The sequence below is a fragment of the Myodes glareolus genome, chromosome 2 (assembly GCF_982192425.1).
Source record: "Myodes glareolus chromosome 2, mMyoGla1.1, whole genome shotgun sequence".
Taxonomy (NCBI): Eukaryota; Metazoa; Chordata; class Mammalia; order Rodentia; family Cricetidae; genus Myodes; species Myodes glareolus.
The window spans coordinates 11,975,694-12,047,782 of NC_142027.1; the positions used below are offsets into that span (position 1 = coordinate 11,975,694).

Consider the following 72,089-nt stretch of genomic DNA (forward strand, 5'->3'; position numbering starts at 1 on the left):
TCCATTGTAATCTTATTGATAAGCTCTTCAGCCTGAAGCACAAAATAACCAAATATGAATTTTGTTCTTGAAGAACAGAAATCAAATATAGAATAGCTAATTTTTTTATTTTCATATCTTGCCTTCTTAAATTTCATAAAGTCTATATTACCATTACAGTATTTTCCACATTACTATACATTTGATCTTTATGAGTACTGAAAATGGATTGTATTTAATAGAGAAATATGAAGAATTTGCCGTAAACTGTAGTAGTGCATCCCCATTCTGTCTGAATATCGTTTCTATATAGTTTACCACAGAATGTTCCATCAGGGAGCATAGGAAAAGCTGGTTAAACAATGAGAATTTAATAAGCCTATTAAATATATTTTCAACTTTAAGTCTATAGTTTACTAGGAAAGAACAAACAAGCAAATAAAAGAAAGCAAAGATGAAAATAGAGAGCCAAGTAAAATTTAAGTACAGAACAAACAAAAAGGATAAATAGAGGTAGAAAGGAGGAAGGATAGATGGGAGAAGAAAGGAGGAGGAGGATAAGGAAAACAAGGAAGACGAGGAGGAGAGAACTTTACACATTCATGTACTTCATACTTGTGCAGATAAATGTTGATGGATTCAGTGATATAGTCTTGAAAAAGTTCACAGGATATCCAAATACCATGAGAAATGGAAGCCAATCCTGCAAAGGCTAGAAATCTCAGTGATTATGAATGCAGGTAATCTGGGAGAATAAGAAACTTTAAGTCTGATTAATTTGAAAAAAAAAAATTATCCAGGCATTGAAACTAGACAGAGCACAGTGTAAAAGTATAGTAGGACAAGATGGCACATACGTTCAGTATCATCACTGAGGAAGAAAGGGCAGTGGAGAGATCACACATTTCAAGATAGTCTTAAAATATTCCAAAATCTTGCTTTTAAAAATACAAACAAAACAACAGAAACACAATCAAATAGCTCAATGGTAAGACTGTGAAGTTTTCCTTGTTAATTCATTTTTATTATTATGGATATTTCCTCCCTTCATTGAACAAGTGGAGCTCTTTCATGTGAGATACTTTTCATCAACCTCCCTGTAAATACCTAATACCCACCTCCAGTTTCTAGCTGACCTTCTAAGTATGTTGCTTTTGCCTATTTTGAATGGGTCTTTATTTAATTTGTTGCACACTGTGTAACTGTATTCCATGGTATAATTGTGTTCAGTTACCCCCACACTGAATTATCATAAGGAAGTTTGACAAGATGGCAATAGGGTTGATAAAATAGAACATTCTTGTGAATGTTCTCATTCATATAGAAACAGATCCAGTATCCAGATAATTAACATCATCTCTTTCTCCACTTTTAGGGAAGAAGCATTCACTAGCAGAAGCAAGAGTATACCACCAAGTACAAGGAAGTAGCCCATAGTAGAGGACTGGGAAGGACTGCTATAGCTATGATTTGGCAGGCATTAATATAAATAATAGTCATATTATTATATTAATATTATATAAATAATTAATCATATGCTAATAGTCATAGCATTTTTGTAGATAGGAGTAGCTCTTTGATCTTTATTACAACACTCATAAATGTACTGTGCAGAAAACTATTCAAATGCAACCACAATTACAGAGATTACTAATCTACTTTTGTAAACCAGGAAACACACAGTTGCATCAAGGATGAGACTGTTGGGTACCACACCTGTTGCTGAGAGTATATAAACCCAGCTGTCCACAGGGCGACATCCAAACTCAGAATCCTCTCAGGTACATCCAGCTGAGCTCACATCTCCTCTCAACATGGCCTACAACTGCTGCTCTGGAAACTTCTCCTCCCGTTCCTTTAGGCGCTGCCTGCCCTCCTCAGGATCCTCCTGCGGCTCTTCCTACCCCAGCAATCTGGTCTACACCACTACCAGTTGCTCTCCCAGCCCCTGCCAGGTGGAATCCTCTGTGAACACTGGCTGTCAGGAGACCTGCATTGAGCCCACCAGCTGCCATCGGTCCTGTGTGGTGTCCAGGCCCTGTCAGGTGGAATCCTCTCTGAACACTGGCTATCAGGAGACCTGCATTGAGCCCACCAGCTGCCAGAGGTCCTGCGTGGTGTCCAGGCCCTGCCAGACAGCCTGCTACTACCCGAGGAGCTCCACAACTTGCAGTCCCTGCCGAGGAACATATGCTGGGTCTCTGAGCTTTGGATCCAGCAGCTGCCGTTCTCTGGGCTATGGATCTAGAAGCTGCTACTCAGGGGCCTGTGGATCCAGCGGCTTCAGCTCTCTGAATTACAGGGTCCATAGCTTTCCTACCAGTTATTACAGATCCTTTGTCTGTAGCCCACTCTATTTCCCTTCTAGGGGTTTCTATTCATCCTGTTACCAACCATTCTGTACACCTGGCTTCTGCTGACTCTTCTGTTGACTTCCAAGGCCAATACTGAATGCCGATTCCGTAGTAAAAAGTTGTCTTTTCATTTTATTCTTAAGAAGTATTGATATTTTCTTGATATTCTGCTGTCTTTCTTTTCTAATTCTAAAATTTGTCTCTGTCAAACTGAAGGCTAATGAAAAATTTAACTACATTCCTGATAAAATTGATAATTTTTCACTTCTCCTAAAATTACGAAGTCAAATAATTTTATCTTAATAAAACCTTCTTCCTGTTGCATAAATACACGTTTAATGTTATTATTTAAATCAAATGCATTATGGTTTGGATGACAAATAGTATTTAAGGGCTTGTCTTTTCTCCAGTTGGTTTTACAATGAAGTTATTACTTTGGAAATTTGTGGAACCTTTACAGGATAGAGTCTAACTGGCAGAATGAGATTGTTTGGGGGAAGAGCTTGGGTTTTCTTGCCTTGTCCTGCTTCCTGTCCTGTGTATTTCCCTGGACCACCAAGATGTGAACAACCAGCCTCAAATGGCAGCTGTTGTGGTGTTTTCCTAGTTTTGGTGAAATGGATCCTCAAAGCATGAACCAAAATAGCTTTTCTTCATGGTGTTGCTCTCTTTTTTAGGTCAGACATTTGGTGTAGGCATATGAAAAAATTATTCAGTCCCTTAATTAACATTGATTGTGATTAGTTTGACAAATTAGGTTTGCAAGGCTAAGGGGGCCGTCACTGTTCTCTGTTTCCTTCTTACGGCAAATATTCCTGAGCACTCTGAGTTTTTACATGAAGCTTTTCTCTAACTAAAGACACAAAGAACTGACAATCCTAGTTAAATTAGTGGCAACAGCATGCATTTCAAAGGGCAGAATGTGTTAGATATTTGAAGAATGCAAGAAAAATATAGGTTTACATGGTAAGGTCAATGCATGAAGGATATTAAACAGTAGAGATTAATATCTGTGTGATAATTTTCAAGTTTGTGAAGTCAGGATGCAGGAGTATCACTTTTTTAAAAAAATTTTAGTCCCCATAGCCCAATTAATATTTTCAATTTGTTAATATTATTCCCGTTTATTTAAGTAGGAAGACAACAGATTTAAAAATAGCTATGTCGAGCAGGTGTGAAGTTCTACCTGGGTTCTTGGCAATTATGCTAGTTAGATCTAAGAGAAAACACTAGATCTTTAATAATTATTGAAAATGATTTAATGATCTCTTTAAAACACTTGAATAAAATGGAATTATGCCATCCTCTTCTTTCTAGCTCAGATACTTAAAAGAAAGAAATAAAAATCACATCAAGTGTAGCAAAAAATATTAGCTTTATAATTAATATAAGGAATCAATATTCATATCAAACAGCATTCACATGCTTTACCTATCCTTGTTCTCTGAACTCGTTAAATATTTTCTGAAATTAGGCATGGCATGCAGAGTATTGGACACTTGTCCAATGCTAATCTTATGTGTATGTCCCATCCATTACATCATTCTCCTTTCCTCTTTGCTGGTGTAGTAACTCAGTGTAAACTATGAAAGCAGTGGCAGGCGGAGTTCCCTGTATTCCATGCGCTTATTCTGCAGTGGCAGAAATAGAAACAGAAGAATTACATTAACTTAAAAGATTACAATTAGGGTTATCGTAGTGTTTTGCTTGGGTGTCCACTGATTTGATCCACCTAGGACATTCTCTCTGAGGACCTTTATTCCACAACTGACAATTTCCTTCCACTATGACCTCTTCCCCTTCCTTCCTTCATGACTATTTTTAGCAAATGAGTTATGGTGCCTATATAGTTCCAGGGAAAAGTGAGGTAAAATTGGGGGAAAGTATTTACCACCATTATTATAAAAGTTGGTATGGGAAATAGTGATCTCAGTCTTTGCACATTGTCTTTAGGTTTTCGTGATCTCTGCCACTCTTACATTTATGATCATTACCCAAGAGAAATCATGAGGTTCCCTCCCTCAAAAGACGGGCAGATGCAAGGTTTGGAGAAATCCTTCCTGGCCAGCCTGAGGTTGATCTGATAATATCCCAAGGTTTCAGACACAGGTGTGGCTTTCTGCATTTTAAAAGAAAGTATAGGGAGTCCATAATACATAATCTTTGAATTATAATCATTTTATTAAGAAAATATAAAAGGGATATGCATTCAGTAACACTCCTGCTTTGAATTTTAAAAATATTATTAGAATATAGGCATTATATAAAACGAGAGATTTTCTTATGATATATTCAGAAGTGCACACTGAATTTTTAAAATCTTTGTTTCCTCATGGGCAGGTAATTTATGGTACAATTTCCCTTCATGCTGCTTTGGAGCGTCAGCCTTCAGTAGTGAGCCATTGGGTTATTACTGAGGTTCACAGCTTAGGTAGGGTGGAAGGGTACAATGTAGCAGTAACCTGTGGGACTTTTGTTTGTTTGTTTGTTTTATTTACATTGAGTGTAGAAGACAGTTGTACCAGTCAGGACATGTCAGCCATATCTTAGGATGCTATAGCTGCCACCACAAATTAGACCAAACTAAGTACCACAAGCAGTATGAGTATCTTTCAGTTCTGTTGGACCAAAGTCCTAGCATACAGAACTTATTCCCTCTATATCCCAGCAATTAAATGCATGACAGCAAACTGTGGTCTGCTAATTTGTAAGTTAATTCCACCTTCTGCAATTCACAGGAAGCCAGCCAGCAGTTTTCAGGATTGTAGCTGGTCACTTCTACTCTTCCAGCATCCTCCTAATGCACACGGAGACACACAGGCATGGCCAAAGATTTTGAACACGGGGGCTCGCAAACAAAGCGTTGGCTGCTCACAGTTATAATCAACCGCCAAGGCTAATGATTATCTGTTAGCTGACTGGTTTTCTATGCAGGTTTCCAAGAATTACTGTGACCAGTTTCCAGAAATTCTCTCATGAGTAATTCCAGACATTGCTCTTCTTGTGTTTCCACCTGTCGAGGTTAGGTCATCAGTGACTACCAACGCTACTTTGCCCTCTCCCACCGTCATGCTAAGTTATTTGCACTTTTTGCTAGGTATGCCTTTAAACTACTCCCACTGCCACCACCCCCACCACCACTACCATTATTATTATACAAATTAGCATCACTACCCTGAATTTCATGCCTGATACTTCTCAGTGTCACCATGACGTCCCTGAACTCACAGTCGATATACAAATGACCTAAAAATGTTGCATAAAAGTTACCCGCAGTCTGTATATATAAGGCAAATAGGAACATAATTGGAACATAATTGAATTTTATGTTTAAACTTGGATTTCACAAGATATTCTTATATTGTATTTGTACATACTTTGAAATCTGAGAAGCTTTGAGGTCTAAAATGCTTCTAATTCCAAAATTTGTTTGGTAAGGTACAATCAAGACACACCCTCATTTTCACCTCAGCATGGGAACTTTACCATGATGCTGGATCTGTTTTATACAAATGATGTTAGACATATTTCTGTAAATTATAGCCACTCATCTCTCAATGAAATGAAAAACAGTTTTAGGAAAATGTGGTATCTCTATGCTAATCAGACAAAGACTCTACTAGAAAAATCAAGTACCAAGCAAATAGTTATTTATAACAAATGTCCATGAGTTAAGTTACTGGTGCTGAAAGAGACTACATAAAATGAAACCCCGAAGTCCTAAAAGTCACATTCAGGGAAAAAAGAACAACCCATAGATATAACAGTTAGAATAAATCTGGTTTTAAGGAGTAAGATTTGGCAATATTGAAAATTGTATGCATTTGTCTGTCAAGATACAAGACTTCACCTAAGACCTTCATTCCCTTATGCTTATTTCTCAGTGACCCCTGCCCTCACAGTCAACTACTATGCAGTCTTTTTTTGTGCATAGAGGGCACCTTGAAGGGGAGTCCACATGGTATATTTGTGTGTATGTGAGCAGGTGCATCTGCAGGACAGAATTGGATGTTGAACCCTATCGCTCTCAACTTTATTTTTAAAAACAGACTCACTGAACTTGAAGATCTCTATTTTGATTAAAGTGACTTTGAAGATAGGCAGTACCTCATGACTTTTTTTTTTTTTTGCTTGTTTATTCTGAGATAATATCTCACCAAGTAGCTCATGATCACTTTAAATTCAGCCCATAAAAGATGGTCTGGAATTCATGATCTTCCTGGAACTCAACCTCTCTCTGTCATAATGATAGGCAGGCACCATGAAGGTCAACTGAAATGTTCTTTTATGCTGAGAATGTCTCATCACAGGCTTGATATTCTTGTGAGTCAATAATTATTTACTTAAATAATACTAATGCTGCTAAGTGATATGTTCAGGGAAACATCAAGTACATTTAAAAATGTTTTAATTTTGTCATTTAAGACTAATATGTGAATGAACATATCTTCTTGGAAAATAGTAAAACATTTGCTCTTATGCATTCTGTAGAGCAGCATTAGATGAATGTTGTTGTGAATACTGACTGGCACCGATAAGAAATTTGGCAATGTGTTACTGAAGCATGACTAATGCAAAATATGGAGTTCAGTTCAGGGGGAGTAAAGTTGTTATCTGTAATCTCTAATGTGATAAGAATACACAAATAGAAATTGTGAAATCCCTTGAATAGAAATGAATCAGGCCATTTCCTGGAAATTGAAGTACATGCATTGTTCCCTAGAAGTTGCTGCAGGTTGCCCAGGAACAAGAGGATTAGCCATTCCGGGAAACACTGTTGCCTGGGTGATAGCAGTTTAAGACCTGAACCACTGGGTTTATGTTCACAGAACTAGTAAGCATGATTAATGGTAGAGAAGACGGGAGAAAGTTGGAACCCTGGTAGAGAGAGGACCTATGGGAGGTGGAGTGTCTGGTTGCAGCAAAGCTCCATTTCTCTAAATCTGAGCACGCATTTTCATAATTTATAAGGAGAAACGTACCTACATCTTGGTGAACTTAAAGTAATGCTAAACCTTGGGATCTAAGAGCTAAGAGTACATCTCAGTAGTGTAGAGGTATCTGATCATATATATGACCCTGGATTTCATCCGTGGAATAAAATATAGACTATAATGGAGTTTAAAAAGTTGGAACAAGGCTAGGGTTATCTATTTCTCAAGAGATACTTGTGTGAAAACAGAATGCCGCGTATCATGATAAAATGCTGACTTCATTACAAATGGCATATGATAGTGTGGCATTTAACTGCAGTATCAGTTGAGATGATACATATCCATTGTCCACAGTACTATAATTATTATTTGTCTATGAGGATGTTATTATGGTACTATGTGATTACTGTTCCATCTACTGCTCCAAAGGAATTTTGGTATTTCTGACTAGAGTTTTTCCATAGATCACTTTGAAAATGTTCACAACATATTACCACACACAGAGGTAACATATCTTTTTGTAAACCATACATGTTAAGAACAAAATAAATTTGAGGTCACAGGGAGGTTCCTGGTGCTGTTGTTTCGATTTCTCTTGGGGAAAGTTAAATGGAATTTTCTCAACATTTCAGTCCATTTATATTTTCAGTAAAAGTGTAGAAATTGTCACTGTGGATTGATTATTGCTGTTGTTGGGGGAGATGATGATTGAGAAGAAAATAAGAAAAATGGGGAGAAGGGAGATGGGCTCAATTGCATTAACAAAGCCATGTCAAGATGAAATTTAGGAACCAGAATGGCTATTCTTAGCTTTCTTTATGTCCAAACATAGAAGTTTCTCAGTCTCAAGGGCCTGATGATTACTACAAGATTAACTTTGTGATTTCTTATGTCTCTCATGACTAGCACAATCATTCCCGTACCTGTTCAATACACACCATTTTTCATTAGTACTTCTTTCTTTTATTTTTGAGATTATAAAGTCATTACCTAACTTCCTCCTTACTTGTCCTCCTTCCAAACCTTCCCATGTACCTTTCCTTTCTCTCTTTCAAATTCATGTCTTATTCCATTAATTTTTGTTACATGCATAGATGTATATGATTGCACATATATATTCCTAAATTTAATCTCAGTATGTATAAATTTACTTGCATGCATGTTTTCAGGGATGGCAATTCGGTGCTGAATGACTAATCAGTGGTCACAGCCTGTTTGTATTATCTCGCGCTTCAGTCTCTCTTGCTTTTTGGCCAATGCTTGATCAATTATCAATGATTGTTTGCAACAGATATACTGTATTTTCAGAGGGGTGCACTTGTGATTTAATAAACTGGCATAAGAGTAATCATAGGCATATTATCAAGCGTGGTCTTTGTATTTGCTCACTCTCATTTTCTTGTAGAAATTTAAGTTGTACATTTTGTTGATATAAGCATTTGCATTTCTCAGGCATGTTATTTAGGTGACTAGAGACAGTAAAATTAAATTATCATTAATTTTGATCCAAAATTCTTATATAAGAAATTTACTGGCTGCCTTATTATATATTATAAAAATAATCTCCAAATAATTGTTCAATGTGCTTTAAGAACTTATTTATTTTTGTAAAGCAACATCAGGTTAGCTAAATAAATGGAACTTGAATCTAATAATAGTTTCCCTTCCCCTGGGAAAATACAATATCATGCTGAAATTTTTTTCAATCTTTGTAAAAGCAGAATTTTTGTTTAACATAATTACTTCATTCTGTGTTTCACACACACCTACCTACTTTTTTATTTTTGTTCTGTGAAGAGTGATGTAAATGTGAATATTATTTTAACAGTTTTGGATACCAAGGCTGGAGAATGTGACTTCACAGTTGAGAGGTTTTCTGCTCTAGAATCAGACCCAAATTCAGTTGTCAATACTCAAACTGGGTGCCTCACAACCATCTTCAACTCCAGCTATGAGGGCAACAGTATGCATGTGCACATAGAAACACTCATGTGTATAGTAATAAAAAATAAAATAAATTTTATAAGAATCCTTAAAACTAAACAAAAATAAAAACTTGTACTTTTTAACTATTGAAATGCTATGAACAATTTTTGGCAGTTCTGTTTTATATTGGCTCTTTGAGAATTTCATAAATATATTTTTATCATGAATACCCCCTTCTTTTGCTCCATCCAGATACACATACCTCCCCTTTCCAACTAATATTGTATCCCTTTTATTTTAAAAACCAAAAAGGCCAACTGTTGCTGCCCATAAATTCTTGGATGTATGCCTTTCCATTGGAGCATGACAGATTTATCATGGACTATACTCTTAACAAAAATTGACTCTCTCTCTTCCAGACACTTTCAATTTCCAGTAACTGCTCAACCATGGGTGGGACTTCCATAGCTACCATCCTGCACAATGTTAGAACTTCCTTTCTGGAGCTTGTGCAGTCTTGTTTATGTGTTCTCAGTCACTATGCAATTGCCCTGTTGTTTCTGAAATAATACTGTTTCTTTTTCCATATCTACAGTTTTTGGCTTCCATAATCTGTCCGGTCTTCTTCAACAAGGATTCTTAAGCCATGGGAAATAGGTGAAAACCTAATACAAGTAGAAGAAAAGATTAGAAACAAAACAAAATATCAATTTAGACTCCTCAAAGTTTGTAATTATCAAAATTGCATTGTGATAAAAATTTAATAATATACAAATATATGTACATTTTAATTTTCATTTCTTTTTCTATTAATATAAACTATTTTCTTTTATTGTTGTTGCTGTTGGTATTGTTATTTTGAGACAGGGTCTTTCTATGTAGCCCATGAAACCTTGCTCTTCCTGTCCTTATATTCTTAGACCTGTCATCTAATTTTCTTCAGCACTTAATTTTATATACTGAAAAATGATGTTTTGGGGGTCACAGATGAGTATGTACTTCATTTTGGAGAAGGGTGAAGGTCATTTCTTCTATTTAAAATAAAATTATTATTGTCTTTCATCTTTTTGGCTATAAATAAATGAAAATGAAATTGTTGACATTTCTATGTAAGATCTGTATACTACTGTGTAAACCACTAGAAGTCAGATCATAGACTCATTGGTCTCAAGATGGCTGGAAATTATAAGAAGCGAAGAAGATGTGTGACAGAAACAGAATTCATAGTCCAGAGAAGGCAAAGTACTGATTCTATTACTTAAACATCAGAATTCTGTGGACCCACATCCCAGTGAGTAGAAATGTCTAGGTTTAAAGACAGTCAATACCTCCACATTCACTAAAGAACAGAAGTCTTCTATAAGCAATCTGTCAGAGACAATAAGACATCAAGATCCTTGGGTGGTAGTAGAATGTCTGGCCGTGGCTAGATAGCACAAAGGATGTCTGGTAGCAGCTGTATTCATGAACAATCTGCCCAACCATTGTGGAACAGGAGAACAGTCGGCAGACATCAGTGGCTGCTTGCACGGCGTAAGATGCTCAGCAATGCCATGAAGTGAATGAAACCAACAGGCACTGGACAGATGGAACACTATATCATTGATGTTTAGAAGCAAGATGCTAGATGAATGTCATGGATAGAGAGCAATTTTAGATACATAGAGATTGTATCCTGCATAGATAGGTAGTCTTCAATCACTTCAATGATCTGTAGAATATGACATTTAAATAACTTAGGATTTTGATGACATGAGATACAATTGCTCCTGGAAGCACCAATCTATTCCCAAGAGAATGTTGGGCACACTCTACTTGGAGCTTGTTTTCTTCTTGGCAAAACTGGCCTTTGGGCAAAGAACCGCCCATGCCTCAACCACTGACAAAATACACAGTGTCTGGACTGGACAAGCAGGATACAAGAAAAATGATTGCCAAACCTTGCCAAGACAGGGTAATATGGTTTTGAATTTATTTTTCTGCCTCTAAAAATGGTCTGTCAGTTACTCTAGGCCTTAGCCAAAGTTGGTTGATCCAACATTCCAAATAAGACTTTGGGTAATTGCCCAGGTAGCCAGCTGTCTCTTTCATTTATTGCACATTTTGGAAGTTGTTTGGTTGTACTTCCTGTTAACTCAAGTAATATTATTTACCTTCTCTGGACTTTGATGGGGTTAAAGACTGGACAGTTGTAGTTAGTTTTCTCTTATGACTTAGCCAAGCTATTTCTAAAACAAGACTTAGACTCCTTAAGGTAGGATAATTATTAAAACATTTAACATATATTTCTTGATTAATAGTTTATGCTGGTTGTAATTATAATTTATATTTGATATCTATTCTTATTGTATATAACTTTGTATTATGTTTGGAACTCTCTTATTTAGACAAAACGGGGAGGTGCCAGAATGTGCTGGGGGACCTCCTTCAGTCAATTGCCTTTAAGGTGCTGGATCACTTTGGGCGTGGTCTTGGGATACTATAAAAACAGAAGTAGAAATGTATTCTCTCTCTCTCGGCTGCTGGATTTGATTCCTGTTCTCCATTCATGAAGAGGACTGTTGATCTATGAGTCTGTCCATAAGTAAAGAATCCTTTATTATACTCAGTTCTGAGCTAGTATGGGGCTACTTTATCACATCATAAGTAGATACATTTAAAAAGGAATAATGAAGTAAAGGAGCAAAAATCAAATTATAAGTTTGTATAAATATACACACATATGAATTTATTAATGCTGGAGGGTCTATAAGAACGCAGAGAAAGAAGACATGTATATTCATACAAATTGCTTCTGAGTTTTGCCCTGTAAAGACCACACTGTCTCTGGACACTGCCAGTAAGAAACCATCTGAAAGAGTTGGCCTATACCCTAGACTCTGTACCAAAATGGTAAGCTAGAATAAACCTTTTATGATTACCTATACAGTCTGTGGTATCAGGCTATTAACCAGAAAATAGAGACTACCATTGTTGTCACAGTGGAAAAGGATATGATGTTATGATATCCAGTGTGTGGGGATTATAGATGGTGGTAGCAGCTTCTGTCTTTAATCTCCCTGAAAATCCCCATGGCAAAGAATTTTCCAATCATCTCATTTGAAATGACAACTTTGCTGCTGTGTAGAAATCCTGCTTTAGACCCTTATTCAGGACCCAGGGACAGGTTTTCTCCTTCAGTAACTAACCATAGCAGAGTTTCTGATATTTTGGTTTGTGCTTATTATTTTAAATTCCTTAAAAGTTAGTGTTTTGAAATATGTTTTGTCTCCTACAGAATTCTCAATTTAATCTTCAAAGTCTTAGGTATGCTAACCACAGCACTTTAGTTCTGAGTTTCCTGTTAGTCTCCACATCATAGATCCCTTCTTCTGAAAAGACTAAAGAATTTTGTCAAAATGAGAAATGAATAAATTCTGGTTGAGGCAAAGCATATGATTGTTAGCATAAGCTGATGTGTAGCTCACTGGTAGTTTAATGTCAATTCTAAATAAGCAGTGTGTGTGTGTGTGTGTGTGTTTGGGTGTTTGATATATTAACATAAACACATATAAAGCAAGCCTATGCATTGAACAGTTAACACTAACCACAGCCTTGCAGGAATTTATCACCACATTGTGTTAGGAAAAACGATCTGATACTATCTATTTCACAGTTCGTACCAGCTTTCTAGAATACAATCAACGCTAATCGATGCCAGTTCTATCTGCTGACTCATTCAGTTTTAGCTCTGACAATTTCATGATATGTCCTGTTTTCCTTTTGGTTTTGCCAATCAAAGAGGTCCTATGCATCATAAAAATTTTAGGTATTGACTTTAGAATTGAGAACTGTGAAGGCTTTTGGTATACTATGAATATTTTTTTATCATGAAAATGTGTATGTTAAAAATATATGCCATAGGTCCATATACTTTTCTCAAAAAATAGAGTGCCTTCATTGCACTGCTGTTCAATGATAAAACTGTGATGTTATTATATAGAAGCCCACTGATCTTAGTTTAACATGGCCTCTTGAATTACCTCTGCAACCTAAGAGCATTACACAAAGAATGAGACAGTCTCCAATGCTGCTTTCAGAATGAAGTGCATGTACCGATTTAACTGCATTTGTGTTTTCATCCATGTTTACTCTGGGCTTGAAATAAAGCATTGATATGGAATTAGGATGCTGAAACTATATCATTAGGACCCATACTCATCACCTATAGCTTCTCTGTGTAAAATTTGTAATGATCTGTGAATTTAACACTGCTTGCATACGACTAGTAATCTCCATGTTGTATGCATTTCACAAACTATTCTGAGTTTACACTTAACTCATTATTCATTAAATTTGAAGACACAGGACTTATAATCACTTATTTTTCACCTAGTATTTAGTGGAAAGGGAATAGGAAACTTGTTATGAGGGTCTGTAGGGATAGCTCAGTGGATAAGAGCACTGTGGCTCTCATACAGAGCACAAGTTCAGATCCCAGCACACATGTAGGGTGGCTCACAACAACCTGTAACTCCAACTCCAGGGGATCTGACATTTTTTTCTAATCTATGTGAACACCTGCACATATGTGATAAACAAATACACACACACAAACACATATACACATACACACACTAAATATAATCTTAAAACTAAGAAGAAATAACTTATGACAAAGACATAATAGTTACTTGTCCCTGGAAAATCTCATGATGAACATCACAGAAGTTTTGATGATCACTTATGGAATTCATCAAACGGTTTATTGTAAGCCAACTCTTAACTCAAGTCGCTAAACCAAGACTGACCACTCATAGAAGGAAAATGTATTGTATGTTTTACTCTGGTTCTAAATCACAGGGAAAAAAATCTACTGAAAATTTAATACTCATCTGATGCTTCTGGACCAAAAGCAGCATGTAAGCCTACTATCAAGAAGAAAACAATGACTGTAGAAAGATCCCTTTATATGAGACACCACCATGGGAGAAGCATGGGCCAGGAAGTCTCTAACCTAATGAAAGGATGACTTCTCAGAGCAGCTGTTACAGGAGTGAATGTTAGTCTACATTCAAGGTCATGAGAAGATGGGGATTAAAAGTTGTATTGCTAACCAAGTAACTTCCATACTCTTATTAGTGTATGACACAATTACATGGTCAATTCTTTTACATGTGCACTTTCACATATGTGTAAAGCATGAAGAACTGTACCTGCAATTAACTAACTTCCTAATAATTATATTTATGAGTATTTCAATTTTTATAAAATTACAAAATAATGAATATTCCAATATTAGGGATTGGTCACTATCATCCTTCTATCAAGTGCCCCACCTTTTATGTCTGACCATCTCTCCATGTTCATCTTTTTGCCTGGATGTTCTGCTTCACTTTCCTATTAACGAATCAATCCCACACCAGTTATGTTTTAAGGGGTTATTTATTTGGCGGGGGGTAAAACTTACATACACCATAAACCGTCAGGAAGGGAGCCTAGTCGCTGGAGCAGGAGCCGGGAGCAGCAGCTGAGACCGAGCACCGGAACCAAGAGGGCCTTATCCGGAACTGCTTCTCTTTTTAAGAGAGAAATATACCACGCCCCAGTGGGCTGGTATTTCAGCAGCTATTGGCTGACGGAGCGGAAGTCGCTCCCCGCTGCACTGTGGGCTCCTGCTTCAGTGATTATTGGTTGAGGCAGCTGAAGTTACTCCCACAACACCTCCCCCTTTTGTTTAAGTAAGAGAGTTCTAAGCCTACTACGAAATTATATACAGTAAGTACAAACCTACACAATTATATACAATAAATACAAATATCCTATTCTAACTAGCTTAAGTCTTGTATAAGAAATAACTTGGCCACGTCATAAAAGGAAAGTAACTACGTTTATATAATCTTCAATCCCATCAAAGATCTGAGAAGGGAAATAATGTTACCTAAGTAATTAGGAAGTGCAATCAAACTTCCAGAACATGTAACAAATCACAGAGACAACTGGCTACCTGGGCAATCACCCAAAATCACGTTTGCAGCGTTGAAGCAACCAACTTTGGCTAAGGCCTAACGCAACTGACATACCATTTTCAAAGGCAAGGAACTTTTCAAAACTATCTTATCCTGTCTTGGCAGGATATGACAGTCCTGTTTTATCCATTTACGGATACTCTGCAACTCTGTCAGTAGTTGAGGTATGGGCATTTCTTTACCCAAAGGCCAGTTCTACCAAGAAGAAAGGCTCCAGGTGGAGTGTCTTTGGTGCTCAACATTCTCTCGGGAATAGATCAGTGTTGCCAGGAAGGATTGTGTCTCCCTACCACAGAACTCTGAGTTAGATTAAAGGCCATTTTCTACAGCTCTTTGAAGAGGTTGAAGATTATCTATCTATACTGAATATAATCTCTATGTATCTAAAGAACCTGATTAGTCTAATTATAAATGACAAACTTAGATGACTATTGATCTATATTATTCTCAATATCTATCTAACTTAAAGACTGAAATAGTAAACAACTGTGCAATAAATGGGGACAATATGACCTCCAAATATAAACAATGTGCAAGTATACATTGCAATATGGTAAATATATATATCAATACATAAACAATATATAAGTATCTTAATCAGAGGTAGAAGTGTACAATGCAATATGGTAAAATATACATATATCAATACAATATATATATGTCAATACATAAAAATGTTTTAAACAGAGGTAGAAGCATGTATGCATAAAACAGTCAACATAATTTAACTTTGTATCAATATATAAGAATCAATACCAATATATTTGTCAAAAACAATAACTCACAAGTACAAAGCTATTATCCCATAATCCAATTATCCCTCTTTTTTTTTTGATTCCTGTGCTTATAAATTTCCTCCCCCAACCCTCAACCCTATACTAATTATAACCAACCCCTAAATGATGTCCCTAAACCCAAGGACAAACTTTACTGGGAGAGGGGACGTCGTTCTCTATAATTACTTCCAGCTGTCATGGGGGCGACGTTCTTTCTGGGGGATCCTGTGAAAGTAAAATGATGGTTAAATTTCAAGATCAATGTCTTCTAAAATTGCAAATAGTCTCTGAGTATTTTGTGGAGGTCTGGCCAGAATGTTGTACAAGATGTGCATCATTTCAGCTAACCACGCTGGCATCGTCTTGTGCAGCTGGTACTCAAAACAGGTCTTGTAGTAGCGCTATCAGTATCATGATGTCATATCAACCAGGTGGAGTTGTTGTTATGGGGCCCCATCTTCTTCCTGGAAACTTCAAATGTCACTGCAGGAAAAACTTATTGTTCATTGTGGAAAAATTAAACATTAATCATATATATTAATCATATATTAATATCATATATTATATGATTATAATAATATATAATCGTATATTAATCATATAGACATATACAGACATACATATATTCAATGAAAGACATGATAGATATATTCACTGAAAGGTATGATAGATATGAAGAAAAGTAAAAATGTTTTCTAAACTCATATTTCTTTCTGTCCCATATCATGGCTCTTGACATGAGACAGAAACTCCAGAAATTCTGGGTTTTTCTTTTAACAACAGGCTTGGAATTAGAGAGGGACTGAGCCAGAGTCCAACTCTAAAACCAGCTCTATAAATTTAGAAATATGATTTAGTATATTTTACTTACAGAACCTATTCAGTTTTCTTGATAGTCCTTATTGTGCCATTATTTTCCATCTGTCAGTATTCAGATATCCAGGGTCCCTTGAACTTTTCAAAAATCAGTGTTTTCCTGTGGAGATAAGAACAGAACCCTGCCCCCATTCTATATGTTTTTCTTACCAACTATGAATATCATCATTGTGGATGAGCTGTCATTTCTCCTTTCCAAGAGGTTTCTCCTCTTCAAATCGAACCTTTATTAATTTTGATGGTATCCACAATTTTTCTTCTCCTGTGGAAACAAGAGCAAAACCCCTTCCCCAACGCAGCACATCTCCTGGCCTCCATTGAGAGGTCAGCACGTCTTTGAAATAAACAGGTTGGTTTAGTTCAGAAGTTTTTTCCATTATCCAATGCCTCTCTGCTGCTGTTGTTCCTTTCTCATTAGCATTAAGAAAATTCAAGGTTAATAAAGCATTATGCAATCTATTTCTGGGGGTATCTTTCGTCCCTTTCTGTTTGTTTAGCATATCCTTTATAGTACGATTTGATCTTTCTATAACGGCTTGACCTGTAGGATTGTATGGTATACCTGTAACATGCTTAATATTATAACAAGCAAAAAATCGTTTCATTTTCCTAGATACATAAGCTGGACCATTATCTGTTTTTATTTGTGCAGGTATACTCATAATGGCCATAACTTCTAATAAATGTGTGATTACTGAGTCAGCTTTTTCTGAGCTTAAAGCGGTTGCCCACTGAAAGCCTGAATAAGTGTCAATGGTGTGATGTACATATTTTAACTTGCCAAATTCTGGAAAGTGAAACACATCCATCTGCCAAATTTCATTCCTTTTAATACCCTTTGGATTAGTCCCTGCAGGCAATGGTGTTTGGTTATAAAAAGAGCAAGTAGGGCATTTCTTTACAATCTCCTTAGCTTGTTGCCATGTAATAGAAAACTCTTTTTTCAAGCCTTTGCTATTGACATGATGTTTTTTATGAAATTCAGATGCCTCCAGCACACTACCAATCAATAATTGATCAATATCTGCATTACCTTGTGCTAGAGGACCTGGCAGACCTGTATGGGATCGGATATGCGTTATATACATAGGGCAGAGCCTGTTTCTGATCATGTCTTGTACCTGGATAAACAATGAGGTCAGTTCTGTATCATCAGGTATAAATTCAGCAGTTTCAATATGCAAAATAACTCTTTCTGCATATTGTGAGTCAGTAATTATATTAAGAGGTTCTTTAAAATCCCTAAGCACCATAAGGATGGCATATAATTCTGCTTTCTGGACAGAATCATAAGGACTTTGTTCCACTTTACTCAATTCTTCTGATTTGTAACCTGCTTTCCCTGATTTATTAGCATCGGTATAAAATGTATGGGCTCCGGTTATTGGAGCATCACGGACAATTCGAGGGAGGATCCAAGAAGTTCTCTTTATAAAGTTAAGTCTCTTGCTTTTTGGGTAATTGTTATTGATTTCTCCCAAAAAATTAGCACAAGCTCTTTGCCATGGTTCATTGTCTTCCCACAACTTTTTTATCTCATCAGCAGTGAAAGGCACTATAATTTCTGATGGGTCTATACCTGCTAATTGACGAAGTCTCAATTTTCCTTTTATAATCAATTCAGAGACTTTTTCCACATAAGTTTTTAATTTTTTACTTGGTTTGTGTGGTAAAAAAATCCATTCTAAAATAGTATCTTCCCTCTGCATTAAAATTCCTGTAGGAGAAATTCTGGAAGGCAATATAACTAGAACGCAACTAAAATTTGGATCCACCCTATCTACATGTGCCTCCTGTAATTTTTCCTCAACCATCATCAGTTCCTTTTCTGCTTCAGCTGTTAACTCTCTGGGACTATTCAAATCTTTGTCACCATCTAAGGTTTTGTTTAAATGAATTATTAGATCAGGTGTTATCCCAACAGCTGGTCGTAGACTGGAAATGTCTCCTAATAATCTTTGAAAGTCGTTAAGCGTTCGTAACCGGTCTCTCCTGATTTGTGCCTTTTGAGTCTTAATTCTTTGTAAGCCTATTTTATAACCTAAATAATTAACAGAATCTCCTCTCTGAATTTTTTCAGGAGCAATTTGCAATCCCCATTTAGGTAATACTAGTTTTACTTCTTCAAATAGCCTTTCTAAGGTATCTTTGTTTTGATCAGATATCAGGATATCATCCATATAGTGGTATATTATGGACTTAGGAAATTGTTTGCGTATAATTTTCAATGGTTGGCTTACAAAATATTGGCACAGGGTGGGAGAGTTCAACATTCCCTGTGGGAGGACGGTCCACTGGTACCTCCTTGCAGGCTGAGAGTTATTATAGGTAGGCACTGTGAAGGCAAACTTTTCTCTATCTTTTTCTTGTAATGGTATAGTGAAGAAACAATCTTTCAGATCAATAACTATAAGAGGCCATCCCTTTGGTAACAGGGAGGGCAGAGGAATTCCAGATTGCAGAGGGCCCATAGGTTGAATAACCTTGTTGATAGCTCTAAGATCTGTCACCATTCTCCATTTACCAGATTTTTTCTTAACAACAAATACAGGAGAGTTCCAAGGGCTGGTAGATTCTTCTATATGTCCAGCATCTAATTGCTCTTGTACCAGCTGTTCTAAAGCCTGTAACTTTTCCTCAGCTAAAGGCCACTGTTTAGTCCATATTGGTTTCTCAGTCAACCATTGTAGAGGCATGGCTGTTGGTACCTCTGAAGAGCCATCAATTGTGTTGTGTTCTTGTATAGCTCTAATGGCTGGTTTCCGCCATCTGTAATATCTTGTAATATTGTCCTCAGAAATATGGGCTCTGGAAGCAGCAGGAATGTTAATTTGGGTATTCCATTGCTGCAATAGGTCACGGCCCCACAAATTCACTGCAATATTTGCTACATATGGCCTTAGTTTTCCTATTTGTCCGTCTGGACCTATACAATTGACCCATCTCGTGCTTTGTCTTACTCGAGATAGGGTTCCAATTCCTAAGAACTGAATATCTACCTCCTGAAGAGGCCAATGCGGATGCCAAGACTCTGGTGTAATGATACTTACATCCGCACCTGTGTCCAGTAAGCCAGTAATAAGTTTGCCATTTACACACACTCTTAGCTGTGGCCTTTGTTCATTTATAGAAGTCTGCCAGAATATTCGTTTACTTTGTCCTCTTAGATTTCTTGATTCATTCACCACATTTAACTCATCCTTCAGGCCGTTATTGCTTTTAACAGCAGGCATGGGGCATTCTAATTTCCCTGAAGAGGCATGTTCTCTGCAGTGATCGGAAATGACTGGACCACATTTGCCATGGGGGCCTTCGAGAGGCCCCCTATTGAGTTTCCCGATGGCAACGGGTTGCCCTGTTTATCTCTTGTTGACCTACACTCATTCGTCCAATGCCTGCCCTTTCCACATCTCCTACATAAACCTGAAGGCTGAGTCCTCCTATTCCTGTTATTCCTAGAAGAGGCATTATTCCTGGACTTCCATTGTCTGCAGTCCCTTTTCATGTGTCCCATTTTGCCACAATGAAAGCATTTTGTAATCTGATGTCTCCTTTTACCTTTGGAAATTGCTTCTTGTACCCATGTTTCATTGCCATAATCAAATGTATCAACATTCATTGTATGTAAAACCCATTCGTCCAAAGGCGCTGATCTGAGCTTTAAAGGCCCCAGGATCCTTTTGCATTCTACATTGGCATTCTCATAAGCCAAAGACTCAATTACTATATTTCTTGCTTCTGGATCAGGTATCCCTATTTGTACAGCCTTAGTTAGTCGTTGCAAAAAGTCACTAAAGGGTTCTCTCTGACCCTGTTTGACCCTGACATACGATTCTACTCTCTGACCTGAGTCTTGAACCCTGTCCCAGGCCCTTAGAGCTGCTGTAGCACATATGGATAAAATGTTTTCATCATAAAGAGCTTGTTCCTGAGGATCAGAGTAAGGTCCTTCCCCTAGAATTTGATCTAGAGAAACCTCAATTCCTTTCGCTGATTCTTGTTGTTGTAAAAGTCTGGCCTCTTGTTTGAATAGGCATTTGAAATGCCATAAAGGTCCGTTCTCAAGGACAGCTGATGTGAGCTGGTTCCAATCTTTAGGGGTGGCCCTGTTGCTCAGAGCCCAGGATTTTAACATCTCCCTAACAAAGGATGAATGTAGTCCATAATTCACAATTGCTTGTTTAAATTCTTTCAGATCATTCATACGTATAGGCTCCCATGTATGTTCTTTAACGACCTTAGGGTTTTTGGAGCCAGTTATCTTTTCTGATGTTATTACTGGAAAGGCAGGTATAACTCTATGTAGTCTGAGAGTTTTTTGAGGTGAAGGTTGCCTTTCTACCTTTTGCTCCTGTTCATCAGAGTCTATGATTTCCTCAATCTTATTAAATCTGCTCACCATTGCCTTCTGTAAGTCCTGAATCTCCTGTCCAGTATTATGCTCCAAAGCCTTCATTAACGATTCTAAGGCATGGAGCTTGTCCGTCAGAGACACGATATCCTCCTTGGACATAATCCTCATGGCATGTACTGTGCCTTCTTGTATGGAAATCCTGTCAATTAATCTATCATACCCTTTTGATAAAGTCCGATTTTCACATTCAATGGTTATAATCCTCTCAGCTAATGTTTCAGCACTTACAGTCATGGACTGGAGGTTATGCGTCATTTTGGTTGTCCCCTCCTCCAGGGCAGTGACGCTCCCTTCTAAAGAAGCAATATCAGACTGTACCTTCTTGATATTTTGGCCAGTTGACCGAGTCATATCAAACAAAGATCTATTCTCCTCCTTGAGAACTCCAAACTCTGATCTAGTCTCCTGCTTGAAAACTCCAAACTCTGATCTAGTTTCCTCCTTGAAATCTCCAAACTCTTTTTTGAGGAGGTTGGTATCAGTCTGAATTGTTCTTAAGGTTTTAATCTCTGCCCTCAGCATTGTAGATTCAGTCTGTAAGGACTGTATCTTTCTTATAAAATAGCCAAACACCAGAAAAGCAACAGATCCCAGGAATAACAAAGTAAGAGGAATATCTGAGACATCCTTCAGAATATCCTCCATAGCGCAACTGAAAAAACCATTGAACTTTTGGATAGTAATATTTTCCGACATTTTCAATCAAAGGAAATTGTACTTGTATGTATGTATGTATGTATTTATTTTCAACCGAAAAGAAAAATCTTACCTGTAATGACCGTTGCCTGCCAGTAGGAGGTGGGGCGCACCTGAATCCACATGGCAGTGGTGTTGATTGAGAAAGTAAACTCTAGAATATATACACTCAAATCCAGAGGTTAAATCCACAGATCACAAAAGGTCAGAGAGCTTCTAGTGGCCAAAAAACAAGGCAATAAACAAGGCCCTGCTGCTCTGTTCAACCGGATGCAGAGGGTCGTGACACAGCCACTGCGCTGTTGCTAAAGAGGCCTAGTGCTTTGGGCCCCGTGTCCCTGTGCTGGGATTAAGGGTCAAGCTGCTTTCAGCACTCCTAATCAGTTATGGGTTTCAAACAGCTTGCTGGAACTTCAAAGGGAGCTTGCGCTGTGAGCTCTTTGACTCACGTTGCAAGGAGAAATTTAAAAATCCGTGCCGAACAGGGCAAAGTAAGCCGGCAGAGACTGTCCGGACCTGTGTATCCTGGGAGGCCGAGCTGGGGGTGGGGGGGTGGGGCGGTTCTTAAACCAAACGCTGGGCGCCAATTATTAACGAATCAATCCCACACCAGTTATGTTTTAAGGGGTTATTTATTTGGCGGGGGGTAAAACTTACATACACCATAAACCGTCAGGAAGGGAGCCTAGTCGCTGGAGCAGGAGCCGGGAGCAGCAGCTGAGACCGAGCACCGGAACCAAGAGGGCCTTATCCGGAACTGCTTCTCTTTTTAAGAGAGAAATATACCACGCCCCAGTGGGCTGGTATTTCAGCAGCTATTGGCTGACGGAGCGGAAGTCGCTCCCCGCTGCACTGTGGGCTCCTGCTTCAGTGATTATTGGTTGAGGCAGCTGAAGTTACTCCCACAACACTTTCCTACTGTTTCAGTTGGTCACAGCAGACACTTTGTTCTTTGAAAGGTGTATTTAATGACTGCCTTTGTTTCTCCCTACAATCATCTTCTCACGTGTCATCATCTGCGTGTTGTCCATACAGGGCTTCTCACCTCCATAAGACTAAATAAAAGTCTGACTTAAAGAATAGGTAGCACAGAAATCCACACACGCCTGATGTTTTCTGCACAGACCAGGACTAGATAGCTACAGGCCAGCAGGGGTCCTCAAGGTCCTGACTGACAGAAGACGACATCCATGGCCCTCTTGTGCTACTGGTCAGATGGGCCCCATTATGATAAGCAAACATGTGGTAGAGAAATGGAAGAGAAAGAGAAGAAGAATGGTTCATGCTCTGTGAAAAGAGGCAGAAAGGAAGAGATGAAGGTGGTGAGGTTCATGGGGAAGGGCTGTTTGCTACCAGAGTATGGTGAAGTTTGTACTTTGATGCTGCCAAGGGGCCATGTCTTGGTCTGTGGTCCATCTGCAACTGGGGTCTTTGTTGAAGTCTGTGGCCCAGTTGTCACTAGGGCCCACACGGAGACCTGGGATCTTGGCAGTCGCCTGCAGCCTTGTTGGAGTCTGGGGACTCTGTCACATCAGGGGTCAACAGATCTGGGGGACCTTTGCTGCCATACAGGGCCATGTGTCTTCCAGGACCAGTCTGTTGTCAAGGGCCATGTCTGAGTTCACGGCTTTATAGTGGCCAGGGTCTGGATGGATGCATGTGGCTTCTGTTTGCCACTGAAGGCCATGAGGATACCTAGAGTCAGGTTAGCCATCTTAGTCCTGGCTTGTGTCCAAGGACCATGATGCATGCAGATCTGAGTTTGCTGCACTGCCACCTAATGCTCAGTGATATCTGGGCCAGAGCTGCAGCTGAGGACCTTGTCTGGATTAGTGGTCCTATGCAGTGGTGGTCTATGTTGAGGTTTGTGGCCCACGTCACTTGGGGGGGAGGGGCTTAGGAACCATGTGAGATGAAATCAGTGGGCCATGCTGAGCCAGACCTACCCTTTGCTGGTCCAGGGAAAGCTGGCTTTGCCTTTCACTGGACACTGCAGCAAGACAGTCAGCTCCGACCTTCACCACAGGTGTGGGTGAGCCTACCCTGAGGTCATGGACACAGGGGAGCTGCCTCTGACCCCTTGCCTGAGGTGTGTAACCCCAGTGGTCTGGACTGACCAACTTAGGTACCCCCAGGCCCACAGCTCGGCCTTGGGTTGGCCCACCTTAACATCTACCCCAGCTAGAACCCGCTGGAGCTTGTGAAGGTAATGGTTGTATGGAACAATACCAGCAGAATAGCCAATACTCAGGGCGTCCATGGGATATCCCAGAGGAGTTCCACTGAGGATCCAGTGATGATGGTGTGTACCAAAAACCAGAGGCCTTGAGCCAGACCAGTGATTCATTGCAATGAACTTTTTCCTAGTAAAGCTGATAGGAAAATATGGTATACTGGATGACAAACAGAGGCCCCCAGTGTCATTAGGGAGAATGAAAAAGTGTTGGAAAGGTGGGAAAAAAGAAGTAAAGAGGTTTGTTTGTTTGCTTGCTTACTTTGTTTTATTGTCTTTTGTTGGGGGGGGTGCTGTAGGTGTGAGGGGGACTATGGGAGTACGAGGAGATAAGCAAAACTGAGGTGCATGGCATGAAATTTCCAAAAATCAATAAAAAATTAAATTTAAAGGAAAGAATAGCTAGAAATATAAGAGTCAGGGAATCATGAAAAGGCAGTCTACACTCTAAGTAACTCTTGTTTTTGACTTCTAAAATGATAGATTTTTTTTTCCTACTTCAATTCCTTTTTTCTTAATTTTCTCCTTCCAAGAGACTCCTGGTAAAGCTTGAATAAACTTTCCTGGCGGTATCATCTTGTGCCCTTGATATTTTATTTTCTCTTCCACAGTAGATACTCCAGTGAGCACTGGAATGAGATATGAAGGTTTCATTTTTATGTCGATTCCATTGTATGTGTCTATCTCACTGTCTCTCTACCTGATTTCCTCACATCAATATTCTGGTAGTCTATCTCCCATGTCCTGAAGGAGCTTGTCAGTTCAATTTCTACTTTACAGGAATCTACATGCATCATCAGCTGGAATTTCATGTTCAGTTATTCCAAGTTTATAACACAGTGCTCAGTTTAAAGCTCCAAGCACAGAGAACACATTTCTCTCTTTGCATTATTTAAAAACAGTCACATTAAACACAATTCATTTTTAAACCTAGCTGGGATGTTTTATATTTTCCTTCAGGTGGGTATTCAAGACTTTTAAGGTTGTTCACATATGGGGATCTGAGCCTCTGTTCTTACAGTCTGATTTCTTGTTCTGCCTTGATTTTTCCTATAAACTAACTCTACTAAGCAGCCAGATGAATTTATGACATGTGGATTGAAAAGATCAGCAATGAGGAGCAGTTATTAATAATTGTGTAGATAAATAGTGTTCCTTGGTCAAGTTTGGATTATCTACAAGGCCCCCTTAGTACCTCAGGGATTGACTTTTCAAAGATAAATTAATTTCCCTCTGCACAGTATAAAACTTCCTTATATAACTCTGTTTTAACTGTACCATTATTCTTCTTACCGTAAATTACAACTAGACGATTTGGCACCCACAATGCACTCAATATCTTAACAATAGTTAGACTATTCTTCTGAAAGCAAGACTTGTTTATAGTAATTATACACATTAAAATGTTCCCTAAACTTGGTCCTGAACTAGTTCCTAACTAAGCAGACATAGGAGGAAAACACATTTGATTAATAACCAAGAAACTTTCCAAGTCTTCTAATACCTTATCTGTCATGCGTGGTACAAGGAGTTTAGTACCTACATGGATACATATTTTACATCATAGCAAATTACAAGTTGGCATGAACATGTATATTGATATTAAATAACTTAATATTGTTCTAATGTAATTTATATGGCATCTTGTTAAATTGGTTTTATAAAACATATGAAGATATTTACAGAGATAAAAAGTAAGTTGGCACTGACCAAATAGAAAGCAATTTTAGTAGCAAAGGAATACAACCTGGTAAGGTATGAAGTGACGGTGACATATAAACAGAAATGCTGTGACCCTGGATGGCACCTCTGAACTGATTTCTGGCTATTCTATGCACATTCCAGTTTAATTTTCTGAATTTGCTGTTTACAAATCTCTTTATACTCTTCTAGTATTGTAGTAGGAGTCTGTTTGTGTGTTCCAGGCTGCCTAGACTCCCAAAGTAATCACACAGAAATTGTATTAATTACATTACTGCTTGGCCTGTTAGCTTATGCATATTCCTAGCAAGCTCTTACATATTAAATTAACCCATTTCCATTACTTTATATTTTACCACGAAGCTCGTGGCCTACCTAGTGGTTTGTGTCTTTCTCCTCTGGCGACTCCATGATGGCTCCCTGACTCCACCTTCTTTCTCTCAACATTTGGTTTAGTTTTCCCCGCCTAACTCTATCCTGCTAAGCCACTGGCCAAAATGTTTATTTATTAATAAATAAACATAAATAAAATAAAAGCAATAAAAGTAACACATGAACAGGATTTCCCGCACCACAGTATGCCAACTTTTCATTCATAATTTCAAAATTCTCCTTATTCTTTCTCATTGCATGGATATCTTTGCCTTCCGTAAAATTCTCCCTCTCTCATAGCCTTTGATTGCAGCGTCTTTGCAGCGTCTTTGCAGGACTGGGACCAACTGTGAACTCCTGATCCCCTTTGAGTTTTCCTTTCCTCTTGTTTGAAGTTAGTTCAGTTTGTCAGATTTCTTTGTCATAGTTCCTATGGGGCTCTACACATTGATGGATAGAGAAATTCTTTGTGCTATGTTTATTTATCTGCATACAAAGATAATTCATTTTTGTAACAAATTATAAACATAATCAATATGCTACTGATCATGTCAATTATCTATTTTCTATATGAAATTTATGAATCACAAAATAAAATTCTAAAATGAAATTTACAAGTCTACTTTGAAATAGAAAACAAAAAATATGGAATTTGATTTGAGTACTTTTATTTCCAGCCATGTTTAATATAAGCATTAGATCCCAGAAGGTGAAAACTTATGTTCCTCAACCAAAAGTAATTCTTACAAAGAATAATTGACTTCTTTCTTATACATATACAAAAGTTAGTAAGAGGTGAAATACTTAAATTAAATTCTTTCACCCACTCAACACTAAATCAAAGAAAGCTAATTTTTATTTTGTGCAAAATGTTCATATGACCAAATTTTCCCACTTGTATTTTCCTGGTGTCCTGTTTTCCTCAAAAACATAAATGTTCTATATTTAAAGGAAAGATAATACATACTTCTCTTGACATTATTCACAGAGAGTCTGCTTTGTAATATAAACAGAGACAGAATGCAAAAGTTTTAGAGAGAGAAATATTGAAAGTCTAAGATAAACACATCAATCTGTCAGATTTTGCAAAATTTCTCTAAGAGGCATAGCAAGTCTAAACATAACTTCCCAGAATAGAATAAGAAACACACACACACACACACACACACACACACACACACACACACACATGCTTCCCTAGATAAAATTAAGAAACTAACAATGTATTTTGAAGCTAGAATGTATGATTTTTAAGCTAATATTTATTTGTTTTTTCAGCTATTTGTGAATAAGATGTATGAGTATAAATAATGTTATTTCCCTAAAATTAATTCACATTGTATAAACTCAATTCTCACTGAATGGCCTAACGATTTTATCCCACTAATTCCATTAATTTACCAAACAGATCATTCACTAAACTCTATGTATTTTCCATGTCATTTTTTTCTCTTTTTGCCAGTAGTTTGCAACTGAAGGAAAAATAAGTAACAACTGTTTAGGAGGTACCAAAGAGGAGTATTTTTCTCAAAACAGTAAAGCTAGTGATTTGCTTAGTGGTTGGATGTGTAAAAGTAACTTAGAAGGTCTAACCTGATGTGAGCTTCCCCTCTTTATGCACTGAATACACTTTATTTCCATTGGTTAATAAAAAAAAAATCTGCTTTGGCCTATGGCAGTACAGAATATACATAGGTATGGAAACTAAACTGAATGCAAAAAATAAAAAGAAGGTGCAGTCAGGCAGATACCATGTAGTCACCCAAGAAGCAAGATGTGAGGTACCAAAAAATCAGCCTTGTGGAAAAATATAAAATAGTAAAAATTGGTTAATTTAAGATGTAAGAGGTAGTTAAAAGGATGCCTAAGTCTTAATGAAACACTGTTGTAATTGTTACTATTTTTGTGTGATTATTTAGGACTGGGTAGCCAAGAAATGAAAGCACAGTCTCTACTTAAAAATGGTACCCATTGTCTGGCACAGATTCACATAAGACCTAAAAAAGCTTAAAGAAAAAAAAAAGAAGGCTTCTAGACCCACAAAACAGGAGCCAAGCACAGCTTCTTGGTAGCTTTATTTTTTCCAGATAGGCTCTGTTTGTTGGTGACAAACAGATGCCTGGCTCTTTTTAAAAATGACATCCTGGTTCTTGCTGGCTGCAAAAAGGATTTTTTGCATGATCCTGCTGTGAAGCACATGAATGGGGTTTGTTGGCAGCTTGCTACAAGTTACTGTGTGGTAGTGAGAGCCAACTGATCCCAGAGTTGGGATGGTAAACATGGTTCCCAGATCTGACAGTAAACCTATCTCTGCCATATTGAAAAGCCAAGTAGGGTGGAACTAACAGCTAAAGTGGCCACTTTTGTTCTAGGTATGCCTGCTTAACAGTTTACAACAGTGATCACAAAAGGATTACATGTCAAAACAAAGACTGATTCAGACAAAAGTCAACCACTAAATAGGTCATAGTGTGTTTAAAAAATATATGTAGGCTTAAAAATAGGTATAGACAGTTTTAAAATAATAGTTTTAAAAATAAAACAAATAAGTCTTTGAATAAAACAGTAAAATAATATAAAAAGTCACATAAAAATAAAAATATATAGTCTATATTATATATACTATTGTGTTTTCTTTAAATTTTTTGACTAGCAATGAGATAACCCAGAGAAACATCTGATTGTGGGGACTGCTAAGCTAAAACAACATAAGGATATCTTGACTTCAAAATTTGAGTCTAAGGCTATGTTACTTTGGAAAAGAAATTCTGCTTTTGTTTTCACAGAGGTTGGAAACCTGTGGATTCCTTCCAGGCTAGTGTGGTTTGATAAAACAAGAACCTTTAAAAAGTTTCCATATACCTTAAATGTACTTCATCCAAAAAAACAGCAGAAAGCAGTTTCAATAAAACAATACACAAATTCCCCAAATGATTGTTTATGGATATTTGTTTTCATTTAAAGCGAGTTGATTATAAGTGGTTAGTGGTAACATCAATCTCTTTCTAAAGAGGGGAAATATGATATAGAAATGAATATTTGACATTGGTATGAACTTTGATTTATTGGTACAAATTTAAGATCAATTTTGTTATATGTGTATTTCTATTCTTATTTAAGATATTATGCTTATACAGCTCATTTAAAAATGTAATGTATATTAAAAACTACAGATTAATAGATAGTTATTTATAATAGTCAAACTTGCAGCTATGTTAGTTAGGTTTTTTAGATGTACAGAGATGTATTTCAGTTAGATAATCTTCAACACATCAAAGATCTACAGAATATGGCGTTTTAAATGTTCTAAGAACTTATACTGTTTTCAACAGTGAGACATATCTCCTTCTGGCAGCACCAATTACATCAGGAAGGTTGGTGGACATTGAAGAAACTCATTATGAAATTTCCCTTTAATGTGACAAGGCTAGCCATTTGGTCAAGAAACTGCTCTTGCCTAGACTTGATGACATGCTGTATGAACTGGATATGTGGGACCCACAAAAGAGTGACTGCTAAACTTCCCAAAAGAGGGTGAGACAGTCAGTCCTTCAGAGTTCCTGCTTCATGAAAAGTCTGCCAGACATTCTGCAGGACACAGAAGAAAGTAACTGACAAACAGACAATATAGGCAAAACAGTCTTTCAAATTTCCTGCTTCATGGAAAAGTCTACCAGATACTATGGTCTTTAGGCTTAATATGGATGCCCCAACATTAAAGAAGAAATTTGGGTCACTGTACAGGCAGCAAGATGTCTCTGTCAATTCTAGAGTTTTGGAGGTTGCTTACAATGTACTTCCTGTTTACTTAGGTATTATTATATCTTTCTGGGGTCTTTGATGAAGTTGAAGACAGATAGTTATAGTTTTCCTTAGTTATGATAAAATATAAGCTAAATATAAAACTTTAGACTCACAAAGACAAAATAGATGACATAATATTTTCTTTAATTTTGCCATATACAAATAGACTAAATATTGTAACTGTAATTCTTTCTTGATATCTGTTTTGTATGTGTAATTTTACTATGTTAAAGATGAAATCTTCCATTTTATTTAAACAGAAAAGAGAAAATGATGTGTAATTCCCCTCTGTATGCTATTAACAAGTTTTATTACCACTTATTAATAAAGAGGCTGATTTGGCCTATGGCAGGGCAAAATGTAGCTAGATGGGAAAACTAAACTGCATGAAGGAAAAAGAAGGTGAAGACAGGAAAATGCCATGTAGCTGCCCAATAAGCAAGATGTGATGTAACAAACAATGAGCCTCATGATAAAATAAAAGATAATAAAAATGAGTTAATTTTAAACATAAGAGCTAGCTAGAAATATGCCTAAGCCATTGTCCAAACACTGCTATAATTAATATAGTTTCCATGTGATTGTTCAGGTCTGGGTGGTCAGAATATGAAAGTGCAGTCTCTGTTTACACTAGCCTGTCCACATACTAAGTCACAGAAACTAGATCCACTGGTTGCCCTGGGGAAGTCTAATAGATCCTAGAGGCATGTAACCCTTGAGAAAAGAGTGTGGTCGTAGATTAGGGTGAAGACAGTATGTGGTGTGGGAGGTCCTTCTGCCGATGTGTTGCTTTTACTGGTTAATGAATAAAGAAACTGCCCTGGCCTGTTGATAGCAGAGAACTAAGGTAGGCTGGAAAGATAGAATTTAATTCTGGGAGGTAGAAAGCAGAGTCAGGGAGAAGCCATGGATCCTCTGCCTGAGACAGACGCTGGTTAGATCTTTGTCAGTAAGCCACTGCCACTTGGTGATATACAGATTTAGAGAAATGGATTAAATTAATATAAGAATTAGCCAATAAGAAACCAGAGCTAATTGGCCAAGCAGTGATTTAATTAATAGAGTTTTTGTGTAGTTATTTCAGGTGTAAGCTAGCCAGGCGGCCAGGACGAACAAGCAGCTCCTTCCCCTCCAACAGGTATGTCCTCTGTGATTAAGAATCTGAAGTCTCTTAAACCTTAGACCACTGAGCAGATGTTTTAAGATCCACTGCCTAGCGAACTGCAGTTTCTGGATCCCAAACCCCATAATACAACATACCTCAAGATCTATGAGCAATAGTTAATGACAAGCATGATGATTAAGCCAGTTAAGAGTTTTAATTCCTATCTATTGGTGGCTTGAGTAAGAACTGATGTGAGCCTCTGAAAAGTCTTCCCGTGCCAAGTTCAAGCATAAAGAGTTTTTTAAAGGAAAAATCCACAAAGATACATGAAAGTTAGATGAGGGTCAACATAACCTTGAAACTTTTGTTCCTGGCCGAGCTTAGTAGTCATTTTGGAGATAACTTGACAACTATTTTGATTAGTACATGAATCATCTACTAATCATGGTCTAGGCCATGGAAATATCAAATGTCAAATGTGTTGCCAAGGCAGATGCAAGTGTTTGGAGAAGGGAACTGAGGGGTTGAGAGATGTCTTATTAAATACAAAATGGGATCAGAATAGAATGGTATGATCTTAGTCATGTTGAGCAGCTGTTAGTGCTGTAGACCAGGTTGTTTGGTTAGAGAGTACCTCTGGAGAAACCTGAGTGAGCCAGGAAGTATCTAAGGGTGGGGGATGAGAAGTCTCCAGATTAGCAGTTGTTTGACATTTTGAGAGGAGGCATGAGCTCAGCTGTATATAACTAAGATTCTGAATTTAATGACTTTTTCAGAATCAGGACTCACTTATTTTATGGTCTTAACCAGAGGTATGGTCTTCCATTATTTAGGTTTTCTTTCTTTCTTTCTTTCTTTCTTTCTTCCTTCCTTCCTTCCTTCCTTCCTTCCTTCCTTTCTTTCTTTCTTTCTTTCTTTCTTTCTTTCTTTCTTTCTTTCTTTCTTTCTGACATCTCAATATTTAACCCACAAAATTTAAGATAAACCAATATCTTCCTATCTCTGTTTTTCAATTATGGGTTTAAGGTATATGCTATCATATCTGATATGCAATTTTTCCATTTCTAAATGTGTCCCTCAGTACATTTTCTGAAATAGCAGATGAATAGCTTCCTTGACTTTTTACATATGGGCCAGTTTATTGTTTTAGCACTGATTCAACTAGCTGCTCCTAGGCCAGAACCATTGGTACTTTATAGCTTGAATGTCACCCAGAGATAAAAAGAAATGTCCCTATAATGTCTTTGATAAATCCTGGCTGTGTATTTATCTATCTTGTTATCAAAGGTTGGTTATGCCTACAATAACAATTTCAATGATGTCATCATCTTTATTTGAGTTGAATAAAAATATTCCATTTGCCATCAACAATGATTTTCCATTTCTAAAGCATGTTTTAGGGCTTATATTATGTGAATATATTATTTCTGGAGCAGAGTGTATTGGAAAAACAGATAAGAAAAAATTGAATGAGAAACACAGTGTGTCACAGTTATAAACAAATACGCTTTAAAAGCAAAATGACTAAAGACTTTTGACCTGAAACGAAGTCATGTGTTTATCAATTTGAATATGGATGATTAGACTCAAAGAGTCAGGTAGAGTGAGGAAAGATAGACAGTGATTTTGGATTTTTCCCATTTATGGAAAATTCAAAATAAGCTGGTTTAATAATTAAATAACATAGTGTTTCTTTTACTTTTGATTTTTTCTTGTTGTTTTTGCTTTTTTAATACAGGGTCTCACTTCACAGTCCAGTTTTAAACTCTGTGTAACCAAGCTCCTATTGAATTACTATAGTTCTCTTGCCTCAGTATTTCTAAGTGTTGGGCACACAGACATGAATCACCATGCAGAACTTTTTCTTAAAATTTGGATTTCATTTTTTTGTTGTTGTTGTTTTGAGTCTTAATTCATGGTAGATATTCCCATCATTTTACAGTGCTTCTTCCTAAGAATTTTATATATAAATTATAAAAGATGTCTCTAAAGTACTTACATTATTTGTTTTTCTCTAGGGCTGTTTCAGTGAATATAATGAGAACAACCACTCCTCCCCAACCACAGGCTCTTATATTTGCATGCTTAGTCCTCAGTTGAACTGTTTAGAAGGATTAGGAGGTGTGTCCTTCTTGGAGGAGATACATCACTGGGAAGAGACTTTGAAGTTTCAAAAACCCAAACTAAGCTAAGCCCAGTCCCCGCCCCCCCCCCCACCCCGTCTCTTCATTCTGTCTATGGATACAAAGCTCTCAGCTACTTCTCATGTACCATGCGTTCCTGCCTGGATGACAGGCTGACAGCCATGATGATAATAAACTAACCATCTGAAACTCTAAGCAAGCACTTAATTAAATGCTTCTTCACAGCAATAGAACAGTGACTAAGACAGCTATATAGAATAAAGGAATAATAGTGGAGGCATTTATGGGAACTTGTATGAATCACCTATTTTGTCAGTTACAGGCACCTTATCTAAATCTATCTATCTTCACATCTGTTTCAGAGATTTCTTGACCCATAAATTAGACAATAATACCATGAAAAATATTTTTTGTTCAAATGAATATTAAATGGTCACCTTTAATGATATAAATGGCATTATCTTCAACTTCGTTAAGTAATAATTTAAATGAAATCCAAGGAGGACACACCTCTTTGTAATTGTAATTTTAAATTTAACAATATTCTATTTATCAGATTTGATTATCACTCAGTGAAATGCATCATGAAAAGCAATTTTTCTTGTTTATCAATTTGTAGGCCATCTTCTGTTTTAGTGTGTTCTTCCTCTCCTTTGTGTCTGTCAATTCTAGATCTCTGATTCTAGGAGATCATCCTTTTCAAATTCCACATGGAAATGAATCTTTCCAAGTCTGGTCACTTTATTTTCTAAAATATAGTCTGACTCCATCTTTGTTGACTGCAAATGGTGGAAATGACTTCTCTGTATGCTTTAAAATTTGTTTTAGTTGTTACCTGAAGTCTGTGATGTTTTCCAACCCTGTAGATGTTTCTGTTTGGGATAGGCTTCCCCCAGTCATTTGGTCTCTGCATTTTGACCAGTTGTCAATTTCTGTGAAGGTATTGGTTGGCTGCAAATCAATTTCTTTGATGATGCAGGGAGAGAGGTACACTTGTTTTTTATATAAGTGTAAATCTTTAGAATGCAGTTGGAAATTATAGTGGTTTAGGAAACTGAGAAAAGGAGGTTCTCTTCTAGGGTCCATGACTTCATCATCAGCCATGAACAACTGGCTATGTTTACAGTTCCAGGCATGAATTCCCTATTAATTTACAGGCCTTAAATCCAAAAATAAATGTATGATTTCTGGTGTATATGTATACATACGTGAATAATTTAAATGAAATAACCTTTGGGTTAATAGGCTCTCACACAGAGTCCTAGACTAATAAACTTGCCAGTGCCAGGTAAGGTAAGCCTCCCTTTGTGTTGTTAAACGAGTATAAGAGGCCTCTCCTGAAAGCCAGGCTATCGCTATTGCCTTTGGTTGCCTTCCTTAATTTGAAGGTGAGAAGTTATTGCTTAAGACACTTCAAGTTTCAAACACAAGATTTAGAGGAATTGACATGAAACTGACCTGAAAGCCCTCTCTCTAAGGACTACATCTCATAGTAGGTCTATCTGACAACAGAGGAAAGCAGTCAGGAATCCTATGCAGCAGTACAGTCGATGTGCTCAAAACTACCACCACACAAGATCAACCCAGTTGTGCAACAGTGGCACTCATGACTCTTGGGTAAGTAACAACCGTCGAATTGCAAACCCGACTTTCATAGTCTTACCAAATTGTAAATTAACACGTGATTAACCTTACCATATCTGGCTCCCCACCCCAACCCTTCCCTCCACAATCTCTAGGAATCACCACTTTACTGTGGGAGCAAACTTTTCAGGCTGCACACACAGGTGACCTCATTCTGGACTTGCTTTTCTGAGTCTGACATACATCCTTTAGCATATTGATCTCCGCTTTTATCCATATTGTTTCAAGAATAGTGTCTCATCATTTTAATGGCTAAAATTCAACTGTGGACATATACCACATTTTCTACAGCCCTTTTTCTGTATATTTTTCTATTCCTAAGCTACTGTGGATAGTATTGTGCTCAGGTCTTCTAAGCACACTATTGTATCCTCTTAACTAAGCTGCATAACTGGTTGTGAAATTACTAAACCATGTGGCAGTTTTAACATTTTGGAGAATCTCTACTGTTTTCTATAACTGATGTAGTAATTTTCATTTTCTCTGTATTTATATTAGCGTTGCCATGTCCAGATATCTGGCAGAACAACGTATGGGAAGGATTTATACAGACTCACCATTTCATAGGGTTGTAAATCCAGCATCGCAGGGAGCACAGCAGACAGGGTGGACTTGCGGTGTTAGGAGTATGAGATGGTGAGTATGCTCATTGTGGTAGACAGGGAAATATAGAGAACAGCGATGACACAGTTTCTGGCCTTCTGCCTTCAAAGGCATATCTTCAAGGTAGGCCCCACTTAATAAGGTTCACACAGCCTCCTAAAATAGATTATCACCTGTTAAACTGGCACGCAAAACATGAGCCCATGGTAGTCATGTCAGACTCAAAGTAAAACATTGTCAGTACATAAGGGAACCTATAGTCATACAATCAAATACATTTTGACTTCTGTCTTTTTAATAAAACTTAGTTAGACCAGTTGGAATAGACTTGAGAAACCACTACTTATGGAAATCAATCTACTTTCTGCATCTGGGATTTAATTAATAGAAATTTATACTTTCAAACAGTAAGGTTTTGCTTGATGTTCTTAAGTAAGAAAACTCTGAGGCACAGAAGACTTGTATCTAATTTAGAGCTGAATGGAACTACAACCCCTATACTCCCACACATGTTGTTCATTTAACATTAATCAATTAATGTTTCACTATCGCAAAAGCAAGCAGGCACGAAACAACTCACAAAAGCAGACACAACCAGATGTCAACTCGGTACATTCATTAGATTGAAATTTTAGTATTCATAAATTTGGGAAGGAATTCAATACTACAAATTTCATTTGCAATGCATACTTTATTTTTGAGTTAATAGATTAATAACGAATTTCTCAATGGACCCGCTTCAGACAATATTTGAGGTCAGAGGGTAAGTGAGGAACTGACAATTAGGAAATGAGAGGATAATTCTTCCTGGTCAAAGGGAAATAACAGTGGCTAAAGATCCCAGACTGGGTGACAGTCGTCGGCAAGATTGGAAATCTAGAAAGAAGATCAGTAGAATCCAGATCCAATGCCACAGCTTGGTCTGTAGCAAGAAGACTGGCAGGTTCTATGAGGAACATAGGATGGGCGGCAGAATCCTGATCCGAAGCCCAGTGATGGGAATCCATGGGGTCTAAAGCCACTGGATCCACAGCTCAGGGAGTAAGAGCTTCTAGACCCATAGCCCAGAGAGTGACAGCTGCTGGACCCAAAGCCCTGAGAGCCAGCGCACGTGGTCCTGCAGGGGCTGTAGAAGCTGGAGACCCTGGAGCTGTAGCAGGGCCGCTGGCAGGAAGTCTGCACCACATGGGAAGTTTGGCATCGGCTGGGCTGGAAGTAGTTCTGATGACAGCCGCTGTGGAGAGAGGAGCCCAGATGGCACGGTCTGGGAGAGCAGGAGTTCGTGGTCTGGACCAGGTGCCTGGAGTAGGAAGAGTCGCAGGAGGAGTAAGGGTAGTTCAGGTGATCTCCACAGGAGCGGGAGGAGAAGTTTCCAGAATAGCAGCTGTAGGACATGTTGAAGGCAGGTGTAAGTCAAGCTGAGTATAACAGAAGATTCTGAATGTGAAAATCACTCCTTTTCTGGGACCTTTATATACTCTCAGCAATGGGAGTGGCCTCTTACATGATCGTTGTTTCTGTCTGTGGCCACACTCATCTGCATGTCTGGACCTCAGCAATTTTCTTCATAATTGCAGTTAGCTAACTCCTTTTATCTTACGTTTAAGGCAGAACTCATTTTTTATATGTCTGAGTCAATGAAATACATTTATGTTACAAATGCTATGACTGTATTTAATTAGTGCCTCTACCATTACAGTCAGGAAACCCCCTTTATTTTCTCTGTCTATGACTTGTGTATGCTCTTGTTTGGGGAGGGGAAGTAATCTCGGATGACAAAGTCGTTATCCCCAATTGGTCATTGGATACAAGTCAGAGTCTTGTTCTGACAAGAAGCCATTTCATAAACGGCTCCAACATGAAATCATGGGTTCACACTCTCTGGGATAGTGTTCTGGTTCTTTTACGTTATTATCAGTGGTTATTATATCCAGTCTATATGAGCTGTATAAATAAGTCAAAAGAATTGAGACATTGTACAAAATCATTCTAGTGCTGAAAACCTGTGCAGAGAAAGTGATTATTTAGAATAATGAAATCAAAACAATATTGGCCACTATGGGGCCCTGTGGAGCAAATTGGCAGACATGGCATTTAGTGTTCAAGGGTCAATGGTAGCGGGAGGGGTTATGTGTGGATTTACTTTTGATTTAATCCATTGATACTCTCCTCATAGTTTAATTATTCTAGAGTTTACCAACCCAATTGATATTACCAACCATCATTTCAAATTGAAGCATGGTTTCAGAGCTTATTGAAAGATCAGTCTCCCTGTCCTGTCATGAGAATTTGATCCATTTTGGTCAATGGCATTTGGGGTGACTAGTCCTATGGGTGTGGTTTTCTCTGGTTAGGTGATTGTATAAAACTGAGGCTTCTCATCACTGGGCTTCAGAACCTCAGAGAGATCTGGATTCTACTGATCTTCTTTCTAGATTTCCAGTCTTGCTGACAGCTGTCACCCAGTCTGGGATCTTTGGCCACTGTTATTTCCCTTCACCAGGAAGAATTATCCTCTAATTTCCTGATTGTCAATTCCTCACTTACCCTCTGACTTCATATATTGGCTGATGCCTCCAACCTCACCTACGGACTTGCCAATGTATTTCTGTATTTGATATCTGAGTGAACGGTCACATCTATATACAAGAGAAGAGTTTTCAACATGCTTTTCTGCAGGAAGAATGGAATAATATTCTTCCTTTGTAAACCTTTATAATATTCTTTCCTTTATAAAAGGATGTTATGGCAAACATCTGAGATGATGAAAACAGCTTCTCTCTCCATCAGTATTTGTTGTTGGAATGTCTCCGCTTTCAGATTCTGCACACTTGTTCACAATTGGTGTTTCAAGCTGAGGGCCATGTTCCTCCCAATCAGGTGTCCTTCCCTACAACACTACCCAGTCTGAAAGCTGGGGGTGCCATTTATGGGAGAATAAGTAGCAAATGTCTGTGAGACCTGTAGCTTAGTGGCTGTGAAAGTTGCTGACACAAAAGTAAAATGATTCTTCTCAAACCCAGACCAAATTAGAAGTGGGAAAGGGCTCGCTCCAGCCTTCCTGAGGTGTGCACTCTTTTCCAAGCTTTTAAGCAGCCACAGCAGGTATGGGCTTTTACTTCTTTACATGCCACAGAGTTTGTATGCATCACGTATGTTCACATATGTACACATGCAAGAGTTCAATCGTTTACCGTTTTGGATCCTGCAACAATTCAGTAAAGAGGTTTTAGACAAAACGCTTTCCTAGTATAGCGCCTTCGCCAATGGACTTACCCTAGTTTCGGGATTTGATTTTAAGACAAATGAACTTTGTGTCTGAAATAACTTACATAATTCTCTTATGTTTCCTTTAAAAACCTGTGCTGGCCATTACTTGCTTGTGTATGCCTATAGATATCTAGTGTTGTTCCCAAGCGAGGCTCATTCTTTTCTGGAGAAATACTATAGGGATGTTACCTGTATTGGCTGGACCTCTTGACAGGTTGCAGAACACCCTCACAGTTTCAATAATTTTATGTAAAAGATACCTGATGTTGAGGCTGTGGGAAGATGTGTTTAGTATTAGCAGTACAAGTCACTCTCTGGACCTGATCATGAACTAGGGACCCATGACTGGGCTGCTACAAAGCTCTGGTTCCTGTTTCACCTTTCTAGAGCCTTGGAAAGGCCAGGAAAGGCAAAACTTGGATTGCAAGCTTCATTTCTTGACTGTGACTCATCTCAGACACCAGCCCCAGGTTTCTGAATTGTTGTATTTACATGGCTGGTCCAGTATCTCGTCTCCTCCCACACACCTTTGTGGCACTGTTTCCCTCTAGGACTCAACTTCATTTTGATATTTTTTCTGGCTGTATGTTTCTGTTGCTCCTCTTCCTAACTTCGCCTCTTATTACTTCCAACTAAAAGCAAGAAATAATAAAGTATTTGAGAGAGTCATTGTGAGTTTTGAATATAACTATGTTTCCTAGCAATTCAGAACAAATATAGTGATGTCATCCAACAAAGGTCAAATATGTGACATCAGTGGTTTAAAAGTTCAATGTCATGTCTTCCATCTCTGAATTATGAATCAATTCAATGAAAATGTGATAGGGTTAAGTGACAGACACTGAAATCAGCAGAGCCTGTTCTGCAAAATTTGTTTAATTGCAATTTGTTTAAAAACTTCACTACATGATTTGAGTGACAAGAAACTTCAAAGGCACCTAACAATTAATATTTTAAAGTTTATCTTATAAGCTTCTAAATCTTTAAATGTCTTTCTCTAGGCTCCTAGCAACTGGGATAAAAGTCTATTATTATTATTATCATTATTACTTAAAAATACCAACCTAAATTACCACTCTCTCTCCTCCTCCCACTCTGTCCATACATTCTCCCAACCCACCTCCTCCAATCCTAAGAGAGGCCAAGGCACCCTGCCCTGTGGAAAGTCCAAGGCCCTCCCTACTACATTTAGGTTAAGCAAGGTATATATCCAAAGAGAATAGGATCCCCAAAAGCCAATAAATGCAGTAGGGACAAATCCTAGTGTCACTGTCATTGGCCCCTCAGTTTCCCCAACTGTCAACCACATTCAGAGTGAATAGTTTGATCCCATGCTCGGTCACTCCCAGTCTAGTTGGAGTACATGAGCTCCCATTAGTTCAGACAAACCATATCAATGTGTGGACCCCTCATGGTCTTGACTTTTTTGCTCATACTCTCACTCCTTCCACTAGTCAACTGGACCTTGGGAGCTCAGTCCAGTGCTCCGATGTGGGACTCTGTCTCTGTTTCTATCTGTTGCTGGATGAAGGTTCTATGGTGATATTTAAGATAATCATCAGTCTGACTACAAGGCAAGGCCATTTCAGGCACCCTCTTCTCTATTGCTTAGGGTCTTAGTTAGGGTCATCCTTGTGGGTTCCTCGGAATTTTTCTAGAGTCAGGTTTCTTGCTAACCCCATAATGGCTCCCTCAATCGAGATATCTCTTTCCTTGCTCTCATATCTGTCCTTCCTCAATCTCAACTATCCAATTCCCTCAAATTCTCCTCAACCCTCCCCTTCTCCCCTTCCTTCTTCCCCCTGCCCCATGCTCCCAATTTTGTCAGGTGATTTTGTCTGTTTCCAGTTTCCAGGTGGGTCTATATATGTTTTTCTTTAGGTTCACCTTATGTTTCTTGCTAGGACCAGAATTTTGTTTACAAATCAACACTTTCTAAAATCCTTCTGAAAGCAAATATCCTGTCACAATTAGGAGTAAGTTTCAATCATTGAAGGAAAGCACAGTGTTAACCAAATTAATCAAGTCAGCGTAATTGCCCGTCATGGCACAGCATTGTGGCTGTCTTCTCAGGTATGTGCTAGTGTCATGTTCATTCTGACACACACCCTATCCTCCTCCCTTCAGCATGATGGGAGTATAGGAGCACAATCATATGCTATATCAAATCCAGTGCACACCGTCCATTTCTTATACATGTAGTTCCCATGAGCTTTCTGCCAAACTCCAAACTATACGAATAGCTTAAAGTTTAAAAGAATACACATGAGATATGCACTTCAGACTTCTTTTAAAACATGCTAACCTGCTGCTATCACTCATGGTTGTCTGGAGCCCAGCACAAGCATGAGGGTGCATGCATCATTTCTCCTAGCCACTCTAAGCACTCCTCATTATTCTCAGATCCAAGACTACACCCCACTCACTATTAGTCACTGTATTCATTGGCATCTCTATCCTTGGTAAAAGAATGAATGGCAGAATGAAGGGACTTGTGTTTAACCAGAATGATAAAAAAGAAATTGTAGAGAAAGAAACACAAATACTTTTTTATTTGTCTTCCATGCTTAAAATAAAATGCCTGCATTGATGGAATAGGATAGGAACCAAGAGCCTTAACACAAATTATCTGTCCATCTGTCTGCATTTCTTATACTCAAAGACTGCTCCTTAGACCTTTTAGTGGTTTGCAGTTAGATATTCTGACTTAAAATAGTTCATAAACCAGTAGAATCTGAGTTGCTAAAAGTTTAGGTTGATAGTAGTATTGCTATAGAATATGCTGAAGAATTAGCAATGGGTCATTTAGGTTATAAAATAAGTCAAAAAAAAGAGCAAATAAATAAATTATAAATAGAGGCCTTAAAACAAAATGAAACATTCCCACCTACTATCACTGCTGTACTTGTGATTCTGATATCTCACAGTGGTTGGAGATGACTTCCTTCATTCTGCTTTGTCATAGGGTCAGCATCTAACCTGTAGTCCCATAAAAGATCCCTTACAGTGCAGAAATGACACTGTGTTCCTGACTCCCTAGCCACACCTGCTCAGCATTTGTCTGTCCTAGACAATAAAATACAAAGTCAAAATTTGAAAAAAATGTGTCTAATTTCTGTTTGTAACTAGGTGATTCTGTTGTAAAGGGTAGTTCTCTATATCAACATGGTACACCCTCTGTTCCCGTGGCTGTGCAGGTCTAGCAGTTAATAACAATCTTCTTGTTTTGAGAATGTGGAAGATGGATGTATAGCATTAATATCCATTCTTAGAAATCTAATATCTCAGAGCTTAAACAGGGGCTGTGTGTCAGTACCCAATGACACGGTGCAGAAGGCCCCCTGATAGCAAGTAATGACTCCTTTAGCCATAAATACCAGAGAGAAGAATAGCAGTTTTGACACACTGTGACAACTGAGAATGGGAGGCAGAATATAAAGAGCTTTGGGGTTCTAAGTCAGATAAATAGTATTCAGAGTACAGGACTAATATATAAAGAAATCCTGGTGTACAGTAGGCTTTCCAAGGATTCCCGGAACAAAAAAGGGAAGCTTTGTAGGTGTCTCAAGTGACATAAAACATGATGATTCTCCCGATATCGAGTATTTTGCATTTCTTCATTCTTGTTGGGCAGCTGAGGGAAGGTTGGCTGTATCTAGTAAATATGTTTGTAACTTCTATTTAGAAGCAAGATGCTTGAGCAGGGATCATGGAAGAACCATGAACTGTATTCTACTTGGTCTTAGAAGAAACAATGACACATTGCTTGTCTGAAGGTTTTTATTGCTCTGGCACTCTGGGGAATCTGACCTTTACTGACACTTGGGTGTCATCATCTGCTCCTCTTTTTAAATGCCATTGCGTAGAATTGTGGTAAGTTTCATCAGCACAGAGAGCAAGTCCATGTTTAGTCTGCCCGTGTTTATCACAGTAAGATAGGTGATCTTGAAGAGAGTGGTGGAGGAAGAAAGGAGAGGGAAAGGGGGAGAAGATGCAGGAGGAAGAAGAATAAGAGAAGGAGGAAGATGAGAAAGAGAGGAAAATGTGGAAAAAAACAGGGAGTATGGGGAAGGAGGAGGGAGAGAGGGGGAGGAGGGAGAAGGAGAGGGAGGAAGGGGAGAAGATGAGAGAGTACATGGATGGTACAGAACAAGAGGGAAGGAATTTTCAATATAATTATGGGTTTTAGGAGGGTTGAAATCAGAAGCCTCAGCAGGATACTTCCCATTTATCTCTTCCTAGATAGGAATAGCTTCAGAGGAGAACAGATCTCCGTTTCCCCTACATTGGGTATATGTCTTCTTTCTCCACTGACAGAGCTTTGTGGCAGGTAGGGGAACAGGGGTGGAGGTACTTCAGGGGTAAGAACACTTCAGTGTCTGCTGAACACTGAAGACCAAGAAAAGCTCCAATAGTCAGAACCTTCCACGCCTGAAATTCACTTCTTAATGGGTTATTTTTATTTTTGGTTATGATCAAATTTGTTTTCATACAAAAAGCATATATAGTAAAATGTTTGACAAGGACATTTTGTTCAGATATATCATACATGTTACATATAATTGACACATACTATTTGCACATATCTATAGGGGTGCAGTGTGTTTTTTCGTACAGGTATATAATGGATGATGTTCAAGTCAGGGCTATTAGAATAACAACATCCTTAAGCATGTGTCACTTCGTTTTGTTGATTACATTTTGAATTCTTCTTTAGTCTGAAACGTGCAGTAAACTATGGATAATAGAGTCATTCTACTCTGATTTTGTGCTGTGTGCAACAGACAGACTCTATTCCTCGCTCTCCTCCTCTTCTATCCTTTCAGAACTGGGAATCTACCCTATGCGTTAAAGTTCTTGTTTTAGCTTTCTCCATGATAAGCAGCATGAACTCCTGACCTCAGTAGTCTTTGGAATTGACAATGACCTTGGTACAATTATGTATGACTGGCCCCCATAGGTCTGAGTTAGTTTATTCTTGGCCGTGTTCCAGGGACCTCAGCTTTGCATTTCATCTTCACCCTCCACAAGGTAAATGACCTCATAGGAAAGGGCAATCTCTTTGCCAATACAGGGTCTCAGTAGATTTTCAATACATTTATGAAAATGATGGCTGCAGCCATTTTCCATATTACCATTATACTTTTCCCTTGCTAATAGTTGGAAATAAGTGTTATTACTCTGTAAACTGTGAGGTTTTGTTGCTTGGTTCCCAGAAAATAAACATTAACACCCAAGTATCTTATTGCTACATATGTCAAGAATGGCCAGTGAAACATAGAGATGTTGCGTATGGATTGCTTGATTATCAATCATGAAAACAGCATTGTCACAAACTACACAAGATATACGGTTTTTTTCTCTCTTAACTAAATGAAAGAAATGCATTCAGTCAAATCTTCAAATGGGAAAATCAATTTCAATTCAATGATATGAGTAATGAAGCATCAAACACCCCCAGGAATCCTATCATGTATTCCTCACATAAAACATCTAGTGATAAACATTTGTAAAGCTCTTTATGACAAAATTTATGGAAAAAATTATGAAAAATTTATCACTAAGTTAAAGAAAAATTAAAACTGGCGAATAGTATCTAAGTAACATCCTAAAGCATTTCTTTTCTTAATTTTAGATAACATTTTTATCACTACAAAACAAATCATGTTTTATCAAATTTTAAGTTCTTTATGCTCAACTATTTCTCCTGGTCTCTCAGGCTACAACATTATTTATTTAAAAAAGGTGTTAGGTTAAATGTTGGTCAGTAAATGGGTTGTTATACAATATAACCGTATTTCTAAAGGAGAAATATTTTAACACAGAGAAAGACACACATAAAAGAAAACCTGGAGGAAAAACTAAAGAGATGGGCAGTAAAAGTCAAGTCCAAAGAAGCTGTGCAGAACCAATCCACAATTCCTTGAGAAAAGACAACTGTAGACATCTTGATCTCAGACTTAACCACAGATTTTTAAATTAAGAGACAATTGTTTGTCTACTTTATAATCTTCTATGGCAGTACCAGCAACCCATTGCATATCCTAACTTTTAAAAAAAATGATTCCTTATTCAAAATTTGTGGGCTCTATGAATTCCATTATATGATTTCTACCAAATTTCTGCTGGTAGCCAGCAAGTCTGTGTTCCTATGTCCTGTTTGACTTAATCCTGCATTGTGAGATCTCTTTGAATGCAAGTGATAAGCAAGAACACACCTCTCTTATGAAGGCTTGTCTGCTGCCTCTAAATACTCTTTTGACTAAAGTCCGTTAACATAATCTTTTACAATTTTTAAAAATTTACTACTTGAGAATTAGATACATTTGATCATATTTTCTCCACCCCAACTACTCCTAGATCCTTCCTGATTCATGATCACAGGCCTGCATGTCAGCTTGACACATTTCTAGGTCCTCACTTCTGTTTCCTTAATTTTATTTCTAAGGATAATGTAGATCTGCTACCCATGGAGTATTCTATCAATTTCCATGAAGCAGACCTTTCACAAACCAATTTCAAGTGCCAACCAGAGCTTTCCAGTCCACTAATAACCAGGGCCACAACTAAAAACCTGCAGGTTATCCACTCTAAAGAGCCCACCCCTCCCCTTTTCCACCTAGTTTCCCTTTCTTCCTCATCTCCCCTCTTCTTTGTCTTTCCTACAGCACAGGTAACAATAACACCTACTGTATTTTTTCATGTATACCATAAAGAAATAGAAAAGGTTGCCTTATTTTAAAATAAGCTATTTAACATAGAAATCAGCTCTCAGTATTTAAGTGTGCTCTGTGTAGTTTCAGTGAGTTGTCCTGGCATGAAAATCATTGGTTCCATCACCCAGACAGAACACCATTCACCTGCAAAGTACAGACCATTCTAATGAGGCACTCCAGATTCTGAAATAACTGCTGCCATCAGATCCTTAATTAGCTCTCTTTTTGCTCCTGTATTTTCTTTGCTCTTGGTCTGCATCCAAACTTGGAGTCCCAAGGATGACACTTTGTAAAGAGCCCTACAATGATTTCTTGTTTCTTCCCATCCCTTGTAAGATGAAGCAAAGGGTACAACAAAGGAACTTGCTGACAAAAGACCTTTCTCTCCACCAGCTGTTCCACTTGAGGACTAAGTGTTATCTCAAAGAAGCAGAATCCAAATTCAATTGGCGGAGTGTAGCTCTTCCAACCCAGAAATATATTTCTGCCTCCTGAAGGAACCAATATTTGCAAGAATCAGAGAATGAATTTTCTAATAATATCTCAGACAGAGTGAACTCATAGACCTTGCTCATTTATTCACCTTTAAATCATTTCATCTGCTAAGATGCCTATTCAGGATACATAATTTTTATACTTCATACTTAGAATAAGAGGTAGTAGATGACCTCAAGGATAGAGTGCTTTGGGGGACTTAATAGGGCAATTGCACATACATCTAGACAAGCTCAAGGCAGAAAAAATCCTAGCAAGGAGAGAGTAAGTGACATGAAAGTACTGGTAGTTGACAACTTCTGAGAAAGAAAGAGTTAGTTTTATTTAAGGGTGTGATCCTTCGTAGGTCTAACAAGCTCCACTGAATGGCCACACACTCAATAATCTATAAGCAGTAGTAAAGACAAATGATGTGTTTAATTTTGATATTTTTTAGTGTTTACGATGTTAGATGAATATGGAAAGGCAGAAATGGAGGGGGGAATATCATCAAAATAGAACATAAGAAATTCTTGAAGTATTAATAAGAATATGTGACACAAGAAAATGAATACTCATACTCAGAAGCACAAGTACAGCAGAAAGAAAGAGTGAGGGAGTTTCAGAAAAGAAGTTTAGAGTGGAAGTCAGACCTTGAGTGTTAATTTCATAACTCATAGGAGTTACTGCATATAGACTAATGATTATGGTGTTTCTCCACGTCTACAGTTGAAAAATCCCCACACACAAACACAGAACCACTCGTTTATACTCAACTTTAGGAGAATTAGATGAATTATGCATGTCAAGTTACTGGTACACTGTAACAGGAAGAAGCAGGCTGCTTGTCCTTCTGGCCATCCACGTATCTTGACCCAAAATAATCACACAGAAACTGTATTAATTAAACACTGCCTGGCTCATTAGCTCTAGCTCTTATTGGTTAATTCTTACATCTTGATTTAACCCATTTCCATTAATGTGTATCGCCTTGTGACTGTGGCTTAACAGCAAGATTCTAACCAGCATCCATCTCAGGCAGGACAGCCATGGCATCTGCCACTCCGCCCATCTATTCCACCTACCTAAGCTCTGCCCTACCAAAAGGTCAAGGCAGTTTCTTTATTCATCCAGTGAAAGCAAAACATAAACAGAAGGACCTCCTACACTGTTTCTCCTTTTCTGTTTAAACAAAAAGGAAGGTTTTAACACAGTAAAATTAGTACAACAAAGTGGTTATCAAGCAAGAATTAGTTACAATATTTATATATATATTTTATCTTTTATCATAACAAAAGAAAACTCTATCTATTCTTCATGTCCATCAAAGACTCCAGAGAGATATAATATTACCTAAGTAAACAGGAAGTGCATTGTAAACAACTTCCAAAACTCTAAAAATGACAGAGACATGCCATTGCTTAGACAGGTTACCCAAAGTTCTTCTGTACCACTGGGGCATCCATCTTCAGCCTACAGGACCATAGTTACCAGCAGACATTTTCATGAAGAAGGAAATTTTAAAGACAGTTCAGTCACTTTCTTCTGTGTCCTGCAGAATGTCTCACAGACTGTTATATAAAACAGGAAGCCCCAAGGATCATCTCACCTTTAGGCAAGTTCAGCAGTCATCTCTCTGTGGGTTCTTCCTTTCTAGTTTATGCATCAGTCCAGGCAAGAGCAGTTTCTTGCCCAAAAGGCCAACCAACTCCATAAGGAGACTCTTTGATGCCCATCTTCCTCAGGAAGTAGCTTGGTGCTGCCAAGAGCAGACGTGTCTCATTATCATGAAAAATTCTAAGTTATTAAAACATTTTAAATGCCACATTCTGTATTCTTTGAAAGATGTGAAGAATGCCTTTCTTACTGAAATATATCTCTATATAGCTAGAAAATCTAAGTAACATGACTACAAACTTGACTATTATAGATGATTATCTATTAACCTATATTTCTCAATTATACATTACATATTTAATTGAACTACACAATCACAATACCTTAATCAAGAGCAGAAATACATATACATATAACAAGATTGATCTTAAATTTATATCAATAAACCGAGATTTATACCAATGCAAATTATTCATCTCTATATCATATCCCCCTTTAAATGTAAAAGAACATTTATGAACAATATTTGGGAATATTGACATAGTTTTTTTCTCTCCAAAGTGCTTTGTAATGTATGGGGGCACTGTTAATCAGGTCTTTCATTGTGTATCCTGTGTGCTAAATTCATCTCAGTCAGCAGTTGAGTGAAGTAATTTTTTGAGGGTGTTTACAGGAACCTTTCAGGAGGGTGTGGTCTATCAAACCATATTGGACTACAAGCAATCCACAGGGTCTCATCTTCTGTGAAAACAAAAGAAGAACCTTTCTTCCAAAGTATCATGTCCTTAGACCCAAATTCTGAAGTCAAGATACCTTTATAATATACATGCTGGATTAGCTTAGCAGCACATACAATGAAAAGTCTCTCTGTATTTAGCTCCTTCACAGTCAAAAAAATTAAAGAAAACACAATAATATACAGATTCTAGACTCTGTGAGTTTTTCATTTTTACATGGCTTTTTTTTACTTCCTTACTCTGTCTTTTTAAAGACTATTTTGAAAGCATTAACTTTATTTTATACTCTGTATATTCTATGTTTTCTCTCCCAAGTCTGCGTACAATTTATTCAACACTGTGACCCATTTAGAGATCTTTTATGTCTGAATCTGTCCTATTGCATTGTTTTTAATTCTCTACTGTCTTAAAGAGCTTTTAAAATGCTAAGCAGCTTGGTTGCAGCTGCCCTGGATGCTGGCTCCACCTCTCTCCAATTTCAAAATGGTGGAAGTACCATTCCTGCTACCCCTCGGGATGCCAGGTAGGAGCCACACTCAGCACTTGAACTCTGAGAATGAGTGTGCAGTACATAAACTCTTTTTGTTTGAGTTACAGTCAAGTCTGCCACACAGAGTACTGTGCAGCCTGAAAACAACTCTCTGTATGGTGGTAGGAATCCGCCATGCTGTCTCGCCTGCCCAAGCCTGATCCCACTGTCTGCCCAGGGAGGAAGAGCTGAGCCATGAGCATGATCTCAGAGTACTTTCCTTCTGATCCTGAGTCAACATGCAAACACCCAGGCCCACAAATGCTCCATAGCCAGAGTTTGCACTGGTTGCAGGGCCCAGGAAGCCTCATTTTAAAATGATGTAGCTTTTTTTCTGCTGCTATTGCTGAGTCAGGAAAATCTCTCTGTGGCACCCTGTCAACAAACAGTGAAGAGCTGTGTTAAACTCTATATTTGTGTCTAGAATTTCTTTTAAAGCCCCCTTAGGTTTTATGTGGAGTTAGTTTACCATGTTGGGCACCACTCTTATAGAACAGGAGGATGAGAGGGTTGGCATCTCCATGGTGGCTCTCCCTCACTCTGCTTTCTTCCCAGAATTCAGTTCTGTCTACTTTGCCTACCTACCTAAGTTCTGCCCTATCAGAAGACCAAGGCAGTTTCTTTATTCAACCAATGAAAGCAACACATAAACAGTAGGACCTCCTACACCAGTACACATTTGAAATGGGTATTTGTTATACTGTCCTCTTTCCCTTCTGTCTACCTTTTTATTGCTGTTTCATTACCTTGAAGACATTTTTCTTCACCCACACAGCTCATTTGGAATGATATTTCTCAGCATAATGTTATACTTGCTTCCTCCTTTGAGTTTAGTTTTGTTAGTTTCTTGCTGTTTCCTTTCTATGACTTGATATAATATCTATCATCCCACAACATCAAACTGTAGATTAAAGGAGGTGATTTTCAGAGAGAAATGTCAGAAAATTGCTGGAACATTTTTGTTGATATTGAAGTTTAAGTCTATGATGGTAGCATGTAGCAGATCTAAGGCACTGATTTTTCTGGTCTTGGTTCATTATACTTGGATAACAGAGAAATTCAAATTTATTGTCAATAATGAATAGTAAGAGCCAAAAATATGTTTGGAATCTCAAATAAAGCTATGGTGGAACATAACTTCTGTTTTATTTTTTTCTTTTTAAGTATAGAAAATGATTACATAATTACTGAAAGTCAAATAGAGTATATATATATATATATATATATATATATATATATATATATGCGCACTGGGATATTTACTGCAATGCTTGACCCATGGGAATTGGGTTAAATATACATTATTCTTGTAATTTTATTAAGATAGAATATTACAATTCTGTATTCTGCTCTAAAATTAAGCAATAGTCCATAAAATCTATTTTACTTAAGATTTTAGAAGAAGAAAGAGTACTAAAAGAAATTTTAATAAAAGGTTTTGACTCCTCAGTTCTCTCCAGAACTTTCAAACTCCCTGAGTTAAATATAGTGACATCATGGTTAAGAAGTTAATAATAGCCAGAAGTTCAGCAGTAAAAACTCACATTGTATGGCAAATACAATTCTCAACTTTAACTGAACCAATATTTCCTAAGGAAATGTGGCTTCTCATTACTAAAATCCATTGTTTCATGCATCAAGTCAAAGAGTCCTCAGAACTATTACCATAATCATTTCAGTGTTTTATGAAATAAATATGTGCTTTCCTGTACATAAATTTTGACAGAATATCAACATTACAATGAAGCATAGAACATTCACAGGCTTAGCTTGCATTCAATTGGACTGGTTAGTGAATACTTTGTAAAGATCTTTCTTATAAAAAAGACCGATGCTTTCCCCAGATGGTGTGTTTACTGTTTAAAGCACTGTGTTAATACTTACTTATTATTTTATCTTGAATGTGTTATTGAAACTTTTATTCTTCTACAATTTCTTATGCTTCCTCCAAACTGCAAGGTGTGTTGTAGGGGGGAGGCAGGAAGAAAGTGAGCTGGGAGGTGGAAAGGAGTACTGTGAAATCACGTCTTCTGGCCACCGTGTGACTGTCACCTGCATAAACTCACTGCATCAGTGGTCACTTGTACAAGTCCTGCAACAAGACCAGGACGGCCAGTACACATAGCAAATGTACTCATAATGCTCGACGCCCACTCAGGGGTGATTGGCAGCTAATAGTTGCCAGAAAAGTGATGTCCTTCTCTTCAGCAGTAGATAGTCACTAGGGTGTTGCCTATACTCCAATAAATATCCCTTTCCTATTCAGCAAGGCTCATGAAAGCTCATAAGGTTTTAAATTATGTAAATAATAGCTAATATGGGATGATTCAAAGACACAGATATATCTACATGTTATTGAACCAAAATGAAGAAATAATCCAACAAAAGAGTATATAGTAGAATGATAATAATATTTTTTCAATTAAAGGTTATTTGTAAAGCTTTTTATTGCTGACATTGTTGACACTGAGTTGCCACCTGCGATGGCTAACTGTCATGTATAGTACATGACTTAATCTGCCAATCAGCCGAGAAAATGCACCTGTAAAACTACTTCTAAAATATGACTAGCTTTTAAATCACTAGACAATTTCTAGGGCATAATTGCAACTTATAACACACACCAGCATTGAGTTCAGACCCTCTTGATTCTGCTTCCTGAGTGTGGAATGGCAGATGTGAGCCACCCTCCTTCATTTAAATTGCTATGATTTTGATAATATCAATTATCTTTCCTTATAGTGTAAGCTTTACCCTATCAGTTTAGAAGCTGTGGGTGAGTGGAGCTGTTGTGTATATTATTTGTGCACAGGTATATATGAGTACATGCCATGGGTGTGAGTACAGAGGTCAGAGGAAAATATCAGGTACCTTTCTCTACCACTCTCAATCTTATTTCTTTTCCATTTTTTAATAAATCACTTCTTTTGTTTATTTGCAATTACAATGTACTTACATCATTCCCTGTTTTTTTTCTTTTCTGCTAGCCTACATACCTCTCCTTATTCTCTTTCATTAATTACTACAAGCATGCATGTATACATGTGTTCATAGAACACAGTTTGCATAATGTTACTTGTAAATATGCTTCATGGCTGGCCAAACCTGAGACTTGCTGGGTGATTTAGCTAGGCTCGATAGAAAGGGAACATGTGAGATGATCTGCCTGTCTTTGTCCCCTACTGCTAGAATTATGGGCTCATACAAGAATCCTGGGGATTTGAACTCATGCCCTCTTGTTTTTACAGCAAGCACTATTATCCATTGATCTATTTTACATCCCTCAGTTTAAAACCTTAACAGTAAGATTCAATTTCCTGAGGAAGAAGGGATTCTCAGTGCTGTAACAGAAACTTGCCAAGTACCCAATCTTTTCCTCTGTTCCTGGCAAGCTGGGTTGGCCTGGGTTGCAGATTTCTTATTTGACATTTCTACAAGTGCATTGCCAAATTCTTAAAATGACTCTCTGAACACACTCTTCCTGCCCCCCTTGTCTCTCTGTCTCTCCTCCCTTCCTCCCTCTCTCCACAGTGGATTTTCCTTTTTAGCCTAATAGAACAAAGTAATGCAATTTGCAGGATATGGAATCAACTGGAGATAATCACATTAGGGTAATTAAAGTCCTCTCCAAAAGACAAATAGTCATGGTTTTTATGGTTGTGTATCTTAAATTGTATATAGATACATAAAATCATGACTGTATAAATGACATGAATGTAGATGCAAACTGTCCTAGGAATTAAAAGGTCATATAGGAGTGCTGAGGAGATCTACCCAGAGAGGTGAGTGGGTGCTTGCCAGGGCGGTCTCTCCAGGAAGAGAGCACAGCCCCTCCCCCCTCAGCTTCTGCAGCAGAGTCTTTGGTGTTCCACAGGACCCCTCCCTGCCCCCACTGGTGCCACGCTTTTGTCTCCTGGGTCCTGAGAATACCAGCTATCCCTGCTGCAGTGCTGAGGAGTTCGATCCAGAGAGTGCTGAGGAGTTTCATCCAGAGAGGAGGAGATGGGCAGGCGCCAATGCAAGATTTCCTCCAACAACCTGAAAGGCAACATGATATCTCCAGAACCCAGGGATCACGAAACTAGAAGAATTGAACACCCTACTCCAGAAGAAATAGAAGAAATCGACTCTAAGCGGATCTTTATGAAAATAATAGAGGAACTTAAACAGGAGGTGAAAATCTGCCGTAAAGAAATGTAAGATAAGTAAAACAAAAAGATTGAGGAAATGAGTAAAGAAATGGAAGAGAAATATACCAAAAAGTTTGAAGAAATGAGTAAATCCGTAAATGAAATTCTGGGAAACCAAGAAAAAACAATCAAAGAGGTAATGGAAACAGTTCAAGATGTGAAAATTGAAATGGAGTCAATGAAGAAATCACAAACCAAGGGCCAGTGGAAAATCTAGGTAAACAAACAGAGACTTCAGAAACAAGCATAACCAGCAGAATACAAGAGATAGAAGAATCTCAGAGTCTGAGGACACCATAGAGAAATTAAACACTCTGACCAAAGAAAACAGCAAATCCAGCAAATTCTCATCACAAAACATTCAGGAAATGTGGGACATAATACAAAAACCAAATCTAAGAAGAATAGGGGTAGAAGAAGGAGAAGAATTGCAGATCCAAGGTCCAGAAAATATGTTCAACAAAATTATAGAAGAAAACTTCCCCAACCTAAAGAACGATATCCCTATGAAGGTTCAAGAAGCATACAGAACACCAAATAGACTGGATCAAAAAAAACATTCACTCGACATATAATAATCAAAACACAAAACATTCAGATTAAAGAAAGAATATTAAGAGCTGCAAAGGAAAAAGATCAAGTAACTTATAAAGGTAAACCTATCAGACTTACACCAGACTTCTCTATGGAAACCATGAAAACCAGAAGGTCCTGGATAGAGGTACTGCAGAAACTAAGAGACCATGCATGCAAGCCAGACTACTATACCCAGCCAAGCTATCGTTCACTATCAACGGAGAAAACAAAATATTCCAGGATAAAAACAAATTTAAACAATACGTAGCTACAAATCCAATCTTACAGAAAGTATTAGAAGGCAAATCACAACCCAAGGAATCCAACATTCCCAACACTGCCTACAATAACTCAGACATCTAGCGACCATTCACAAGCAGAAATCAAAGAAGGGAAAAACATACACTCCACTACCCCCAAAAAAGAAAAAAAAAACGGAATCAACAACCACTGGTCATTAATATCACTTAATATCAATGGAAACACACCTCAACCACAAAGACAGACATCTACACAGAGTAAAGGGCTGGGAAAAGGTTTTCCAAGAAAACGGACCTAAGAAACAAGCAGGTGTGGCCATTCTAATATCTAACAAAATTGACTTCAAACTAAAATCTATCAGAAGAGATAGAGATGGACATTTCATACTCATAACAGGAACAATTCATCAGGAGGAAGTCTCAATCCTGAATATCTATGCCCCTAATATAAAGGCACCCACTTATGTAAAAGAAACACTTCTAGAACTCAAGGCAGTCATCAAACCACACACCCTAATAGTTGGAGACTTCAACACACCTCTCTCACAAATGGACAGATCAATCAGACAGAAAACCAACAGAGAAATAAGAGACTTATTGAAGATATTGAATCAAATGGACTTAACAGATATCTATAGAGCATTCCACCCAAATAGGAAAGAATATACCTTCTTCTCGGCGGTCCATGGAACCTTCTCAAAAATTGACCACATACTTTGTAACAAAGCAAACTTCCACAGATACAAAAACATATTAGTAACCACCTGTGTCTTGTCAGATCACCATGGATTAAAGTTAGAATTCAACAACAATGTTACCCCCAGGAAGTCAACAAACTCATGGAAGTTGAACTGTCAACTATTAAATCACCCCTGGGTCAAGGAAGAAATTAAAGTCTTCCTTGAATTTAATGAAAATAAACACACAACATACTCAAACCTATGGGACACTATGAAAGCAGTGCTAAGAGGAAAGTTCATAGCACTAAGTGCCCAATTAAAGAAAACAGAGAAAGCACACATTGGAGACTTAACAGCACACTTGAAAGCTCCAGAAAAAAAAAAAAGAAGCTGACTCACCCAGGAGGAGTAGAAGACTGGAAATAATCAAACTGAGGGCTGAAATCAACAAAATAGAAACACAGAAAACAACTCAAAGAATCAATGAAACAAAAAGCTGGTTCTTGGAGAAAAACAACAAGATCGACAAACCCCTATCCAAACTAATCAAACGACAGAGAGAGAACATGCAAATTAATAAGATCAGAAATGAAAAGGGGGACATAACCACAGACACAGAAGAAATTCAGAGAATCATTAGATCTTACTATGAAAGTTTATATGCCATAAAGTTGGAAAATGTAAAAGAAATGGACATTTTTTTAGATAAGTACCATATACCAAAATTGAAACAAGAACAGGTGAACAATCTAAATAGACCTATTAGTCGTGAAGAATTAGAAGCTGTTATCAAAAATCTCCCTACCAAAAAAAGCCCAGGACCAGATGGTTTCAATGCAGAATTCTACCAGAACTTCCAGGAAGAGCTAATACCTATACTCCTTAATGTATTCCACAATATAGAAACAGAAGAGTCATTTCCAAACTCCTTTTATGAAGCTACAGTTACCATGATACCAAAACCACACAAAGACACAACCAAGAAAGAGAATTACAGGCCAATCTCACTCATGAACATTGACGCGAAAATTCTCAATAAAATACTGGCAAACCGAATCGAAGAACACATTAGAAAAATTATCCATTATGATCAAGTAGGCTTCATCCCAGAGATGCAGGGCTGGTTCAACATACGCAAATCTATCAATGTAATCCATCATATAAATAAACTGAAAGAAAAAAAACCATATGATCATTTCATTGGATGCTGAAAAAGCATTTGACAAAATTCAATACCCATTTATGATAAAGGTGTTGGAGAGACTGGGGATACAAGGATCATACCTAAATATAATAAAAGCAATATACAGCAAGCCGACAGCTAACATCAAATTGAATGGAGAGAAACTCAAAGCCTTTCCACTAAAATCAGGAACACGACAAGGCTGTCCACTCTCTCCATACCTCTTCAATATAGTGCTTGAAGTTCTAGCAATAGCAATAAGACAACATAAGGAGATCAAGGGGATTCGAATTGGAAAGGATGAAGTTAAACTTTCGTTATTTGCGGACGAAATGATAGTGTATATAAGCGACCCCCAAAGCTCTACCAAAGAACTCTTACAGCTGATAAACACCTTTAGTAATGTGGCAGGATACAAGATCAACTCCAAAAAATCAGTTGCCCTCCTATACACAAAGGATAAAGAAGCAGAAAGGGAAATCAGAGAAACATCACCTTTCACGATAGCCACAAATAGCATAAAATATCTTGGGGTTACTCTAACCAAGGAAGTGAAAGACCTATTTGACAAGAACTTTAAGTCTTTGAAGAAAGAAATTGAGGAGGATACCAGAAAATGGAAAGACCTCCCCTGCTCTTGGATTGGGAGAATCAACATAGTAAAAATGGCAATTCTACCAAAAGCAATCTATAGATTCAACGCAGTCCCCATCAAAATCCCATCAAACTTCTTCACAGACCTTGAGAGAACAATAATCAAGATTATATGGCAAAACAAAAAACCCAGGATAGCCAAAACAATCTTATACAATAAAGGAACTTCTGGAGGCATTACCATCCCTGACTTCAACCTCTATTACAGAGCTACAGTATTGAAAACAGCTTGGTATTGGCCTAAGAACAGAGAAGTGGACTTATGGAATCGAATAGAAGACCTGGATATTAACCCACAAACCTATGAACACCTAATTTTCGACAAGGGAGCTAAAGGTATACAATGGAAGAAGGAAAGCATCTTTCACAAATGGTGCTGGCATAACTGGATGTCAACCTGTAGAAGAATGAAAGTAGATCCATATCTATCACCATGCACAAAACTCAAGTCCAAATGGATTAAAGACATCAACATTAATCTGTCCAATTTGAACCTGATAGAAGAGAAAGTGGGAAATAGTCTACAAGATATAGGCACAGGAGGCCACTTCCTAAGTAGGACCCCAGTAGCACAGACAATAAGAGAAACATTGAATAAATGGGACCTACTGAAACTGAGAAGCTTCTGTAAAGCAAAGGACACTGAAAGTAAGACAAAAAGGCTACCTTCGGACTGGGAGAAGATCTTCACCAACCCCTCATCAGACAAAGGTCTGATCTCCAAATTATACAAAGAACTCAAGAAACTCGACACTAAATCTCTAATTAACCTAATTAAGAAATGGGGTACTGAACTGAACAGAGAATTCACAACAGATGAACTTCGAATGGCCAGAAGACACTTAAGGACATGCTCAACCTCCTTAGCGATCAGGAAATGCAAATCAAAACCACTTTGAGATACCATCTTACACCTGTCAGAATAGCTAAACTCAAAAACACCAATGATAGCCTATGTTGGATGTGGAGTGACCGGAACACTCATCCATTGTTGGTGGGAATGCAAACTTGTGCAGCCACTGTGGAAATCAGTGTGGCGGTTTCTCAGGAAACTGGGAGTCAACCTCCTCAGGACCCAGCAATTCCACTCTTGGGAATATACCCAAGAGATGCCCTATCATACTACAAAAGTATTTGTTCAACTATGTTCATAGCTGCACTATTTGTAATAGCCAGAACCTGGAAACAACCTAGGTGCCCCTCAATAGAAGAATGGTTAAAAAAGGTGTGGAACATATACACATTAGAGTTCTACTCAGCGGTAAAAAACAATGACATCTTGAATTTTGCATGCAAATGGATCGAAATAGAAAACGCTTTACTGAGTGAGGTAACCCAGACCCAAAAAGAGGAATATGGTATGTTCTCACTCATAAGTGTATTCTAGCCATAGTTAAATGTCTTTGAGTCTATAATTTGTGATCCTAGAGAAGCTAAATAAGAAGGTGAACCTGAAGAAAATCATATAGTTATCCTCCTGGATATTAGAAGTAGGCAAGATTGCCAGACAAACTTGGGTGCATTGGGGGTGGGGGGTGGAAGTCAGGGAAAATGGTTAGGGAGAGGGGAGAGTGGGAGGATTGGGGATGGCTTGGGGGAATGGGAGAGGGGAGGGAGGAAGAATGGGTATGGGAGCAGGGAAGTTTTTATCTCAACTAAGGGAGCCATTTTAGGGTTTGCAAGAGACTTGATTCTGGAGGGGTTCCCAGGCCCAAGGAGAGGTCCCCAGATTGTACTCTGGGCAGCAGAGGAGAGGGTGCCTGAACTGGCCTTGGCCCATAACCATACTGATGAATATTTTGCATGTCACCACAGAACTTTCATATGGCGATGGATGGAGATAGAGACAGAGACACATATTGGAACACTGGACTTAACTCCCTAGGTCCAAATGAGAAGCAGAGGGAGGGAGATCATGAGCAAGGAAAGCAAAATCAGAGGGGGCCTTCATCTGACGATGGATGGAGATAGAGACGGAGACCCACATTGGAGCACTGGAAGTTAGGACCGCGAAGGGTGCGTTCACCCACTGATACAAGGGGACAGATCGAATGAGAGCTCACCAAGGCCAGCTGGACTGGGACTGAACGATCATGTGATCAAACCAGATTCTCTGAATGTGGCTGACATGGGGGCTGACTGAACCCCCAAGGTCCAAATGAAGACTGAGAAGCCATTGACAATGGCACTGGGTCTTGTTTCGTCTGCATGGACTGGCTTTTTGGGATCCTGGCCTGTTTGGATGCTCACCTTCCTGGACCTGGAGGGAGGGGGGAGGAACTTGGACTTCCCACAGGACAGGAAACCCTGACTGCTCTTGGGAATGGTGAGGGAGGAGGAGAGGGAGTGGGGGGAGCGGGAGGGTATTGGGAGGAGGGGAGGAAGTGGAAAGAGTGTTTTCTGATACTTGAATAAACAAGTCTAATGGAAAAAAAGGTCATATAGGAGGGAAGAAGTGATATAATGGAAGTTGTTTGTGTGATAAAAATTTATTCAAAGTACATAATTGCATAAAAATTTCCTTGTATAACATAGAACCATGTGCAGAGAATACACACAATGAAACTTTCAAAAACAAGAAAATAATGATGTGAGTCACCACTGGACAAGCATATTGAAAATGCCCATAGTCAATTTGAACCTTGCTTGTGTAAGAACTGATAAACTTCAAGGTTAAAGTAAAAGAAAAGGTGAGGGACTTTAACAAACAGAAGAGTAACACATGGAAAATACACAACATTAGTACTCTTCACACAAAGGCAAATCAAAACCATAATTGTTTGCCATTACATACCAACTTGAAATCAACCAAACAGTAATTATATTATTATGATAATCATTTTGTCATGCACGATGCTGAGGACTCAGAATAACAGGAACTTTGAGGAATTACCATTAAGAATGTAAAATGTTACATTCTTGTGGAACCAGTCCCTCATTTCCTCACAGTGTTTACCTAAGATAAGTGAAAGTGTATGTCTACAAAAATATCTATGTGGAACTATTTGTATCCTTAATAACTCTAATCAGTAAATCACTAATGTTCATGTCATAATTAGTATGCATCTAGGTCATACAATGTATAGCAAATTAAGTAGTAGTAGTAACACAATAAAATGAACTACTGAAACATGCAACGAAAAGATGCATCTCAAAATTATGCTGGTGGTTGCAAGATCCAAACCAAAATATAGTCATGATTTATAATTCCTTGCAATATGGAACTATAGGGTTGGGTTTTCAGATACATCAGCAGAGACACAACAGAGTCTGAGAACATCATTTAGTAAAGAAAATAATTTATATTGGTTGATTTTTGATTACATAACTACATATGCTTCTAAGAACACAGTGGTGTGTCTTTAAAAAGTGAATTTCTTACTGGGGAGTAAATTGCTACACAATTAAGTGGACCAAAGTTCCTTCAGCAGATTCTATGCAAAAAGCCAACTTTGGTGTCATGCATCTGTAATTCAAATGCTGAAGAGGCAGAGACTGGATGATTGGGGGTTCATAGCTAGCCATTCAAGCTGAATTGATGATTCCCAGGTTTGGTGACTGTCTCAGAACAAGATAAAGAGAGATTAAGAAAGACACTTGAGAGGTGTCATTGTCTGGCATCTATGAACATGCAATCCCACATGCACTATAGGAACAGACACATACACACATTCACACACATGGATACACATACACACACATACACCCAGTCAATGCTGATTTTCATTACAGGGAATTATATCTAAAAAAAAAGAATAAAACTAAGAATTAAACAGGTGACTAGAAAAATACACATATGAGAAAACAAAGTTATGAAACAAAGAAGACACAAATAATTCTACTTGCAGAAGACCTAGAGTCTGTTCCCAGAATCTGCATTGCCACTTACAGAACTCTGTCACTCCAGTTTCAGAATATTTGACCCCCTTTCCTGGTCTCCAAGAGCATCAGACATACACATCCACATACATGCTGTCTGATTCACATACACAAAAGAAGAATAAATAATTTTTTTAAAAGATGGACTAAAATAACAAAGTCTCAGTTGTTTGTTAGGGTAGGATCAATGTTCAAATTGGACAGTTGTGTAGGAAGTTCTTCTGTCTTTGTGTTGCTTTCATTGGTTAATGAATAAAGAAACTGCCCTGGCCTGTTGATAGGGCAGAACTTAGGTAGTCAGGGAAGACAGAACCTTGAGAAAGAAAGCAGAGTCAGAGAGAAGCCATGGATCTGCCACCAGAGTACGACATGCTGCCAAAACTTAGCCAGTAAGCCACTGTCACATGGTGATACACATATTAATAGAAATGGGTTAAACTAAAGTGTAAGAGTTATCCAATAAGAAGTTAGAACTAATGGGTCAAGCAGTGTTTTAATTAATATAGTTTCTATGTGATTATTTTGATTCTGGGTGGTTGGGACAAACAAGCAACCTCCTTGCAATGGAAAAGTCTAAGTCCATGGTCACCATCCTTCTGTCAGCAACAACAGAACCTTTAAAATCACAAACACCCAATAAGACCCAAAGCAGAAGATCCAGGCGCCCATGCTCAAGCACAATCTGTAACAGGGAAAGTCAAAAGCAGTAGCCTGATAAGCACATAGAACATGGTGCTTCATGTGGGAGACCTCTACGTAGTAGAGACCGGGAGAAGCTGATGCCTGTGATCTACAAACACTGTTCTTTGCACAAACTGCCCACATTTCAGTATCTGGGTTCAAATTCCATCTCTGCTACTAACTATACAAGGTGACCTTAGGAAACTTACCCAACATGGTTATGTCTTGGCTTCTCCAACTATAAAATAACAATAATATGGTACTCCTCTTGTAGAATTAGTCATGGAAATTAATTGGCCTATGATTAATAATATAAGTGATTATAGATGATTCTTAAATATGACAGTATAATGATGACAAATAAGTGTAAAATATGTAAGCACACATATTTTAAGTGTGCTTACATTAGTTTCAATATGAAATGAAAGTTACATATGTATATGGCAGCATTATTATCAGGAAAACAATAGCAGCCATATTAGCTGTATAAATCTATATATGTTTGTAAAATAATATCCTGGGAGTGCATTTAAAAACAAATATGGTACTACTATTATGTCCTTGAAAAACTGAGAAAGAATCAGACTGAAGTTGCCCTACAGAGAACTTTTCCTCTGATGTCTAACCCATTGTGTTTCAAGGAGAGATAAGAGATGATGCATCTGTAACAAAATGCTGAAGTTTTGAGGACCAAATTTCCAGAAAACTATGGATTATGTTGTGTTATACCATGGGATTCTATGCAGACCCATGATTTTCTTCAGGTGGTTTGCTTGACAAAAGTGAAAGCTCTTAGAAGCAGATGTGCAAAATGAGCAACTTGGACACCAGTTAAACTTTTACATCAGACACTCTATGACTGGGGTGGGACTGAGAATTAAAACTGAATCTGCTTGAAGCTAGAACGGCTAAGGCAAGAGGAGTAGTGGATGCCAAGGAGAATTTGAAAGAACCTTGGAGAAAGCCCAGGATGGGACCTGGGAGGGAGTACAAGGACAGGCCCTGTGACTCTACATCAAGACCTGCCTCGGGTCCTTCCTTCCATTTGTCACCAACTTTCAACCCATAAACCCCAGGGGACAAGCATGGAGAAAGCACAGAAGGGAACCAGATTTGTTATGAGAAAGAACCTCCCTAGCTTGGGCAGCAATATGCTTCTCTAGGCCTGAGAAGTCAGTTTTGAGGAAATAAAAGTGAACATGAGGGGAAAACACAGGGATTTGAGCTCAGATATTCTATTCTTTTCATTACTGCAGAACTTGTTTAATTTGAAAGTTTTTTTTCTTTGATTTCTAATGAATTTATGATAGGGTTGGATAGTGTGGTGATTTAGAAAGGCTAAGTGGCTTATCTAGTGATCTGGGGAACAAGTTTGCAAGTAGATCAAATAACAGGCAACGTTCTACCAGCAGCACTATCGAGGGCATTAGTCTTTGCTTTAATGTAGTATATTGGCATTTCTCAAAACATGGGAGAGAGGTGAGGAAAAACTCGTAAATAGGGAGGGAGAGAGAGAAGCAGAAAGCATCTTAATATTGCTCTTTATTTTCTGAGCATTTCATATTATATACAATGTGCTTTGATATATACCCCATTATCCTGCACTCCCCAGATCTCCTCCTCCCATCCCCCTCTCAACATTATGTTCAAAGTTACATGCCTATATATAACTATATATTGAGAGGGGGGATAGATAGATAGATAGATAGATAGATAATAGATAGTTAGATAGATAGATAGATAGATAGATAGATAGAAAGATAGATAGATAGATAGATAGATCATTAAGTCCAAAATTAATGATACGCAGATGCAGCATTTTTTTCCTTTCCTATCTAGAGAGGGATAATATTTCCTAAACATCTTGCCTGTGTATAGAGGAAGTGTAGAGTGCTTTAGTGTTTTCAGGATCCGTTTTGTAGCTATTAAAGCTGCATTACTTAGTCCTGCCCTTACTTCCATTCAGAAGGACATATTTATTAGCATTTATGAGTTGTGTATTAGCATTTCTACCAAGTGTGCACATAACTCTAATGAAAAATAATAATGTAATTACAAATGGGCAGAGGCAGCATCAATTAGGATTGATTTATACTCAAGTAATCCTAGTGTTTATTCTCCAATATCAGGAACTGGCTCGGAAAGCAGGAACTTTAAGATATCAAGAAAACTCTCTCTCTCTCTCTCTCTCTCTCTCTGTCTCTCTCTCTCCCTCGCTCTCACTGTGTGTGTGTGTGTGTGTGATAATTTTTAATAAGAATAGAGAGATACTTCTAGATCAAAAGGAGTTCACAGCTGACCTTAGAAGGAGGGTCACATTCTGAGAATGGCATCATTGCTTTCGGGAATTCAATAGGTGTCTGTCCATAAAGCATAGCTTACTTTATGTAAGTGAGTCAGAACGATGTCCTGAGCATTGCACAAGGTCACTTTGTGTGATGCATGCCACCTTCTGGATTCTGCTTGGGAGAGCGAACCACAAAACAAAGTAAGCAAGTGCTTTGAGGAGCATGCATGCTTGGCATAACACAAGTTAATTCCCAGCCATTTAAGGGGCCTGCTATACAATGACAGTTGGGAATGTCATCTCCCTTAGTTAAACCCCATAAAATGTCAGCCTCTGAAGAAGAAGAAGAATGGACACAAAGAAAACAAGAAGCTTGTGTCCCCATTAATCTGACTATGGATTTTCTAGTCATTTTCTGTCTAAGGCTAGAAAATAAACTATTCTGGAAATGCGCAAAAAATAACTGAGGCATTAGAATTACCCTGTTTAACACTATTCAGTGCAAATATTACCAGGAGAGGTAAATAAAACTTTTATAGATTAGTATAATCAAACATAATAGTTTACTTTTCAAAGACAAATTAGAGTTGAGTTTGCAGAGTTTGAATATTGGCTCTGGTTAAGGAAGCCACAGCTAAGGATTGAGTCTTCTGCCATGCTGAGATGGGGGGCAAGAGCAGTTTAGGGTATTCAAAAACATGATTAGCCAGACCTTGCTAAACTATCTAGTTGGCTCTAAAATATGGTTAGTAATTTTAGAAAAGAAATAGCAACCCCTAAAATAGCATTTTAAGTACACATAAATGATACCATTTAAGAATGTCCCCTTCTACCAAAATAATGAAACAAAAGAGATTTCCACAAGCACACATGATTAAGATTAAGGTTGTCAGCTACCAACAGGCTCATCAGAAAATCTATGAAGACATTTCTTTTTAAGTCCCACCCAAATTGTGATGTTTATTGTTTTTTAAGTGAACATGGTATAAGAAAGCGCTGCACTGAGGAAAATCACTGATAGAAATTCTACAGCTGACATTCTTAATTATCCGCTCAACATGGCAGAGGGGGCTCAACTAATGGCTCATTAAAACACACTAATAAATCAAACAAAATACAGGATTTGAAGAATTCCATTACAGTGTGCTTGTGGTAAATCAAAGGAAACTGATTTTGAGTAATAGCCTCTGAGTACTTTTAGTGTCTCAATAAAATGAAGAAAGAGTTCATGTAATCCTTCTATTGGGTCAGAGTCTCAGTAAATTCTTGAGTGCTTACAGGAAGATACTTATGAATGTAATAATGTATAACACTGAAAATCAAACCACAGCAAATTTCAGGGCAAAGAAAAAAATGAGCATCTTCTTACTATATGCCACAAGTGATTAAAGTGCAATTAATATATGAATGTGTTATAAATTAAACTTAATAACCCAGGGAAATATTTTCATGGGAAAGGTGAGTGAGGTGAATGGAGCCAATGGCATGTGGGCACACCCAATGTGAGGATATATAACCTGAAGTTCAGACCGTGACATTCAAACACACAGCATTGTCTCATTGACACCTAACTGATCTCACATCTCTCAATATGACCTACAGCTGCTGTTCTGGAAGCTTCTCCTCCAGATCCTACGGGGGTCAACTACACTACCCCTACTCCTCCTGTGGCTCCTCTTACCCCCGCCACCTGATCAACAGCTCTCACTCCTGCTCTCCGAGGATCTTCCATCTGGGCTCCTCTCTCCACAGTGGCTGTCGTCAGAACTGCTTCCGGCCCATCAGATGCCAGACTTCTCATGTGGTGCACACCTCCTGCCAGCGGCCTTGCTATCGCCCAAGTATCTCCAGCTTCTGCCGCCCCTGTAGAACCACGTACTCTGGATCTCTGGGCTTTGGGTCCAGCAGTTGTCACTCCCTGGGTTATGGGTCAAGGAGCTTCTACACTTCAGGCTGTGGCTCCAGTGGCTTCAGACCTGTGAGTTATGGAGTCCGCGGCTACCCTTGTTCTGGCTATGGATCTGGATTCTGCCACCCAACCTATGTGATTTCCAGAAACTTCCAGTCTTCTTGTTACAGGCCCACGTGTGGATCAGCCATCTACAGATCAAGTTGCTGAATTTCCTGATTATAAGTGAATTGTCTGAGTTAACAAAATGCTTTCCCAGTAAGACTAACTAATCTCTCTCTGCATCCTTTCTCTGGAAACACTAGATCTATTGAATTAAGAAATGCATGAATAACTGAAGTATAAATTCAAATGTCTTTTGAAACAATTGATTACCTATTCATAAATTCTTAGACTGTGTATAGAAGTACAGTTATATTTGACCAAATAAAATCATATTTTTCTTGCATCTAATACCATCCTCTGATTCTTTGTTGACTCTCAAGTTTTGATTTGTGATCTATCTTTGAGACTAGGTGCTCGCAGACTATCTTCCCTAGGAAATCCACTTACATGGGACATAGGTATATAGAGATATATACATATATATACATATATATACATATCTCATATATATAGAGAGATATATTCTTTGAGCATTCCACTAACTATAATCTGATGGGTAGAAGCCTACTGGAATTTTTAGCAGTATTATTGAAAATATATCCACAGAAGAGTCAGCCAACTAATATTTTTCAATGAGACATTATGCTGGCAATCATAGCTGACTTTTAGCTTACATGTTCTATACAGCATTGAGTTAGAGCTTCCTCAAGAAGATGTGAACTAGATGACGAAATCTTAAACAACAACCGGAAAAATCATGAAGTTTTGAAAGAAACACTATGATGTATTGACATGATAAGATAAAACATGGAATGTTGGGCAGTAGAAATTATTATGTTTATCTTTAAATATACGAGAAAAATACATTTGCCAGGCCATGTGAGAAAGAGATGGAAAGACAAAGATGAGACTGACAGGTGGGCTTTCTGCACATAGTTCAAGGATACTTGAAAATCGACAAGATAACAGATTATGCAACACCACCTTTGGTTGTGGGTCTTGAACTCTGAACCTTGCATATGCTAGATGAACACACTGCTACTGAGCCACATACCCAGCCCGCCCCTTCCTCTCTCTCTCTCTCTCTCTCTCTCTCTCTCTCTCTCTGTCTCTCTCTCTCTCTCACACACACACACACACTCTCTCTCTCTCCTTTTTCACATCTTCTCTCTCCTCTAGACTGCTATTATTTCACTGGCTGATTGGATGACGGTGTCAGGAATGTAATGGATCCATCACTCACCCAGGAAAAATGTTTGCAACCCCATTTATCTGCTCTTACTCTGGCAGTCGTTTTCTCAATATGCCAAGCGACGTGAAAGCCCTTTGTTCTGAACTCAGCTCCTTGCCTAGGTTTTGACTTTTAATTTCATATGCAGGTCTTTTATGGAAAATGCCAGATGTTGAACAAAACAAAAGGTTTTCTCTCATGTCTGAGAGGAAAATGGATTTTCTCCTATGATTTTGGTATGAAGCATGGGTGTGGAAAGAGTTGGTGTAAGCAGCCACTGCACAAGACTGAGCACTGGAAGAACATCCTGTGGGGTCATGGGCAGGGTATGCCATGCTCCTTTTCTATTTTACCGAGTCGTGAAATCTGCAGAGCCAGATAAAGTCAAGGTGTGATTTCCCACACAACAGACGGATCTGTGAAATGTCTGCCAAGTTTTCACTTCTCCTTTCACTGTCAAAAGCACACCAGCTAAGAACTGACCCCCGTGCAAGGCAGCAGGATGCAGGGAGAAGAGGGGCTGGGTTTCCAACATCCTCTTCAAGGGCACACCCTCAGTGATGCAAAACAGAGGCTGCTAACTTCGGAATTGTTTGCACATCCCCTTTCTTCCAAGATGATTTCCATTCTGATTTGCCCGAGATTCTGAATTCTGAAAAGATACCAAATCAAATTTTATCTGTTAAATTTTCTTTCTTTGGATTTGCAGAAACCACAACATCTGGTGACCTTCAGATAATAACAGAACACATTTATTAATTCTGCTCACTAACTAACACAAGCCTATATGTTTTTGTGAGATTTCACTTTTAGAAAAATCAATAAATTAGTTTTAAGATTGTGGAAACTTGTTTTGAGAACATCCAAGCCATGTGGGTGACTTTTGCTAGAACATGCGAGTGATGTTGGAACCCCTACCCAGGATGTCGTTTTTCTGGCCCTTGTCGCTCATCACCTCCTCTGCCTGCCTCCAGAAGCCTACTGCACTCCTGAGTTAAAGATAGACTATTTCCCTAAATTTTTTTCAAGAAGCAAGATCATAATTAAATCCAATACCTTCCAATCAGCAATCAACTCATTTCCTGAATACTGGCCTTTAAGTGGTGAGCAGTCAGGACCAGAGCACATAACATTAACCCCCTTCCAACAAGCCACAGTTCTCAAAGGTTCCACCAGCTTCCCACAGCACCAGAGGAGGGCAATGAGCACACACTTTTGTGACAGACACGTTCTATTTATAGAGGTTGTAATTTTCCTTGTATTGATTCTACTTTTACTACCTAATTTGCTTACTTCTGAAAATTATTTGCAGGTTTTGTTGGACATGCTGCCTATGTATTGGTTACTTGTCAAATTGATGCACAAATTATTGAATTTCAAACAAAATTTTCATGACCCTAAAATTAAATTCTCCCTAGTCAGTCAGTCATTGTCAGATATGGCCATTTCCTTTCTGTTCTATTCTAAGATATTACATATGGTAAAATAAATAGAGACTTATTTAGAAATAAAAATACCCTATCTATTTACTCCTCTGCTTTCTGATTAATTAAGATTTGTTTTAAAATTTAATAACTTTTAATTTAAAGACAAATAAATACTTGTCACATTTCTTGAAGTAGATTCATTCAAGCAAGCAGAAAAAAACTATTTGGGAGAGTTTAATTCAGCTTTTTGAGACATAATAACTGTAGATGATTAAAGAATACAATGTACAATTCTAAATATATCTTTTAGAAAATATGTCTTTTTTTGTATCACCCAGGTTTTATTTTTATAGACGCATTCAATTATGGGCTGGAAATGCTTGAACAAAATTGCTTATAGCCTATAAATATACAGGATTTTCCCATCATTATTCTCCAAAATAATACAGTGTAAAAACCAATTCCATTGCAAAGAGAACTCTCTGTGATGAGAGTTAAAGACAACTCCCAATGAACACCCAGGGGCAAATGATCAGCCCTGAAGACAAATATATAAGTCACATTATACAAACTGGGCTGTATTTAGGAATATAAATGATATGCCTATACCTACATCTAAATACACATATGTATACACGTATGCATCTCATAATAATGAAAAGAAGAGGTCACATATTTGAAAGAGTGCAAGCAGGGGTTCATGGAAAGGTTTGGTGGGAGGAAAGGGAAGGGGAAATTGATGTAATTATAGTACAACCTCAGAAATAAAAATTATAATAAAATCAAATTCTGCAGTAGGTATTTTTTTTACTCTTGTAACAATTACAACATGATGTAAGATGTAAAGGTTGTTGGGTCAGGGATGTATGCACACACTATGGTGTTTTACATGAAGGCATCGCTACATGTGGATTTGTGTGACTGTCCCTGTATGCAATAATCACCACAGTAAACTGGTTAAGAAACCCATCTTCTTACAGTTTCCCCTACAAATGTATTTATTTGTTTGTTGTAGTGGGCACTCACCAATTCTTCTGGCTGGTTTCAAGTGTAGCAATGCAGTGTTAACTATAACTCCACGTTCTACATGAGGTCAGAAAATGTGCAAGTTCAGACACCATGGCCATAGGCTGCCTGACCTCTTCTTTGGTCCCCCGATACCCGCGTCTTACTTTGCATCTATGAGCTCTACATAACACCATGGCATATGTGCCTTTGTGTGACTTTACTTTTCTTAGTATACTGTCCCTTAGGAACCATCCAGACTCCATGCTTTTTTGTTCAAACAGCTTCTACTTGTGACTTTTGATTTTTGTAGAGCTTAGGAAATATGTTAGCAGTGGTAAAAGCTGGGTGCTGGATTTAGAAAAAAATCAATGTGCTAATTTTGAAGCTTCCTGACAGTGTATAATGTAATAATTCCAAAAATTCATTCTAAAGAAAGACGGGTTAAGAAAAAAAGTAGGCATGTTAGAGGGCTTGTAGGGGACATTTCTGGTTAGTAAGTTCTGCTGTCATTGTGGGAGGACAGAGTTCCCCGCTGAGTTACAGCATCTCTAACCAACAAGGTTGCATTGAGAGGTAATGAGTCAAAATACACACCTACCTCATGATTTTCCCCCATATTTACCACATGTTACAGATGGTATCGATTCTCCTTAGTCCTTGTTTGTTTTGAAGGAATTGTAAAACTACTTTTGCTCCAGCCCCTATTTTCCAACATTAATATGCATTAAATAGTATTTGATGTAAATTTTAAATTGCTATATAAAATGTATTTTTTATTCCTAATTTTTAGTTGGTTTTTTGTTTGTTTGTTGTTGTTGTTGTTGTTTTTCCTTTGTTTTTACTCTTTGGAGGGCTGACCACCCAGTTCCTAAATGAATACATGGAGACATCCTCTTACCTATGAGTGTCTGACCTTAGCTTAGCCTGTTTCTAGCCAGCTTTTCTAAGATATATTATCCCATTTATCTTTAACTAAGTTTTGCCTCTGTGTTGGGCCAAAATTATTACAGGGCCTGTACCTTGAAGCCTATAGGACAGAATGAAAGCTCGGCTCAAATTCAGGGCCTAGACATCGAGGCCTGTAGTATAGAGAGAAGCCTGGCTCGAGTTTGCGTGAGCATAAGACAGCAAAAACTAGGTAGACGTCCCTCCATCCAGAGGAAGGGTTTGGCTGCCTCTCATTGGCTGAAGGTATGCTTACGTCACAGGGAGTCGCTTGACCTTTGTAAACAGATGCTCACAGTAATAAACTGAGTTCCTGCTTTGACTTGATTCCCTATCACATCTGATTTTCCTGTGTCATGGGGCTGTGGGAATAGGCGAATAGTGTACTCACCTTTCCCTGGGTGAAGGAAGCTTAGTGCCTCTGGTCTTTTTAACCTTTCTTTATTCTATACATCTTTCTCTCCTTCTTATTCCATGGCTGGTTGTGTCGCTCAGTGGCTGGCCCCTGGCATCCTCCACTTCTCCTCCTCTTCTCACTCCTCACTTGCCCTTGTTTAGATTTCTCCTCCTATTTGTTCTCTCTCCCTGTCAGCCATTCCTATCCCTCTCCTGCCTAGTGATTGACCACTCACTTCTTCATTAGATCAATCAAGTGTCTTAGACAGGGAAAGTAACACGACTTTACAGAGTTAAATAAATGCATCATAAAAGAATGCAACACATCTTTACATCACCAAATAAACGTTCCACAGCATAAACAAATGTGACACATCTAAAACTAATATTCCACAACACCTAATGATTGATTAGGCAAGCTAATAAAGTTTAGGTTCCTCTTTTAAACTTTGGTTTTAAAACTTTTTAAAGTATGGGCCAGTCTTTTGTGATTTTTTTTCCAAGAGAAATGACATAAAAGAAAAAGGGTTTTGTTTGTTTTTCAAAAAATATCTATTGAGCACCTATTATAAGGGTCAGGGAATGGTGTAACACCCTGGGGTACACACATAAAGAGGCAGCCTGCTCTGCAGCTCAGAGACAATGGAGTTGAAACATACAATTCCCCCAACTTTCTTAGAGCCAGATAATATTGAAATTGTTAGTTAAAGTCAAATTTTTAGTTAAAATTCATATAAAATAATGAGTTATTTTTATTTCAGGGAAAAAGTCTGCAAAGGGAGAGAAAACTGTAAGAATTTATCTCTTACACACATTCTTGGTCTGGTAACTTCTCGGCAGAATATTTCTAGCCATGTTGTTCAAGGGGAAGCTGTTATCACACTGGCGGTCATAAAATGAAGTGACTAATAGCTGACTCTGTGCTTTTAACAGCTCACTCTTCCCGTTGGGCAAATGACCACTGGGGTTAATGTCTGCACTGTAAAATTGATTCCCGGGGACTTCACTTTCATGCCCTACAGATATTGCGAGGTGAAGAGGTGTTATTGGTTGTTCATATTCTCCAACTTATAAGCCAAATTTAAAAAAATGCTTTAGCTTCAACAATTTTAGGGTGATTTTCTATGGTCTATTAGCGTACTAGAAAGAGTTGTAACAAACTGAGCACATTTAGTAAGTTCTTGGGATTTACAGTTTATTTGGGAAAAATAAGGTGGAAACATTTTCTTAATTGATGGTCAACATAGGGGACAGGAATGATAGTGCAGAAAAACTTCCTTTACTGAAGTTATGAGATGGATGTTACTCAGTAATGTTGCCATTTTCAAATTATTGAAAAAAGGATATACATGATTCCAAAGTGACCAGGCCTTTTCTCTCTCTCTCTCTCTCTCTCTCTCTTCTCTTCCTCTGTGTGTGTGTGTGTGTGTGTGTGTATGTTTGTCTGCGTGTGTGTGTGTGTGTGTGAGAGAGAGAGAGACAGAGACAGAGACAGAGAGATTTTGTACATTGGTTGTTTCCTTCTGCTGCTCTCAGCCCTATCATCTTGAGACACAATCTCTCAATAAACAGGAAGCTTGCTAGTTCAGCTAAGCTGGACAGCCATTGAGCTATTGGTGCTCCCCACAGCACTGATATTAGATATGTTGTACAGCTTTGCCTGACTTTTTACATGGATATTGGTATTAGAAGTTATGCTTCAAAGCAAACCCTTTTTATTACAGAACATCCTCCCAGGCACATCTGGAATATTTTTGCCCCCATTT

General features: G+C 38.1%; 3 protein-coding genes across 4 annotated transcripts; 2 read left to right on the forward strand and 1 right to left on the reverse strand.

The window, feature by feature from the left end:
- Positions 1 to 1,793: 1,793 nt before the first annotated feature.
- Positions 1,794 to 2,399, forward strand: LOC125392762 (keratin-associated protein 13-1-like). 2 transcript variants are annotated; one of them, XM_087896979.1, is made up of 2 exons: positions 1,794 to 1,996; positions 2,087 to 2,399. In XM_087896979.1, exons 1-2 carry the CDS (start codon positions 1,794 to 1,796, stop codon positions 2,397 to 2,399), a joined length of 516 nt encoding a protein of 171 aa, XP_087753105.1. The 2 variants fall into 2 exon arrangements, with proteins under 2 accessions (XP_087753105.1, XP_048278651.3); XM_048422694.3 differs by having other exon boundaries at positions 1,794 to 2,399.
- A 33,865-nt stretch (positions 2,400 to 36,264) lies between these two features.
- LOC125392538 (keratin-associated protein 13-1-like) lies at positions 36,265 to 36,982 on the reverse strand. Its single transcript, XM_048422325.3, has one exon. It carries the CDS (start codon positions 36,962 to 36,964, stop codon positions 36,458 to 36,460), a length of 507 nt encoding a protein of 168 aa, XP_048278282.2. The 5' UTR covers positions 36,965 to 36,982; the 3' UTR covers positions 36,265 to 36,457.
- Positions 36,983 to 64,893: 27,911 nt separating this feature from the next.
- On the forward strand, positions 64,894 to 65,628 carry LOC125392536 (keratin-associated protein 13-1-like). Its single transcript, XM_048422323.3, has one exon. The coding sequence runs from the start codon at positions 64,894 to 64,896 to the stop codon at positions 65,419 to 65,421; it is 528 nt and encodes a 175-aa protein (XP_048278280.3). The 3' UTR covers positions 65,422 to 65,628.
- The last annotated feature ends 6,461 nt before the right edge of the window (positions 65,629 to 72,089 follow it).

Excerpts from the sequence above, each read along its gene's own strand:
- LOC125392762 (XM_048422694.3), top strand. The coding sequence starts at position 1,794 with ATGGCCTACAACTGCTGCTCTGGAAACTTCTCCTCCCGTTCCTTTAGG.
- LOC125392538 (XM_048422325.3), bottom strand. The coding sequence starts at position 36,964 with ATGTCCTACAGCTGCTATTCTGGAAACTTCTCCTCCCGCTCCTGTGGA.
- LOC125392536 (XM_048422323.3), top strand. The coding sequence starts at position 64,894 with ATGACCTACAGCTGCTGTTCTGGAAGCTTCTCCTCCAGATCCTACGGG.